Raw genomic sequence first — 72,089 nt, 5'->3', positions numbered from 1 at the left:
ACTGAAACCAACTATATTCATGGTTATGATTATTACAGGGAAAGGACGCAGGAAGTCAGTCAGCCAGAGGAAGAGATGCATAGGGCAGAGTCTGGGAGCCATCCCAACATAAGCTTCAGTTTGTACTCAGACACATTGCCCTCCCAGGATCAATGCACGACAGTGCATGGAGATCGCCAGTGCATGAAGTTCACCAGGGTTTTGCTGTCCAAAGTTTTTACTGGGGCTGCATTCATAAGAATGATGGCCCATGCAGCTAAACTCAGTTACCAGGTCAGCTGATACCATGAGACGCCAAGCTCCCATCCCAAATCATGTGGTTGGTCTTTCTGGTTTGGACAACCCCAACCTGGGACTGTCAGGTGTGACCAGCCCCCACCCTAATCAAAGATACTCCCATCTTTGACATCTTTGACAGAGATGACCTCCCAAAAGGCAAGGGCAAAGTCCAGACCTCTGTTTGGGTAAAGCACTTTTACTATACACTTTCCTTTCCAAATAAAAATAAAAAGAAAAAAAAGAAATTTTTTTTTTTTGTCATCTGAAAACATTGCCAGACTAATGGTTATTGCTCTTGTATAGTTCCTTACGCACTTTGTTTTACCCTTGAGATCAGTGACTGAGTGGAGAAGAATTAAGGTTCTCTTGTCTGTCACAGAGTCCCTCAGCCATATCACAAAGACAAGGGTTTTTATTTGCTTGTTTATTTATTTAGAGAACAGTAAGACCTTTTTTCCCCCTAGGTAGACAGTTTGAAAGACAAAACAAGTCACTTTAAGAAATGTACAGATCTTCCATTATTCTAAATCCATTAGGATTTTGTGCTCAGTAGAAAAAACGAATTAAACTTTTATCCTTTTCATTACTTAGAATGTTTGGCGACTAGCTTCATTGTTTTTGAAATGCTAGAACATGTTTATTGTAAAAACTTCAAACAGCAGAGGAAAGTGAAAAAGAATAAAGAAACAATCATTAGATACTTCACTACCTGAGGGTAATGTGAGTGATTGCCTTTGCTTCTTATCAATATTAACAAACTGTAGTTGTTCTTTTCACTTGTTTTCTTATCTGTCTTCTCCACTAGACAATGAGCTTTATGAAGGCAGGCACTAAGTCTCTTTTGTTTACCATCCAATCACTAGCTTATAACAGCATGACCTCCAGCACAATCCCCTAAGATTTGCTTAGTGAATGGTTGATGGACAGCCCTCTAACTGTATTATTCATAAACAGATAGCTACAGAATGTAAGATCCAAGGAGTCAGGGCTTTTTGCATGTTTTGCTTCACTTATATATTCTGGTTGTCCAAAACTAACAGCTAGGAGCCAAAACAATCCCACAGCCTAGTCTTTGTCAATAAAGTTTTATTGGAACACAGCCATACCCATTTGTTTTACCTATTGCCTGTGGCTGCTTTCATTCACAATGGCAGGCTGGAGCAGAGGCCACAGGGACCACATGATCGGCAAAGCCTGAGATATTACTATGTGGACCTTTACACAAAGAGTTTGCCAACCTCTGCTATAGAATGAGCCTGTTCCTTAGTAGGTGTTCGGCAAATATTTATTGCATGAACAAATTGTGTGTGAATTCTATATACTGTACAAGATATTTCTTATGATACAGTACTTCAAATATCCTATTCTGAACAGTTGTATTTAATTTTATTTGCATGCTATAATATATTTGACTAGTTACGTTTTATTGGGCACCCAGGATGTTTGTTTGTTTGTTTATTTCCTATTTAAACAGCAATACAGAGAACGTACATCCTGTATGTAGGCAACTATATCAGGATAAATTTATCGATGTGGAATTTCTGCATCAAAGGATAGTCACATTTTCACATTTGGGATACATGTTGGCAGATTGCTTCCAGAAAGGTGGTAGCAATTTACTCTTAACAGTAGTATATTTTCCCATAAATGTACCGACACTTGATATTAGGACCAGAATTTTTATTCAGGCAAGACATAAACATGAAAAAAAAAAAAAAAAAAGGTCAAATGGCAATCAGAGTACCTCCAAGCTTCTTTTGGTAATGAAACTGACTTGTCCTGCCACAATGATGGGAAACATAAATGGTTTTTACTTGCCAAATTAAAAGCATGGTGGTGCCCTTGATTACATTTACATTTACCACTAATTCCCTTAGCTCCTGAACACAGGAGGAAAAATCATTATGATAATGAAGGCAGCTATTTTTAAACAAATGTATGCATGTACATTTTAGAAATAGAAATGTTATGTTCTTCTTTAAAGAGGGAAAAATGCTTATATATCATTCATTTGTTCAAGGCAAAACTTAATATCCACAACAAAATAAAAGGATTTTTTTCTTTTTAAAAATAAAGTCTCCTTTTACCTTTAGAAAAGGTTGAGATAACAGTCTGATTTTGGGGCTCTTTGATGACAAGGCTCTGGGTGTTTACGGACAGTGATGTATGTAGAAGTCACTTTGATTCAAGGGTTCACAAAGACAGGAACTGGGATGCCCAGTGCTGGCCTGCCTTTCACCACTGAGAGTTGCTCCTAGATGGGGTTTGGAGGTGTGTTAACTGCCTGGCTCCAGGGGGGTGGTTAAGGGCCGAGGGGAGGGGAGCAGAGCCATTCTGTCCTCATCAGCTTTTTCAAAATGCCAGCTGGAAACTGAAATGGAGCTCCTTTAGCAGAGCACCGTGAGGGCACAGCGGGTTAAGTTCCTAGACCTGAATGCTAAGCTTCTTATGTTCTAAATCTTCTGTCAAGAAGATTACTGACCTTCCCTTTGATGCAATGCAACAGTTAGCAGGTTGAGTAGTAAAATTTCAGACCTCTTAGTCATAGATGAAACTAGTTATTTAGAAGGAAGAAAAGCCTGTTCATGTGCTGAGCTGGGGAAATGGATAACTTCATTGTGCAGCAAAGGTGCTCTTTCCCTCCTGTTTAATGACTAGAGCTGCGGATGCAAATAGTGAAATGGCGTGTAATGGAATTTAGGGAGCTGTGAAGCAGGTGGGTTACTGTGAAGAAGTCAAAGAAAACAGAAGCATAATGCCTTGCCACATGGCCTCAGGACATGCTCTGGGGCGCTGTGCCCTTCCGTCCTCTGCTGGATCAATCCAGCATAAAATGAAATGAAGGCTTGGAATCAGCCGTTGAATAAGGTGATGGGGAGATACAAACAAGGCTCTACAGAGCCAGACGTCCTTTTGGGCCATTGCCACAGTACAAAACTTCCATTGAGGCTGGTGCTCTAGCTTCTGTGAGGTGAAAGCCTGACATGTTTTGTGGGAGGGTTGATGTCTCCCTGGCAAACTACAGATAAGGCACAGGAAGGATCATCTTCCTCGTTTGGACTTTCCAGCTGACTTAGTCCCACGATGCAATTCATTTATTAAGGGAGGATCAAATACTGGTTTAAAACAATAAAACTAACTACACCTCTATGGCTAACCTTCTGAACCCAGGAAACAATTGCCATTACCTCTGCACTGTGTGCTTTGCAGATTGGGCATCACAGAACGTCTTCATTTTGGTTTTACTTGTGGCTGTCTGTGCAATAGGACACAGGGAAGAATGTCAGCAATCATCTAGAAATTTTGTCAATGGAAATAGAAAATATTCTCAAACATGTTTGACACATGTGCGGCCGTATACAAACCCCAAATTAGCTGGATAATTGCCATCTTTGTTTCCAACTTCCTCCCAGTTTCTTTTACAAATTACAATCGACAACGAGAACTTAAACCACAGAAGAAAATCCATACGATTGCTGATTAGATCACTCAGGAATAGGGAATATTTATTTGTTAAGTGACTTCCAAAGGTTATTTGTGGAAAGACGGCTGCTAAACTGCAACTCCTAAATGAGGACTATTGACTGTCACACTAGGGTTCAGTTCATCAAAAACAAGTTAGCAAGGAAACTAGTGGATTATTATTTTAATTGTTGAATAGATTTTGGATAGATGAGAGTATCTCATTTGAATGAGATATAGGTCTGGGAAGTCATTTAGTTACTTGGCTGTTAATTTCTCCAATAGCTGATCATGGCGAGTATACCTGAAACTGACAGAGTCAAGTTAATTATTCTGTAGGTGTTTTATTGTGATTGATTTTTTGGGTAACATCTGCCTTTTTTAGTTTCTGGTTCTTCCAGGTTAAAATTGTGGTGACCCAGTTCTTAGAGTAAATATTTTTACCTCAGTGCATGTATTTATGTAGCAGAGAAGATTTAAAATTACCTTCCAAGGAGAATTTTGTTCCTGCCCCTAAATGCTCCCTTAGCTTACCACCAAGTGGAAGTGAAGTTACCTTTCTGTGCTTGTCAGGCTTTTCAATTTTCACCTAAGAATGTCAACGCTGTCCGTAGCTCGACCGTCTGCTCAAGTGTAAGGATCTGTACTGAGTCGACAGCATAAAATAGAGGCACTTCAGCTGTTTTTTGAGTTTAACATTGAACTCATTGCCGTATGCTTCATCTCTCCAGAGCTCAGCAGTGATTGACAATATTCACCAATGATTGTGTGAAGGCGATGCTCTATAAACATTCTTCCAAATGACTGAAAAATACCCCTGGATTGAGACAGGCCTGCATAAACCTGTGTACCTGGACTGGTTCATGTTGCTCATTGCAGATTTGCTTTTTATTGATTTGATGCTGGAGTTGTATTATCACCAGCGTGACCAACTGTCCCAGTGTGCCCTAGACCTTCCTGGTTTTAAAACGGAAAGTCCCACGTCCCGGGAAAACTTCCTAGTTCTAGACAAAACTGGACAGTTGGGTCACCCTACCAGCCAATCAAACACATCTCCGTGAAATTCACCTATGCGTCAAATGTAAGGCTGTGAGGATCTTTATATGAATGCTCAGGAGGTATTTCTCTTCGATCTTGGTTTTTCCTGAGCAACTGTGTATTTAACTAAACATCTTAAGGCTACTGGAAATTATAGAACTGACGAATTTACTTGCATTGGCAAAAATGAGTCACATTCATGTCTCAGCTGAGCGGTTCAGCCTGGCTCTGTTTCATGTCCATTCTCTTGGGTTCTTTATTTTTACTTACTCTCTTTCTTTTTAAAATAGAAACTCAATCTTTTTTTTTTTGATGTTTAAAAAAATTAAAATCAATTTAATTAACCTATATGTATTATTAGTTTCAGAGGTGGAGGTCAGTAATTCATCAGTGGCATGTCACACCCAGTGCTCATTATGTCAAATGCCCCCTTTGAAACCCATCACCTAGTTACTCCCATCTCCCCACCTTCCTCCCCTCTAGCAAGCCTCAATTTATTTTCTTTAGTTAAGAGTCTCTTATGGTTTGTTTCCTTCCTGATTTCATCTTATTTTATTTTTCCTTACCTTCCTTTATGTTCATCTGTTTTTTTTCTTAAAATTTTTGTTTCTTAAATTGTACATATGAGTGAAGCCAGGATATTCTCTGACCAACTTATTTCACTTAGCATAATAACCCCTAGTTACATCCATGTTATTGTAAATGGCAAGATTTTATTGTATTTGATGGTTGAGTCATATTACACACACACACACACACACACACACACACACACACACCTTCTTTATCCATTCATCTGTAGATGGACATCTGGGTTCTTTCTGTATTTTGGTTATTGTGGACTTTGCTGCTATAAACATTGGGGGCAGGGGGCCCTTTAATCACTATGTTTGTATTTTTGGATAAACACCTAGTGGTGAAGTTGCTGGGTCATAGGGTAGCTCTATTTTCAATTTTTTGAGGAACGTCTATGCTGTTTTCCAGAGTGACTGCACCAGCTTGCATTCCCACCAATAGTGTAGGAGGGTTCCCCTTTCTCCACATTCTCACCAACATCTGCATTTCCTGATTTGTTAATTTCAGTCATTCTGACTGGTGTGATGTGGTATCTCATTGTGGTATTCATTTGTATTTCTCTGATGCCAAGTGATGTGGAGCACTTTTTCATGTGTCTGTTGGCCATCTGGATGTCTTCTTTACAGAAATGTCTGTTCATGTTCTCTGTCCATTTCTGGCTGAGATTATTTGTTCTTTGGGTGTTGAGTTTCATAAGTTCTTTATAGATCTTGGCTTCTAGCCCTTTATCTGATAAGACATTTGCAAATATCTTCTCCCATTCTTTTGGTTGTCTTTTAGTTTTGTTGACTGTTTCCTTTGCTATGCAAAAATATTTTTTATTTCTTTATCCTTTCTCTGCCACCTCTAATATGTTAACTTGTATTTACATATTCATGAAACTGCCTTTGATACTTTTTTGCTAATGGAGAGGCATAAATAAAAATTGCTGTGTTTCATCACAGAACTCTAATGCTCTAGGTCAGGTTTTCCAAGAAGCAGACAGACCCTGATAAGGAAATTTGTACTACAGGTAGTTAAGGGAGTGCACTCAGGATCTCCATATTTCAGGGAAGGGAAGGAAGCAGGACAGACAGAGAAGTTGAGGTGACTTGCAGCTCCCAGGGGAGCTCTGAAACTGGGATGGCTCTTCAAAGTGGTCCCAGATTTGGGCAAGAAGGCTGGTCCTTACACTCCCACCCCCTTGGAGGAGTTGTGGCATGTGGACTGCCCTGGAAAGACATATGACCTTGGGTGAGCGGCTCTCTTCAGCTAAGGAAAAATCTCAGAGAAGTCCCAAGGCGAGGCCTGTCAGGCAATAGCACTCCCAGCAGCTAAGACAGTGAGTCGTCCAGCATCACTGCCTCCTACTAGCAGCAATTCCAGCTCTCCATAGAGCCCCCCTGTTGCCCCTGACTGTGTGTAGTAGCAGAAGGAACAGGGAAGTTCTTAGCTCTTTATCTGTAAAATAAGGATAACAGTACCTTCCTTGCAGAATTTTTGTGAAGCTTGATCAGATCACATGTCATATAAAGAACTTATCTCAAAGTGTGCTATGTAGTAGATACTCAATAAATGGTAATCACTGTCATTTCTCTCTTGCTCTTCCATATGGGCCTAATAAAATCAATTCATGCCGGTGGGTCATTTTACTCGATAATTTGTGCATGAAGGTAGTTATAGCAAAAGTTTAGGTTAAGAAAAACAAAACAAAACAGTTTGGAACATGCCCAGCCTAAAACTAGTACCTGTTATAATGTGACAGACTCTCTCTAACAAGTTAGGAGCAAAAGAAAAATGACTTAGAATATTCTAGGTAGTTTATTTGAAAGTCTGTATTGTGGGATTATTTTTTAGTCTTTTGGGTCTTTAAAATAAAGAATTAGGAGAAGGCAGAGGAGCAGGTACAAAGGTGGCTGGGGAGCTCTGATACTTTCCTGGTTGTAGCTTGATTCCTTTCATTTTGAGAATTCCTATGACCCATTTTTGTGTTAAGCACTGTAAAAGCAAGAGACTAAAAATAGAAAAGCAAAGGGGTGCCTGGGGGGCTCAGTTGGTTAAGTGTTCACCTTCGGCTCGGGTCATGATCCCAGGGTCCTGGGATTGAGCCCCACGTTGGGCTTCCTGCTCAGCAAAGAGCCTATTTCTCCCTCTCCTTCTGCCTGCCTCTCTGTCTACTTGTGTTCTATCTGTCCGTCAAACAGATAAATAAAAAATCTTAAAAAAAATAAAAATAGAAAAGCAGGGGCACTTGGCTGGCTTAGTTATTAGACCCTGTGTTTTGATCTTGGGGTTGTGAGTTGGAGCCCATGTTGGGTGTAGAGTCTCCTTAAAATAAATAAAATTAAAAAAACAAAAATAGAAAAGCAGAAGGTGAGAATAGTGATGGTTAAACAAAATGAAAGAACTTATAGAAGGTGAGATAGTCTTAAAAGTAAAAAATTTAAGGGGCGCCTGGGTGGCTTAATTGGTTAAGTGACAGGATCAGGTCATGATTCTGGAGTTCCACGATCAAGCCCCACATCGGGTTCCCTGCTCATCAGGAATCTGCTTCTCCCTCTGATTCTCCACTTCTGCTCTCTCTCTCAAATTAAAAAACAAAACAAAACAAAACAAAAAGCTTAAAAAAAAAGAAAGTAATTTAAAAACAAAGTAAAAAATTTAAAAATAATGTAACCATCACTAGTGATACATCTTTAAATAAAATACTCTTAAAGAGCCAGTGTAAAAAGCTTAAAGGACTATTAAGTTTTTAATTAAATTAAACAAATAAAATAATGTTTAATTAAATTAACAAATAAAATAACAAATAAAATTAAGTTAACAAATAAAATAATGTTCAGTTAAAAATAATAAGAAATGAAATTTAAAAGAAGAAGGGTTAGAAATAGAGCACAGAAATATTTGAATTCATTTTAATAATAGCTACAGAGGTAACATTGCATAAATATATGTTCAGAAGATTATTTTATAAATCTCAGGCCAAAGTTATATAAAATAAGACCAAAAATAATCTATTTAAATCTATGATCATAAAGAAGTGATTTAAGTATATTCATCTTATTAAGTAATTTCAAACTGAATGTCTGGTCTTTTTTTTTTTTTAAATTTATTTATTTGACAGCGAGGTAGAGATTACAGTAGGCAGAGAGGCAGGCAGAGGGAGAGGGAAAAGGAGGCTCCCTGCTGAGCAAGGAGCCGGATGTGGGGCTCGATCCCAGGATCCTGAGACCATGACCTGAGCTGAAGGCAGAGGCTTAAACCACTGAGCCACCCAGGCACTCCAAATGTGTGGTCTTTTAAGAAATCATCTGGTACCAGGAATATGAATTTTCCTAGAAAATGGGAATAAAGTCACTGAATATTGGCAGAATAACCATATGTTCAATTCCCTTAGAAGACATTTGGGAACTGACAGGACACTTAGAAAATCTAATTCATTTCTACCACTGTCTCCCTCCCCCCAACACCATCCCTGCCCACAGATTCAGCAGAGCAGAAGTTTTTGGTCCTTAAGAAATGTTTAAATATCATGTACAGGTTAATCATTAGTCATTTGGGGTGCTTGTTAAAGGCACTTTTTTTTGGAGCTTCTTCTCCAATCTACTGAATCAGAATTGTGAAAGCTTGAGCCTGGAAATATGCATTTTAATAAAAGTGGCAGATAATGATGATGTCCACCAATGTTTGAGAACCACTGTTCCAGGTGACAGGACTAATAATCCTAGACTGGGGAGGTTAGAACTCCTGGTGACACAGTGTATCACATGGAGCAGCTGAGAGGCAGTGAACACTTACGTTTGAAAAATTAGATGTCTCCAAGCTGAAACTGACATAGAAAAGAAAAAAAATCATATAAGGGATGCTTATCAAAGCTGTAGACAACTCAATAGAAAGAAGGGTTAACATGATAGATGATAGCATTAAAACTCAAAAGAGTCTTGACAGGCTGTGAAATAGGTTTGAAATTAAGATGTTGAAATGTAACAGGGATAAATGTAAAATCCTATATTTGGGTTGACAAAAAAAAAGTCTGCACTTCACAAGGTCGAGATGGAAGAAAGCAACTTGGTAGAATTCATAAATGAGGAGCTGGGAGCTTTTGTTGACTGTCACCATGATGGCAGTGAGCAGAGTAAAGAGGCCACTGGAAAAGCTGGAGAGGTAGAGGCTGGAGAGGTAGAGAGAGGCTGGGTGGGGAAAAACAGCCTTGATCTTCTCCATGCCGGTCAGTGTGTGTGCATTCCCAGGTGAAACATTTCAAGGGGAGTGTTGGTAAACTGGAGTTCAACAGAGGAACCTCTTATCCGGAGTGAGAGCATCTTATAATTATGCTAAAGGAGGGATGGCTGAGATTTAACTTGGGAAAAGCAGGTGTTTCGAATGTTTGAAGGTATCGATCATTTGCAACAGGGAAAAACCAAAGAACAGATGAGACGATGGTGAGATAATCTTCAGGAAGCTAATGGTTGGGGCATGGAAGGACTGGGGAGAAGCAACTAGAGCAGAGAGTTCTAGGAGAATGAAGACCGAAAGAGGGAGATTGGATTGAGTACGGGGAGAGTTCTGTTGAATGGTAGATGCAGAAGATCAAGTGACCGGAGATCAGGGAGAACACGGATGGTGACTGCATGGCGGCCACATTTGTAGACAAGTTCTTAGAAGTTTGGCAGGGAAAGGAGGGGGAGAAATTGAACAGAGTTGTTAGAAAAGACATCAGTCTGAATTGTAGTTTTGTTTTATGGATAGGGAAGTCCTGTGGCTATTTGTTGGGGTGACTGGATGTAAGTTTGCGGATTTATGCCTAGTGTCCAGTGTAGTGTTAATATACAGTCCCCCTTTGCTCTTGGAAGTATCCTGGTGTGGACAAGAAACATCACGGTTTTGCGGTATTTGATGGCTGAGGGAGCTGAGCCAATGGACAGAGCACGAGATTGGAGATTTGGTAGTGAACATGCATAATGAGGGAGCAAAACCTGCCAGGTCCTGGCAGGACAGCAACAGGCCTGGGCTGGCCAGGGAGCTGGGCCGGGAATACAGTTGGATGGGGGAAGCTCTGGCAGTTGCCGTGGATACAATGACTACACGCCAAGTCTGGAACTCGGCTGGAACCAGCAAGGCTCTGGCATTCTTTCTGGCAATGATGAAGACTTCTGCATTTTAATAGAGGATTCTCTAGAAGGGAAGGCTTCAGGACTCCCAAGGATGTGAGCGAAGGAGATATTCTGGGACTTCTCTAACCAGACCATTCAAAGACCAGCTTCAAAGTCCGTTAGTTTTCAAAGGCATGTGGCCAGGAGCTCTCATCTGCTGGAGTTTCTTTTTCCTGAGTAGAATGGGAAAGATCTTGCTTCATCGGCAATAGGCAAAAAGTAGAAACCTATTAAATCAGAGTGCGGTGTTGGAAACCATCTTAAATACACCATCAATGAGGGCCACAAACATTGGCCTCTTTTGTGAATGCACATTTAATGGGACCCACAGATTTGCATGTCCTGCAGAATCCCCACTTACAGCAAACAGATAATGCCCTGGGCTTTTCAAATGCAAGGGAATCCCGAGCTACTAGCCATCCTTTCAACTATTCTTTTACTAGCCTCTTAGGGCTGAATTTTTTTCTCCAACATGAAGGATACATGAAGATACTGTAGTCTTGTCTGTGATTAAGAGCACAGTTAGAGATGCCAGGTTGGAAGCTCATTTCCTTTAGTTCGCATTTGTTGCTTGCTTGCCTTTGGCAAACAACTTTAGTAGCTGAGCCTTAGTCTTCTTATCTGTGGAATGGGGATAGTGACAGTACTTCCTAAATTTGTTGTGGGCATTAAATGAGGTAATGAATGTAAAGTGATTGGCATATTTTGCCTCTTACATAGAGTTCACAAATAGTGCTTGTTGTTATTTTTATTGTTCTCCTTGAGCTGCCTCAGGGTCATATGTTTGAGAAAAGCCCAAGTACAGTTAGTGAGGGCTTCATTTTGGGTCTATTCCTCAAACACTTACTGAGCACTTCCTATGTATGCGGAGGATTTAGCCACTCAAGAAAGTTGCTTATCAATAAAGAGCTTTGTCTTGTGTTAGTCTAGTGGGTACCATCTGTGCATTTTGGTGAACTGCAGTGGTTTCCCTCCTGATGTGGATGTGGAATTTTGAATAGTATGTAATAATATGTAATAATAATAGCATATAATAGCAATGATGACAACAACAGCAACAACGATACATACCGTCTTAAAGCTGTCGGAGCCCTGGGCCAGGCCACTAGCACCCTCTCTGAATGTCACAACTCACACAGACTTATGTTTTTTGATTAACCAGTGTCTTCAAACAAAAATGTGTGTGTGTGTGTGTGTGTGTAAAGGTCATTTTCTCATCATAGTAGCCACACGGCGGTGGGCAGGGCAGATACTGTCCCCCCCCATAATTTCGGTTGAACTCAGCAGGTTTGTGTAACTGCTTTATGAGAATAGGCAAGATTATACCAGGCTTTGTAATCCTGAGTGATTGTTTTGGAGAGTTACGAATTCAAATTTGGTAGCAAATATAATCTATGCTGCATGTCAGGACTGCAGATAAATTAAAAATGAATAAGCCTGTGAACATTGGAATTAGCGAATTCCCACGGTTTCTTTTCATTCTTCTTACAGTTGGAAGAGATGCATTAGAAAAGACGGTCTTTTCCTTCCTTCCTTCCGCCCTCTCTCCTTCCTTTTTTTCCTTCTTTCCTTCCTTCCTTCCCCGTGCACATTTATTTGATGTTTATTGGGTTGAAATTACAGATCAGGATGCTTTTAAAATATACTTTAATTTAAAATGTCTCTGCAAAGAACCATGTACCTTTCCCGTGAGCCTGGTCTCTTTTTCTCCACTGGTTTAGTTTGTGGGTCTGAAGCCAATTTGCATAACTGATTAAAACAAACCTAAATAGTTTGTGACCCATTTTTGTTAGAAGTTTTTCTCTCTCTCAACTGCTACCATGGCAATTAAGATAGTTTACACTAACCTGGCTAATGATTTTCAGATTTGAATCTTCAGGAACTGTTAAGCATGAGGTTTTCAGAAATGCTTACAATCAGTCTGGGTTCTCTCATCTGCAAAATGGAGGTATTAACATTGAAGACCTGAAATATGTGAATTGTAATTCTTGTTTGATGGCTTTTTAAGGCCAAAACTTTAGCCTCTGTAATTTTTTATAGTGAAGTATGAGCAACTTGATTACAGAGAGTTCTAGGCCATCATTGACATTCTCTTATTAATAGCAGCGCTGGTAGTGATGCCAGTAGAAATAGAGGAAAAAAGACTCATAACTGTAACAGCGTAGTAATTAACATGTCACTGGCGATCCTTTGGCATTACAGTTTGAGATAATAATGAAAATGTCATTTTAAGTTATTCTATCATTTATTAAGAAGTAAATGAAGTCCTCAAAATACAGGTTAAGATCAATAGGTGTTCTCGGAGCCATTAGCCGCAGGGTCATCTTAACTTCAGTTTGGTGCAGAAGGCACCGTGTCTCTATCTCTCCTTTTGCTGCCCCACACTGTTGCGTATGCACACTGTGCATTTTGCAGGATAGTGTGGCCTAGAACACTGAGCAGGGTGTAGCCATCAGTCACACCAGGGGTCGAATCCAGAGTGGTTTACTTACAAATTGTGTGACGTATTTAACTGTCACGAGTCTGCTTTCTAAAATGAAGGTCCTGGTACTTTTCTCAGTGTGGTTATGAGGCTCACATGTGATAATGCACAGAAGTGCCTGGCACAAAACTTGGGTAACATTTATCCAGTACTGACTGTATGCTGTTTATATGCATTCTTTTTATTCCTTACTCAATCCTGTGAGATAGACACTCTCTTTCCATTTTACAGAGGAGGAACCAGAGAGGTTCAGTGACTTGTGAATGTTACAGAGTTAGTGAACAGCTGAGGTGGGCTTCAAATCTAGGTCCACAACCTCCACAAGCATGGGCTGCTATCATGGTGACCCCTGTGGGGCAAGTCTTCAGCAGACCATAGCTCCTCTGCTCCTTCTGTGAGCAGAAGGAGGCTCCGAGACTGAGGCTCCGAGAGATGTAATTTTTTTAGATTAAGTTTGTATATATATGACCTTCAGTTAAGATAAAAATATATGACCTTCTACATTGGTACTCTGTGAATCCAGGTTCTGGGTGTTAAGTCTCATAGTCCTCGTAGCAGAGCTTTTTCAAAAAAAGTTTTATATTTTTAAATAATTCAAGGAAATTTATATAGAATAGTACAAAGAAATTTCATACATGCTTTATCTGGATTCACCAGTTCTTTTTTTTTTTTTTTTAAAGATTTTATTTATTTATTTGACAGATAGAGATCACAAGGCAGAGAGGCAGGCAGAGAGAGAGAGGAGGAAGCAGGTTCCCTGCTGAGCAGAGAGCCTGATGTGGGGCTCGATCCCAGAACCCTGGGATTATGACCTGAGCCGAAGGCAGCGGCTTTAACCCACTGAGCCACCCAGGTGCCCCTGGATTCACCAGTTCTTTATGTATTTTGCTTCATTTGCTTTCTGATTTGGTTGTGTTTAGAGGTATGGGTGTGAAATATGGATGTAACTTAGGTTTCTGAACCACTTCAGAGTAAGTTGAAGGCATCAGATACATTGTTCTCCTTTGCCACTATATACTGTAATGTGTGCTCCCAGTGAAAGAGGACTCTTCTTATATAAATGTAGTGTGATGTCCAAATTCAAGAACTGTAATGATACAATGTAGCCACTTAATACATAATCCATATTCATATGCTGTCAATTCTCTAAGACCAGGCCAGAATCGCTCACTGTTTTTGGTTGTTGTCACATCTCTTTACTCTCCTTTAATCTGAAACAGTTCTTCCACCTTTATTTTGTGTTTCTTGACTTGGGAATTTTGAATCGGACAGGCCAGTTATTTTGTAGACTATTCCTCAGTTTGGCTTGTCTGATATTTCTTCATGATTAGATTTGGGTTGTACATTTTTGGCAGGAAAACCACAAAAAAGGTATGTCTTACTAAGTTCCTTGTATCTGGTGCATTATTTTCATTATTTATTTTGATGCTTAAACTGTTCCACATGTGATCACTAGAAACATCTTAACTGGCTCCCCATTGCCCATCGTTCTTTTAACACTTCCTTGCTTTCCAGTGCAAGATGTTCTGGGCTTGACTTATATTTTTCCCTGCTACAAACCTGGAATTGGCCTTCTCCCTAGAGCTTTGGTTCTTTTTAGAGGACAATGCTATATAGAGACCAAGATCTGGCACTCACTGATGCCCAGTGTTATTTACCTTTAGTGTAAACAGCTCTCAGTGTTCAGAGCTAGGAAACAAACACACATGTTCTCATCAACACTTATTTCTCTTGTATCTATTCAACTATATATTACAGATCATGAGTGAGATTCTGAGTGAGAATCAGAGATTCTGATATCTCTGATTCCAACTCAGCATCACAGAGTTTTGATAATAGCCTTCCCCTTTCCCTATTTATAATTCCCTTCTCCCACAAAGAAGATCATGGGCTCACATGATCCCAAAATATTTACTTATTTACTCAGACTACATAGAAAGTATGTTTTAGAGTCTTAAAGTTTTAAAGTTGTTAACCTACACTATTGCCAAAAACAGATATACACATTAGAATTCAATAGTTTTATAGTTTTTTTTTTGAGGATGAAAATTATATACAATGAAAAAAGCAATCCAGTTTGCTCAGCGTCGCAAATGCATACACCTGTGTAACCTATATTCTTATGAAGATACAGATGTTTTCCATTACTTCAGAAAGTTCCCTTGTGCCCCTTTCTAATCAGTCTTCCCCAGAATAAACCAATTTTCAGATTTGTCTGGCTTATAGTTTGTCTTATAAATAGAAGCATCAAACATGTATTTTTTTTGCATTCTCTTTTAAATTTCTCTAGATTTTAAAATTATTTCACATTTTTTATAGCGTAGATCTACATGATTATTCCCAAATTTTAATGCTCACCTTCATAGCTAAATGAAACTTTACCCCTATTGAGCAGGATTGCTAAAGCAATTATAGTGAGACAGAGATTGTGGCTATAAAAGAGTGCAATCCTGCTGAACTTAAACTAAAACTCTTGAATGGCTTGAAATGAGTTTTTATGAGACCCAGAATAAAAGCGATTGTATAAGTGAGTTTATAGTTGTCCCATTGTACTATTAATCACCATTCAGTTTCCTCCAATGCACATCAATTAATCAGCCATACATTCATTTAGTCTGACATCCATTTACTTATTTAGAAATTTTTTTGAGCACATCTCAGACACTTTCCTAACCCTTGGAGATCTAATCATCACCAAACAAGTGATGTTCCTATTCTATCAGAGCTTCATATATTCCATTGACAGTGCTCTTTATATGTGTGTGTGTGTATGTTGTGTGTAGATTCAGTTTGTCTGACATTGTTATAAACTGAATGTTTGTGTCTCCCTACAATTCACATGTTGAGGTTTTAATCCTCATTGTGTTAGGATTTGGAAATGTGGTCTTCATGATCTGATTATCTCTCACAGAATGTGGAAGGGCCCTGGTCTGATGAGATTAGTGCCTTTATAAAAAGGGGTGTGAAAGAGCTTGCTCTCCATCTCTGTGCCATGTGAGGACCCATCAAGCCAGGAAAAGAGCTCTCTCCTGAACCTGACCATAGTGGCACTCTGAATATGGACTTCTATCCTCCAAAACTTAAACAAAACTTGTTTAAACGACCCAGTCTATGATATTTTGTTATGGCAGCCCGAGAAGACGAAGACAGATATCATATTCCTTCTGCTTGAAGAACTTCCTTCAACATTTTCTACAGAGGAATTACACAGGCAATGGCATCTCTCTGTTTTCATTTATCTCAGAGAATCTTTACTATCCTTCATTTTTGAAAGATACTTTTGCTGGGTATAAAATTCTCATTGGCGGTTTTTGTCTTCTAGCCCTTTAGACAAGTCACTCCCTTGTCCTCTGGTCTGCATAGGTTCTGATGAGAAGTCTACTATAATTTCATCTTTTCTCCTTTATATGCAGTATGTTTTTTTCCTCCGGCTACCTTCAAGATTTGTTTCTTTTTCTTTTCTTTTCAGCAGTTTGAATATGATATCCCCATGAGTTGTACAAAAGGGAAATAGAAGCCTTATCTTTATTTATGGCAAGAGTGTTCCACTAAGAAGTTCCCTTGCTGTTTGACACATGTTGGTTCTTTGCCTATGGTGCTTTCCCCAGCCTCCAGTTGTCATCAAATCCTATTCAGAAATTAGGAACTAGTACAAGACTTTCATTGCAGGTAGGTAACATGACCTCCCAGCTCTTTCTCCTTTGGTCTAGACACATTTTAGATGAAACCCATTGTTTCTATATGAAATAATTTCAAAATGATTTACCATACACAACCTTCCTTTAAATACACTTTCTTCTGAAAAGTACCCTATTATTTAAACAGGCTGTTTTTTTAAAAATTATTATTATTTCTATTGTTGTTGTTTTTGTGCATTGTTAAGAAAATCTCTTCAAGCTTTTCCTCTATTAGTATGATTATTTCTTCAACTCACATGACTAATTCAATCAGGTTGCTTTCCTTTTTTAATGGGTGACTCTAGGTGCCTCGTTAGCACGTCAGTCTCATAATGGGTGACTCTAAAAATGATGTAAGAAAGGCAGGTAAGGGCCACACTCAGAAGAAACCCATGGTTGATTTTGTGCTCCACTGTTGACAACCTGGAATTCTTTTTTTTTTTTAGATTTTATTTATTTATTTGGCAGAGGGAGAGAGAGAGAAAACACAAGCAGGGGAATAGAAGAGGAAGAAGGTTCCCTACTGAGCAGGGAGCCCAATGCAGGGCTTGATCCCAGGACCCTGGGATCATAACTTGAGCTGAAGGTAGATGCTTAGCCACCGTAGCCACCCAGGTGCGTCACAGTTTGGAATTCTTAATAATACTTGAACAAAGGGCCCCACACTTTTGTTTTATATTGGGTGGCCCTGAAAATTATGTGGCTGGATCCTGGGTTTGGGATTAGCATCTCAGTTGGGAATTTTAATAGCCAGAAGATGGTATAAAGATGTTAGGTGTTTTGAACAGACAGGAAAGAGAATGCAAGGACATAAGGCCATCTCTGAGGCAGATTCCCAAATGCTGTGATTCAGGACATTTCATGTATATGGGTTACGTGTGAAAAGGCATTAGTAGTCAAATTTGAGAAATGTACTAAGGAAAGTTAAGTAAGTTTCCTTAGGATAGAGCTTCTCAGTCTTTTAACTGTGGCTCCTGGTGGCTCCTGGCCTGGGGGAGCAAGTGGTCTTTGGGTTATGGTTTTGGGACACAGCTTGCAAAATGAGGAAAATAGTTCCAGGCTCCCAGGGCAAGGGGGCCTGCTACTACCAGTAGCTTTGGGAATGTTGTTTGTGGATTTGTTAGTAAGAGGAATGGAGTCATTGCTCTTTACTTGTAGACCAAAGGCATTGGTCTGCCGTTGGTTTTATCCCCATTCCTACCACCAAATACATCCTGAGTCATGTCTTTTTTTCCTTTGCACTTTTTTTTAAAAAGATTTTTTAAATTTATTAATTTGACAGACAGAGATCACAAGTAGGCAGAGAGGCAGGCAGAGAGAGAAAGAGGGGGAAGCAGGCTCCCCGCTGAGTAGAGAGCTCGATGCGGGGCTTGATCCCAGGACCCCAGGATCATGACCTGAGCCGAAGGCAGAGGCTTTAACCCACTGAGCCACCCAGGTGCCCCATCCTTTGCACTTTATGACTGCCCTTCAACTTACATTTTAGTCAGTTTTTACCTAGGTGAAAAATGACTGTTAAATCCTATATATGGATCTGCAGTGTGTATGACTCCATTGGAAGCTATAGAGTGGTACTCTCTAAGGAGCATTAAAAAAAAAAAAAGGAGGAGACTTGGCCTCAGTGATGTAGATGCACAAAAATATTTATTACTAAATGAATAAGAGCTGTGATCAAAGTCTGGGTCCTATCCTCTTAGGGGATCCCTGTGCACACATGTGTTCTGCATATTACATTATACCAACCCTGGCTGAAAGCCATAGAAATAGCACCGTAAGTGATCCCCTATTACCCTCTAATGTAACCATCAGCCTTACTTTATAAATAAGCTGGAATATAAGCCTGCACTTCAGGAGCTTGTGCCTAGTACGCAAGAGACCGCTAAGAAGTGTGTTAGTGAAGAAGGGAGGAGAAATGTGGAACACACACTAGGTGCTGTTTGGAAGTCAGAACGAGTTAGTGGGTAGATTGCCAGTGAGTTTTTATTATGCACCTGTTGCTTGCAGAACATATTTAATATCTAGTAATAGCATAGATTGGAGCCCTGGTGCTCAATTCTGGCTCAATCACATATGAAAATTTAAAAAGTAATTAGAAAAAAATTACCCTACCTTTCTGAGATTCTGATTTGATTGGTAGGGGTTGGGCCCAAGGATCTGGAATTCTCAACAGTATTTTCAGGTGATTTGATACAGGAGGTCAAGAACTACAAACTGTTGGAAAACACTGATATGGGCAATGACCTGAGCAAAAAGCATTAAAAATACACTTCAAAGTCACAGTGTCTGACCTAAGAAATAGCAGATGTTAATATAATCTGTGAAACATCTTTGTAGTCTGATTTTTCTTACACATCTTCTCCTTTTTAAAGAATATTTTTGGTGATAAAATAATCTGTCACACTTTTTCTGGGATTGCAATCTTGTGCTAATATTCTTTTAATTGTATTTTTATTTCATGATCACTATAACTTTTAAACATTATTTTTATGTGTTTTTGGAGGAAAACAGTTATACAATAGACAATACTATAAATGCTCTAAGAAGCTCCAATTATAATTTAAAAGACTATATGTATGTAAGTCTGTGATTTAAAAAAACTGTGCCCTTCATGGAATGTCTTAAGCAATTAATGTGAAGTTTTTGCCATCAGTGAGTTTTAAAATTCACTTTTGCATTATCCCAAATAAGTTTTCCAGTATTTTCTTATGAAAACAACTAATTTTTTTTTAACATTTTTAAAAAAGATTTTATTAGTTATTTGACAGAGAGAGATCACAAATAGGCAGAGAGGCAGGCAGAGAGAGAGAGAGGAGGAAGCAGGCTCCCCGCTGAGAGAGAGCCCGATGCGGGACTCGATCCTAGGACCCTGAGATCATGACCTGAGCCGAAGGCAGCGGCTTAACCCACTGAGCCACCCAGGCGCCCCAAAACAACTAATTTTAATAAACACCCATATATCCACTGCCTTGATTCTACTGTTAACATTTCACTCTACTTGTTTTCACACAGATCTATTTAATTATTTGTTCTCTTCTCATTCTTCAGTCCATTTTAATTTTTGACACATTCCAAAGTAAACTGCAGAACATTGGTACACAGTCTGCAGTGTTTGTTTATGGTTATTTTTCTTTTGCTGGAAAATTTACATACAAAGAAATTCACAAATCTCAGGTATGTATTTATTGAATTTTGAATTTTGACAAATGCAAATTTCTATATAATGCAGACCCATATCAAGATAGAGAACATTATCACTATCTCAGACTCTTCGCTCCAGGCAATCCTCAGTTTTTGCTTATTCCAGGATTTTGCGCAAATAGAATCCTACAGTGTATAGTGCTCTTCTTTCAATCAGAGTAATGTTTGAGACTCATCCACATGGTTGCGTTTATTAGTAATTCGTTCCTATTTATTGCTGAATTGTGTTCCACGGTATGAATATACTTCAATCTGTTTAATCCCTTTTCTTATGGAGGATATCTGGTCCATTTCTAGTTTTTGGCCATTATGAATGAAAGTGCTATGTACATTCTTGTTCAAGTTTCCTGTAAACATATGCTTTGTTCCTCTTGGGTGAAAACTTCAAAGTGGAATTGCTGGGTCATAGAGTATGAAAGTTCTGTTTATTCCATATCCTTGGCAACATTTGATGTCACTTTTTAAATTTTAACAGTTTGGGTGGGTGTATAGATTATTTTACTTTGCATTTTTCGATGACTACTGACTACACTTTTCGATGCATTTATTGACAATTCAATGCATTTATTGACAATGACAATTCACATATCTTCTCTTTTGAAGGGTTTGCCCAAGTTTATTGCCCATTTTTTTATTGGGTCCCCTTTTTTATTATTGAGTTTTAAGAGTTATTTACATATCTGGCATATCAGTACTTTGTCAAACATACATTATGTAAACATTTTCTCCCAGTCTGTGGCTTATCAATTTCATGCAATTCTTAAAACTCATGTCTTAAATAAGAAAGTAAAAAAAGGGAGATAAGGTCAGATTTAGTAAAAAGGTAAAAACATGAAGATTAGTGGCTAGTGAGACACAAGGTTGACATTTGTAGGAAGAGGTAGTTGTTGAAGCAGGTAGTAGGGAAGATGGTAGTTGAAAAATGGAGCTAAAATTTTAGAAGGCTTCCTATGTATCACTTGACATACATATCTGATTTAAATTTCTCAGCATCTCTAGGAAGTAGAGTCCTAAAATCAAAGTTCTGGAGAATTTTAGTAAGTTGTCCAATCTATTCAGGTTTAAGCTAAGTACTCTGACCCTCAAGAGGGTCGGGTCTGTCTGATTTTTTTGTTACTCTACCAAGTTTTCCTCTAGTGAAGAAAACAGATTTTTACATAATTTAATGATTGCTTATGTTCTGTGGTAAGATTTATTTTGATAAAAATTTGCACTATTATTTTGCCATCAGATGAAAAAAGATGAGTATAATTTAAATTAATGTGTCTAAAATAAAGCACAGAGAAAAACGTGTATATAATATATCAAGCATTGTTTTGACTGGAATCTTTCCTCCAGATACTTAATATGAGAAGAATGTTTTATAAATTTTAAATTCATTGTAGGAGTCCTAAACTGTGGACTTTAAAGTAGACGAATGTGTATTTAAATCAATATCAGTCTGAAAAATAATACAGATCCAACAACTTAAAACCTCTCGTATGATGTTAATATAATTAACAATATTGAACTTGAGTTAGATTTCTTTTCCTTTCTCCAAATCTTCCAGTGGACACTCCAGCAAGAAACCCCATGTTCATTTGCACCATGACTGTGCCCCAGAGGTACACAAACTCTTGCAGAAAAAGCACAAGAGGGAAGAGTATTCAGGATTGTGTTCATTATATTGAATTTTTTACTCAACAAATTCACTGTACTTTTACTAGCAAATCACTGCACTGTGCCCTCATGAGATAAATCATGAATGTTTTGTTGTGTCTACTACATTTTGTTTCGTATATGAGACACTTTTTACATGTATCAACTCACTTTATCCTTCTGCAAACCTTATGCTTCATCTAATTTTTACTCCCCCTTTACGGGCCTGAGGAAGTGAAATAGCTTGTTCATGGTCATACAGTTTGCAGGTGGAGAACAGAGGATTCCAACCCAGGTAGTGTGACTCTATGCCTTCACTCTGGATTGTGATTAGGTAGATGACCAATCATCTCATCTCATTATAACAAATATCATGGTGATACTTGCTGATTTAGGAGGAGTGAAAGCCAGAGTGAAAGTAAGCAGCCTGAGTGTAGACAAAGGAAACACCTTGTTTTAAAATTTCCAGTGCAGCCTTTCCCCCACCCCAAACCCCCAATTTTTCCTCCTCATGCTGCATCATAAGACCAGTACAGGGTCAGACCAGCCTGTGTCTTCCTGGCTGTCCTGTGAGTTAGAGGGCTGAACAGCCCAGTGCGTGAGGGGAACTGATTTCCATGGTATCCTGTCTCACAGCTCACCATTGAGAAGAGCAGCCAAGAACACAGATTCTAGGATTTATGACTTGAAGAAGACGGTAAAGACCTTCAAAAAAGACTTGCTTGTTTATTGCAAGGTCTTTCTTCCATTTAGATCCAGCTGAAGATCCTCCTGTAAGAAATATTTTTAACTTGATAGTCAATATTTATTTGTTTAAATCAATTACAGCCATGTTTTAAAAGGCATTGCCAAGTAGAGATGGATATCTACTTTGGTAAACATCAAGATTTATTCTTCTAAGAAGTTTCAGATATATTGATTAGAATGAGGCTATCATACTTGATTCATCTTAATAGTTTAAAAACTTCCGCTTACAAACTTGCAACAATTCCCCGTTGAATAGTGCATTAGACTGACGCATTCCATTTGACTTTCTAGAATTCTTGTGCTTCTCCAGCTCTCCAGCCCTGTGCTTCCCTCACCATTACATACCCAAATCAACTTTTTTGTAATGGAGCCATCTCCTCACTCTCCCATAATACATCCATTCTTTCCTGCCTCTTCCCTCCTGTGGGTTCCCTAATGCATTCTCCCAGATTATTCAGAATCAGCCATTCAAGCTCTAGTCTTACCTACTCTTTGACCAGTTTCTTGGCCCCATACTGGTTAAGAAGGCAAATTCTGGTTTTAGATACGCTTATGTTCAAACCTGGCTTAGCTATTGACTGGCAATTTATTTGAACTTTCCCACTTTGTTTTTCACCTGTGAAGTGAGGATAATAGTAGCAGGTGGTCTTTTAAGGTGGCTCCCATCATTCCTGCTGTTGGGGTGTACACCCATGTATAATGCCCTCCTTCTGAGTGTGGGTGGGGTCTTGTGAATTACTCCTAACCAATAGAATATGATAAAGGCTACAGGATTTACAGGATTGCATGTACATGATGATGTTACCTGTGATTGGAATATTTGTCTCATTAGGAATTGCTCTTCCTTGCTGGCTTTGAAGAAGCAAGCTGCCATGAGTTGTGAGTTGGCATCTGGAGAGAGCCATGTGGCAAGGAATGGAGAGTGGTTGACAGCCAAGGAGAAATTGAAGCCTTCGGTTTGAGAGCCTGAGTGTTGCCAACATTCACGTGATCTTGAAAGGCAACACTTCCCCTGTCAAGCCTCAGATGAGAACCAAGTTGTGACTCACATCTTGATTGTAGAGGACCTAGCTTAGCCATGCCTGGACTCCATAAAACTATGAGATAATACACGTGTGTAGTTTTAGGCTACTAAGTGTGTGGTAATGTTGTTATATGGCAATAGATAATATACAAATTCATATCTACCTGTGACATAATAAGAAACATATTTCATCTCTGTCCCTGTTTTCCACATATAGCTCCTAAAACTCTTAGAATCTCCAAAGTGACAGGTGTCTTTTTGCATGCTATCAAGATGGCTGGTGACTGAGGGCTCCTAGATAACTTTAGGATGGCTGTCAGAGGCTTTGATGAGAAGGGTAGAGGTTGGAGTTGATCAGCAGTGGCCAGTGGTTTTAGTCAGTCATGCACAAGTATAAAACCTCCATAAAAATCCTAAACAATGGGGTTCAGAGAGCTTTCAGGTGGTGAACATATCCATGCTTTGGGAAGGTGGCCCATCCTAATTCCACAAAGCTCCTGCCCTTGGGACCCTTCTGGACATCACCTTATGGATCTCTTCAGCTGGCTGTCCATGCACATCTTTTATTTTATTCTTTATAACAAACTGGTAAACATAAGTAAGTGTTTCCTTCAATTCTGTGACCCATGCTAGCAAATTATAGAACCCAAAGAGGAGGTCATTGGAACCTCAGTCTATAGTTGGCTGGTCAGAAGTTCAAGTGACAACCTGGGACTTGCCATTGGCATCTGAAGTCGAGGCATTTTGTGGAACTGAGCCCTTAACTGGTGGGTTTTGATGCTAAGTCCAAGTAGATAGTGTCAAAACTGAGTTAAATTGGAGGGCACCCAGCTGGGTCTGAGAATTGATCAGTGTGGAAAAATCCCCACATATTTGGTGACCAGAAGTATGAGTGTTGTGTGTAGAGAGGAGGAAAAGTTTAGGTTTTCCCTTATACTATCTTATATGATTACTGTGATAATTAAATGAATTAATGCATGTAAGGCTTACTAGAACCCTTGGCATGCAATAGATACTTATAAAGGTTTGTCCTCTGACTTCCACTGTCTGCCTTCCCATTCTCATTGATTTAGCAGTGGTTGAATCCCTGTGGCCTGTGCCACTGTTGGAAGAGACATTTACGTTTACTCAGTCCACCATCTGGCTGGTATTTACATTCCTCTATAAATTTCTTTTTTGTCTAGTCTTTGCTTAAATATCTCTGGTGACAGGCAACTCACTCTTGAGGTGTCTCCTTTTATGATTCGTGGCTCCAGCAGCTTCTGCTAGTTAATCAGGACACCATAAGAACAGGAGATCTCCATCCTGGCTCTTTGAAACATCTGCCCTTCTCAAGCAGCTCAATAAGCTTGATTACAAAGACAATATTCAGATAGCCAATGAGTATGTAAACAGGTGTTCAACATCACCGATTATTAGGAAATTGCAAATTAAAGCCATAAGACTTGGCCATTGTAGCTATAATTAAAAGACTAATGATAGCCAATGTAGAGAAGTATGTAGGGCATGTGAAACTCCATCTCTAGGAGATACAGGTGTTGGTACAAGCACTTGAAAAACTAGTGGTGTGTGTCAAAGCTAAAGAGATACCCATCTAGAAATTTTACTCCTTGATTTATAGATGCCTAACAGAAATGTGTGCTCATGTCGATCCATGACATGGACAAGAGTATTTATGGCAGCTTTATTCACATCAGTTCAAAGCTGGAAAAAAAATTCCAACTGTTTATCAAAAGAGAATGGGTGAATAACTCTGGTATAGTGACACAGTGGCCTACTACACTGCAATGAAAAAGAACAAGCTACTCCATGCAACACCAGTGAATCTCACAGACATACTGTTGAGTGAAAGAAGCCAGGCGTCAAGGAGTAGAGCACTCTTCATTTATAGGAAGCTCAAAAAGAGGCAAAATGAATCAGTGGTGATAGAGGTCAGAATGATGGTTACCCTGGGGCAGTATTGATTGGGGGAGCATTCTGGAGTGCTGGGAATTTCTCTGTGTTGATCTGTGTGGTAGTTACCTGCGCAGATACTGCCTAAGTGAAGAGCTCACTGAGCTATATACCATTAACGTTTGTGCACTTGACAGTAATCTATACTTCAATGGAAAGCTTTGTAAGAAATGTCTGTTGGGTGCTTAGCATCCAGATATTTCTGTCCGTCCATTCAGGAAATAGTAGATTATTATTAAAGCCAGGCTAGTTAAACTTTGCAAAATGTAACTGAGTTTTCAGTTTGTGGATCTTTCTCTTTTAGATGATAGTTTTTTGTATCTCCTAATTGGTTCATGCATATTATCTTTTCAAAATATTTTTTTGAATTGTAAGCATTTATTTATTTTTTTGAGATCCAAATAGGTTTTTAAAAAAATTTTTAAATTAACATATAATGTATTATTAGCCCCAGAGATACAGGTCTGTGAATCACCAGGTTTACACACTTCATAGCTCTCACCATAGCACATACCCTCCCCCAATATCCATAATCCAACCACCCTCCCCCTACCCCTCTCCTCCCCAGCAACCCTCACTTTGTTTTGTGAGATTAAGAGTCTCTTATGGTTTGTCTCCCTCCTGATCCCATCTTGTTTCATTTTTTCCTTCCCTAGCCCCCAAACCCCCACTTTGCCTCTCAACTTCCTCTATCAGGGAGATCATATGATAATTGTCTTTCTCTGATTGACTTATTTTGCTCAGCATGATACCCTCTAGTTCATCCACATCATTGATTGCAAATAGCAAGATTTCATTTCTTTTGATGGCTGTATAGTATTCCATTGTATATATATACCGCATCTTCATATTATCTTTTTTACACTGCTAATAAGTCAGAGACCATGTGCAAAATATTTGTATAGGCAAAGCACCTTGCAAAGAACAGAACAATAACGATTTCCTGAGAGAGACATTAAGGAGAGGCAAACCGTGTCTTGGCTGGTAGGCACTCTGTTGTTTAAGAATCACCTTGTGGCCTACAGGAGTCTTTACCTCCTTCTGAAAGGTCTTGTCTTGTCTTCTTCTTCTTCTTCTTCTTCATCTTCTTCTTTTCCTTTGGCGGGGGCATGATTTTTTTTTTTTTCCCCTTTAAGATTGATTTAATATGAATTGAGGTGCTATTTATCCCTGCCTGGCCATCATCTTACTTCTCACTGAAATGTCCCCCATGAGATTAGAAATAATAGGTAGACTCAGATGACTTTTAAGGCAGCTTGGCACATTTTATCTTGGAAAAACCTCGGAAACAAATGATGGTGGAACCAAACCCAACCAAAACACAAGAAAAAGCTGAAGTCAGTTCTTATATTAAGACTCCATATCAGTTTGGTTCTATACATGGTGGGATCTTTGTTTTGTTTCTTCAGAGGAGGTCTTAGCCCTGGAGACATGACCCTCCCCTAAAGAGCCTGTGGCTAAGGGTGGCTCTGATAGGAGTTGCTAGAAATCCCACCTGCGCCCTTAGCAAACCACGTGAACCGAGAGTGAAATGTGTATCCTCATTGAGACTCAGTTTTTTAACAGGGAAAAGAGAATGATAATATATACTTGTAAGTATGACCAGTTCCATCAGGGGCTCCTTTAGGGTAAGATGAGCCTCTGAGTGTCTCTTTCCACGCAGTCTTCAAATTCCGGAATGGGAGAATCTACTGGATGAAGGGATTCTTTGTCTTCTCAACCAGCCTGCTAACCAGGAACAAGGGCAGAAACTGCTCGCCCCCTCCCCCAACTCCTTTAAGGAATGGAATTCCTTTTCTGGCCCTTACTGTGGGCTTCCTAATTCTCTGATTTGCAGATGCTTCTGGTGCCTGATGTTACTGTTCCATTAGCATGTTTTGCACATTTTATTGCTAAGCAACAATTAGCAGTGTGAATCCTGCCTTCTGTGGTTTCCATTTGGGCTTCACACATGGAATTTTGCTTTCATCTTTGCAACACAGCAACAGTGTGCAGGGTTCAACTAAAGCTGCTTTTAGGAGAACGTCAGGAAAAAGACCGAGGTGCAAACAGCAGGTATTTGGCTCTGCCGTGGTACAGTTTTGAAATGTTATTTATGAAAAAAACCCAAACAAACAAACCCCAAAAGACACCCACAAACCTTCTCTAATTAGATACCCTGTAATTTGAAAGTAATACTAAAGGTCGGAGATAAACTCAAAGCAATTTGATACAGTTTTATATAAAAACCATGTGGTAGCCTTAAAGGGGGGGGGAACTGATAACTGTAGCATAATTATGGGAATCCTGGAAGAGAGCAAATTAAATGTCCCCAGGAAAAAAAATCTTTTGTCAAAAATATTTCTCCCAATAATAATGAAAGGAAATGATTTCCTTCTAACCTCAATACCTTGTAGGATTCTTTTCAGTGAGTTAATAGAATATTATGAAAATTTAATAGGAATGAGAATCTAGGAGAAGAAGTAAGTAAAAGAGTAGAGCAAATGGGGGGGACGACTGATTCAATTACATACAAACTGGTTCCTCTTTGCCTACAAGAGAAGAAAATTGACCATGTTTCACTTTTATGACAATGCAGTTTCTTGTGAAATACTCGTGTTAGAAAAGTAAAATCACCAACAGTCAAGAATATGAAAGTAGAAAAACACGCTTATTTTTCTACACATATTAGAATAATGGTTAAAAAATTCTGCTAGGTAACTCTTTTCCTTGTCTTCCACGAAAGAAGAGAGGAACTTGTGGTTCAATCGGTTAAGGAAAATAGGGTTTAGATGTTGTATATTTGTACTCTGTTCATAGTGACAGGTCTAACTTCTAGTCTCTTCCCAGAATCTTGAAGGAAGACCCGGGAGGGATCAAAACAGAGGAGGTGCATAACTGAAGGAGAGAACATTTGGTTACTGATTTTCTCTTACAGCTTTCTGAAAATCACAAAAAATGTTTTAAGTGGAACAAGTATTTATAGGGGATTAAAATTTTGGAGTTAAGGGGTATTGGTCATGGAGAGCCAAATTCCCTCACAATGTAGACAACTCTTTGACTAAAAACTGGCTTTGAAGATAATTCACAAGCATTTGGTTCTACTTAAGTTTTTGAATTTGGCTTTGTGGAACAAATCCTCCTCTCTTTAACTTCATTTCCATTCAGTTTGACAATTTATTGAACTTACTATGTAGCCTCCATGCATTTATCCAATACATAAAAGCCTTCTTGTCCTCAAAGAACACACTCTCTCAGACCGATATGTAAATAGAGTTGTGCATCCTGTTTAAGTCAAGGACAGAGAATGGCTCTGGTGCTGTCCTGGTACCAGAGAAACTTCCTTAGCTCATGTTGAGGGCAGAAACTCAAGGAAGGACTCCTAGAGGTTATGACATTTGAACTACTTGGTCTTTGTATAAAACTGCAAATAATCTATGGATAGACGCTTGAAGCTGTTAACAAGGATTACTTTGGGGGAGGGGAGCTGGAGGAAGAGAAGAGGGATGACCAGGGACTACCTTGGTTTATTCTTTGTCCTTGGTTTATCCTCCTGTCTTTTTAGAATATGTTACAGTGAGAATATATTCATGCGTAATAAAAAGTACACAAAGAGATTTTAAAAGGGAGAACTTTCTGTCCCTAGAATGGCCCTTCTAGGAAGGGTACCTTCCTAGAAGATGGTACCTTCTGCTCCAGGCTCAACCCTAGCTCCCAGAATTGAATGGCATACTAGAAGTGAAATGCTCTGCGAAGTGCTAATGAATGAATGAATGAATGAAATGTTTGCATCGACCCTCTTTTGTTGCTTCTGCCAACAGAAGGAGACCATCTTAGTCTTTCCCTTTAGGTCATCTTCTTGTTTTTTAGGGCTCTGCGAAACCCAGAAATGAACCCATTTCTTTAGGATATCAATGGAACAGATTTAATCTGTGATATAATCAGTTGAACATGGTTAAAGGTAAGACTTCTAGTGATGCCTTGTACTGGTTTGGGTAGGCTAAAGTAGAAACAGAAAGATCCCTGAAATCAGTAAGTTCTCTTTCATGGAGCAGTCAGAGGTGATAATTCCAGGTTGGTGGTCATCTTCTTGGTTGAAGCTGGTTAGCAGCCATGTATGGGTTCTAGTTAGAGAGATAAAAAGGATAACAAGGGGAAGGCAGCCCCACTGTGGGATCCGAAGTGGCACGTATCACTTCCAGTTAGGTTCCTTTGACAAGAAAGGCACATGACTACACCCATTACAAGAGTGGCATGGCCACTCTTCTTAGCTATGTCACTTGCTAAGATTCACTTACAATAGAAGAAAGGAAGAATGGATTTTATTAGACCGCTAATGCTTTCCACCTGTTAGCAGAATCTCAAAATTGTGCTAGGCTTCCTTAAAACAAAAACAAAAACAAAAACAAAAAAAAAACCCTTCACGTTTCATTTATTAGCTCACATTGAGTTTATGATAATTAAATTATCATTAAAAATATATTTTTTGGTCTTGCAATTCTTTGGTATACCTTATTCCCTCAGAAGTTATTATGTACTTAATTTGACATAAAAATATTATATCAACTTGTGTCATTTTTCTGTGTCTTTCTTTCTCACTTTCTCATTATGTCATGTACACATTTTCTGCAAATTTTACAGCCCATATATTTGCCCTTAATGTGATACGATAGTACTCCTTTATCTTTGGGCTGCATATTGCCACCTACTAGTTTGTTCTATTTTGTTTTGTTTTCCCAGGTACTTTCTTCTAATTCAAGCAAATAGCCTGCACTTCCCTTTGTTGCCTTGGTATGTCAAGGTGAAAAGCAGAAGCAGACTTCTGAATGTAGAATGTAGACTTGTAGAATGCAGGCTTCTGGACTTTTCAAAAGCCTTATAGTTATAGTGAAACTTGTAAGTTATAGTTATAAGCCTTATAGCTTATAGTGAAACTTAGAATGTTTATTGAGGTGATGGAAGGGCCAAGGGGATTTACTCAGGGGGAAAAAAATAGCATTTCCTAAGACCAAAAAGGCCTGAGGACAGGAGAGAGTGGGAGAAAGAAGTCTGTGGGTTCCTGAGTAGTGGTGACATAGTCCTACTTCTTGGCCACAGAGCCAGGGGAGTGGAGAGCTGGAAGAGCTCAGACACAGGGTTCTCAGTCTTCACAAAGGTCCTAATGGCCCCCGTGTGCCATGCAGCAGCAGGACCCCTGGTTTCTACAGGCTGTGCAGATGGATAATGAGAGAGAGGAGGGACAACCCAACACACCATGCCTTGACATTGGGAAAACTTCGCAGACCTTCCTGGAGTAGTGAAGAATCTTCCAGAAGGACAGATTAAATTTTTTGCCTGTTTGGCAGATTTAGGTCTCTAAATCACAAGTTAAACAGAAGAAAAACAGTAAATAGATATTTCCTGCACATCTGCATTTGGTGACTGACATTCATTTCTGCTGCGTAAGTGTCGTTGGCTTAATTATTCTTTGGCCATGTACAGGCTTTTTTTTTTTTTTTTTCTTTCCATAAGCTATGAAAACATGGGTCCCCATTTTACATTTATATTATTGAGTTTCAAGAACTTAAATTCAGACTTTAGATTAAATCCTGCTAAGTTTTATCTTCCATCTACTGGAATAATTTCAAAGATTAGTCTTGTCATCTGAAATATTATCTGTCTCTCCCGGTTTAGAGCTCTCTTCAGAAATGATGAACTTGTTTTCTCTTTTCATTGAAATGGTTATTAGAAATGTTGAGCAGGCCAGAAGAAGCAGGGGCCGAGGTATGTGGCACACTGCTGCGGTTCTCTCCAGTTTTAACATTTATTAATTATTTCTTTCTGGGTTTTATTACTTATTCAGTTTTGATTCTACATATCTGTACTCGTATCCGACCCAGAGTTCCTTTTCTTGATTTTAGATATTGTGAATGATGTTGTTTATTGCTTAGGTGATAAACATCTGCTTATCCATCTTCTGTTCATATCGCACAAAACACGAGTTCTTGTGGTGGTGGGAGAGGTAGTGGGAGGAAACAGTGGACTGACACAATGATAATGCCCTGAGGGGAGAAGTTCTTATTCTTACTAAGTCTCAAAAATTCCCGGAATCAGCCATATACCTGATGTACTACATGACATCGCCCGATGAAACTTTGATTTCTAAGGGGCAGTTAGAAAACTGCTGAGAGATGTTTTCTCTGGGAGGGGTGGTGGTGGGATTAGGGACAGCTTTTATGCCACAGAGTGTGTATTTCTGAATTTCTTGAATCATATTGATCTATTCATCCGTTCATCATTCATTAAAAAACAGAGTGAAAGACTATATGTGTTAGGCGCTAGGGATACAGTGCTGGGCAAAGTCAGGTACAGCCCATATACCCTCGTGGTTAAGAGTAAGAGTTCTGGAATCAGAATGTGTGGATTCAAATTCTGGTCTGCCACTTATTAGCTGTGGGGTCTTGGTCAAGTTCCTTGAGCACTTTATGCCTCAATTTCTTCATGTATAAAATGGGATAATCATTGTTCTTCCAAACCCTTATGCTTAGCTGAATTATGGTAAGGATTAAATGAAAAAAAAAAGTGTAAAACAATGAACGTAGTGTATGGAGTATAGTCAATTATAGTGTATTAATCAGTGAGGGAGGCAGACATTACTCACATGCTCACGTAACAAAGATTAAACGGTGGTTGTGTTAGGTCCCTCATGCAGAAGTACGTGGTACCATTAGAAGGTATGGTTCCTCTTATGGGAATAAGGTGGGGGATCTTCTCTGATCAAAGAGGTGTTCCCAAAGAAGTGATGAGTTAGCTGAGAAAAAAAATGTTAAGGAAAAGAATATTAAGATTTCTTCTAGAAGAATAGGTAGGGAGAAAGCCTGGAAACCGATTGTCTGGCTATTGCCTCCTTGCTAGTACCTGCTGCTCCCTACTGAGCAGAGAGCCCGATGTGGGGCTCGATCCCAGGACACTGAGATCCCAGGACGCTGAGCCCATGGCAGAGGCTTAACCCACTAAGTCACCAGGCACACCTGCTTGTCTGAGCCTTTGTGCACAGTGGTCTTTGGTGAATGCTATGAGGGACGGGGTAAGAGCACATGGCGCAAGAGAAAAAGTCAGAGGACTCAAGTGAGAGGAGGAAGACCCCCGTCTGCTGGCCACAAGAGAGTGGATTGATTTGCCTGTAGCAGGTGGATACCCACCACCAGGCGACAGTGCGCCTGCTTGCTCTTCTGCTAGTTAGAGCGCCAGGATACTAGATAAAGGCACAGGCACTGCAAATTATTTCTTTTCTTTTTTTTAAATTAATTAATTTATTTTCAGAAAAACAGTATTCATTATTTTTTCACCACACCCAGTGCTCCATGCAATCCGTGCCCTCTATAATACCCACCACCTGGTACCCCAACCTCCCACCCCCCGCCACTTCAAACCCCTCAGATTGTTTTTCAGAGTCCATAGTCTCTCATGATTTACCTCCCCTACCAATTTACCCCAACTCCCTTCTCCTCTCTAACACCCCTTGTCCTCCATGATATTTGTTATTATTTCTGCCCTAAGTGTGACTGGGGAGGAAACTTCTGCTGTAACTCTTGCCAGAGCAGACTCCACGATCACTAATTTATTGGATTTAACAGGATTTTAAAGAAAGTTTTTTTTTTAAATAAAACATGGTAAATTTTAAACAAATTTCTTTATTATAGACATTTAAAAAACTTCTAATATGCGAATAGCCATTCTCAATCCTCTAAAGGGAGGCTCTCAAATTGTAAATGATCAGGTCCTCTTGGTCGTAGGAAGTCATGGCTGTCTTTCAGGGCTGGTTACGTAGAAACATATACATGCGGAAATACCCTGATAGGATGACAGGGCTGGCTCTCCGTCAGCCTGTGGTCCAATGGAGCTTTGAAGGACCTGAGAAAGGTGTGCTTTGGGGCAGACTAGAGCCTGGTGAGGTCGGAAGGGACCAGTAGAGGGAGACTGCAGAATGCTGTGAAGACAGAGGAGTAGGCATCTGGGAAAAAAGGTAGCGCCAGAAAAAAAACGTGAACTTTGGCCTTAACTTCCAGAGGCTGACAGTTGCAAGTCGACTGCACTGGGACTCAAAGACCACAGCGCTGGAGTGTGTGGGGGCTCTGCCTTTTGTCTCTACCAGGTTTAGGTAATGCTCATGAGCCCGCTTAAGCTCAGTCGAGGGGTATGGTAGGCAGACTCAAGCAAGCCTATTCCTTTTCTGTCACCTTTTCCAGGTTTTCAAAGCCATCAAGTCAATAGTTTCTCTGAGGTATTGCGCCCAAGGGTTTAAGAGTCCCATAATTTTGAAAACTAGAGCTTTCTGGCCTCTTAGTTATGGTTATGGGTCCTCAGGTCTTGCGGATAACTGTTTCCTTCACTGCAGCTCCTTGGGCTGGGATCCCCGCCTTATTTAATACTGGCTTGAAGCTGCTTTATCACAGCTTGAAGTGTCTTGGGCTTCTATTTCTGCATTTGTTTTTAATTTTTCTATTTTTATTTTCTGATGATCAATGAAAAAAATGTTCATTGTTTGAAGGTTTATAAAAAATATATAGAGAAAAAAGACCCATAATCTTACCAATCACAGACAACCATCTGGTATTTTTTCTCTGGTTTTATTTTTTCATAAATCAAGATTATTTGTGATTCAATTTTGTCTCTTGCTTTCTCCCCCAACTTAATCTTATGCCATGTTTTTTTCCATGCCATTAAGAACTCTTCATAAATGTAATTTTTAGTGGCTGCCTAATATGCGAAAGATGGAAGTACTGTAATTTATTTAGCTGTTCAATTTCCTGTTAACCATATTTGTTCTTTTCCTAATCTGAATGCCTTTCCTTTCTTTCTTTCTTTCTTTTCTTTTCTTTTTTTTTTTTTTTTTTTGCAGCACATAAAGGCTGTCGGGTCTTGGGTTCTCTTCTTAGTCTTTTATTACTACTGCATGGTCTTTCTCAAGATGTGGGCTTATTCCTTCTTTTATCATTGATTCATCGAACCTGGTTAACCTTTTTGTTGTCTTAGCATTTTCCCCTAAGCTTCAGCTTACTGTGCTATTTAACTTTCCTGTCCTAATCTTACAGATGCTACTGACTTGCCCTTTTTTCTGTCTTTGGTACATGCCCTTTCAAAACATCAATCTCAGAAGTTTCCTGTACAGATGCTTTGGATGGTTGTAGTTGGTGCTGAGAAACATACTACCTTGTACAGTCCTGCCTGAAAAACTTCCAGCCACTTGCCACGTAACATACTCATTCCTCAGTGAAAGGGATGGACTTTTAGGCAAATCATCATGAAGAATGCTTGAAATTGCAGGGATTGGGTTTTATTCCCTCAAGAAAATGTACATAAATCTCAACAAAAGGAGGTGTATTGGTCTGTTTGTTCTGCTATAACAGAGTATCACAGACCTGGTGGCTTTAATAGCACAAATTTATTTTTCACACTTTGGGAGGATAGAGGTCCAAGATCAAGGAGCCAGAAAATTTGGTCTCTGGTGAGACTTCTCTGCCTGGCTTGAGGAGAGCCATTTTCTCTCTGTGTCTTCACCTGGCCTTCCCTCTGTGTGTGCACAGAAAGAGAGTGAGGTCTGGTGTCCTGCCTCTTCTTCCAAGGAACCCATTCCTTTAGAAAGGGAGCCCCACCCCTAAAGCCTTCACTTACCTTTAACTACCTCCCTTAAATGTTCTGTCTCCAAATATAGTCTCATTGAGGGAACCTCAGCATAGGAATTTGGGAAAGGACAGTACAATTCAGTCCACGAGGGATGACGCAATGTTGTGATATTCCGCAGTTTCTGTATTTACTCTATGTCAGGAGAATTTTTGTTTGCTTGCTACTTGGAATACATATATTTTAGCTCTCATTGCCCCCAAATAAAAGGATGATGTCATCACTGGATGTGAGCCCTACCAATCATTTGAAGAGTAAAAGATCCAACCTTAACCATAATCCTGACAGGTCTAGACAGCTTGACCATGGACAGACCTTTTTCTTCACTCTTTCTGAGGGATTTTAAATGCTTGAAAATATGAAATGCTTCAAGAACAAATATCGCTTGTAGAGGATGAAGAAACCGCTGTGGGTTGTCCTGAGTATTTAGTCAACACCTATTTTTGAAGTCCTACAATGCAACAAGCACTGTCCCAAGCCCCCAGAAGACAGAGGAGACCAAACAAGATCCCTGGCTTCAGGGGACCAACTTTCAAGTGAGGAAATGGACAATAAACTGATAACCATAGAAATACATAATATGGGGTGCCTGGGTGGCTCAGTCATTGAGTGTCTGCCTTCGGCTCAGGTCATGATCCCAGGGTCCTGGGATTGAGCCCCACATCGGGCTCCCTGCTCAGTGGGAGGCCTGCTTCTCCCTTTACCACTTTCCCTTGCTTGTGTTTCCTCTCTCACTGTGTCTCTCTGTCAAATAAATAAATAAAATCTTAAAAAAAAAAAAGAAATACATAATATGTTGGTGAATAAGGGCTATAAAAAAATCAAACACGGTAAGTGGTAAGACAGTTACTGGGTTGCCATACTAGACCAATAAAGTCTTTCCCAAGGAGATGTCCTTTGAGAAGGAGCCTGAGTGGAGTGAGGGAGTGACGCAGATCTTTGGCGGAAACGTGTTTTGGGGAGATGAACTTGCTGATAACACGTTTCTGATGTTGGCCCCTTAGAAGTCTTTGCTGTTTGTTCATTGCATAAAAATTAGATCTATTACAAATATAGGACATTCCTAGATCTTTGACCAAGAACTTCCTCCCAATAAGATCCTCTTCCAGTTTTCTGGTAAGGACATGTGCTTTGTATTTCTCTTCTCAGGGCCCTGGCCTGTGATTTGCAAAGCACATGCGTTCTGAGAACTCTCTGAGTCAGATGTTTAGTGTTATGTAACATTTTTCAGACTTATTGACGACGGGACTCTAAATACACAGCCCGCTCATTTAGAGTAGATCCTTTAGGGTTTAGAACTTCTGCACCAAAGGGATATAAACCCTAAAACTGTTCATATGGAATACAAATGAGTATCACTTATAATCTTTTATTTCTAACTGGCAACGAACAGTCATCAGTAGCATTGTCCAAGCTGCTCCTCCAGGCTAACATACCGGTCAGCGACACAGACACAGCTCAATGTGTTGAGGGCCCCGTGCCTCTGGGATGTTGTATACAGTTGAGCCCAACTTTACTAGGCAGTGTCCCTCTCATCCCCGTCCACTCTTCTTTTCCCACATCAGACTCCCCACATGGCTTCTCATTAGGCTTCATTTCATGCTCTTCTGGGCCCTCATCCTTTCTTTTTGCCTTGTCCTCTCCCTGGCGGGAATCCCTTCAGCTGAATCTGTAGAAGGATCCCTGCTTTCATTCTCTAGCCTCCATTCTTGGGAGATGCCCGTACCAATGGTAGCTGTGGGGATGGAGTAGCAAAACTGGGTCTGTTTGATGCCTGGGTTTGCTTCCCAGCCTGCCATCTACCTCATACAGGAAAGCACACCGGGGCCATGAATCCTTATGGAAATGGGGTGTGTGTGTGTGTGTGTGTGTGTGTACAGACTTCAAGATTCTTCTGCTGCCATTTGATAGAGTAAGTGTGAGGATTAAATAAATCATTTAGCCTGTCCCTCAAATGGTACTTTTAAGATTTCCTTCTCTAAATCAGATTACAAGATTTTCTATTGTTGATGCTGAAAATCCTATTAACTGATGAAACCCCTTTCTTTCTGTAGAGTTCCTTTACAACGTATCCTTTTCTCTCCGTATTCAGTACTGTTTTCTGTTTTTTCATGCTTGTCCTTTATTGTACCATGAGATCCTAAGTAATTTGATATTACTTGTCACAAACATTGTGGTAGGATGTAGTGGAAAAGAGAGCCCTGGGCAAAATCGTAAAGATGCTTTAGTGTTTGTCTTTTGTTCTCCCTTCCTTCTGGTATTTCTGTCTCCATTAAAGCTCCCGGGTCCTTTCCCCAGGCACGCAGGCCCCTCATGCAGTAAGCCCCCAGCCTCACCTCAGTGGCTGAGACGCCTCCACCAGTCTGGGGCTTCCCTACCTCATCAGCTTCACTAATCGATGCTCTTTTCCCTCCCCACTCCGCAGATTTCAAGCGCAGTGTGGATAAACCCAGGTGGGACAGCTTCTCGGTAACTGATGGCGGCTGCACACAGCCTCTCATTTGTCCTGGCCAGATACCTTGAGTTGAGACCCGGCTTACATTCAAATTTTATACTGCTTTCTTTAAAGTTAATCTTGCTTTCAAATACTACTTTTTTCCTATTATCTTTTCTTTCCTTTTTCTTTTTTTTCCCCCAGATCTTTGACCTAAATGTTAAGAAATTCAGATTCTTGAGAATATTTATGCTTAAAAAAACCCACTTTTCCAAAATGGATCTTTTTCATTCTGGGAATGAAGCTGGGAATACATTCATCTGTGAACAACAAAGATCTGAAAACTAATGGCTCAAACCCAGATGCCTGTAACAGGATCTCAGAAGTGGGTGGTGCAGGACTGGGACTCCACTGTGTCAGAGACCCCGCCTCTTTCTCTTCCGCTCTGCGTGCATGGTTTTCCATTCTTAGAAAAGTGTGCTTTGGGACGCCTGGGTGACTCAGTGGGTTAAGCATCTGCCGTCTGCTCAGGTCATGATCTCAGGGTCCTGGGAATGAGTCCTGCATTGGGGCTCCCTGCTTCATGGGGAGCTTGCTTCTCTCTCTGCCTGCTGCCCCCTGTTTGTGCTCACTCTCCTTCTGGCAAATAAATAAATGAAACCTTAAACAGAAAGAAAGAAGGAAAGAAAGAAAAAGAAAGAAGGAAGGAAGGAAGGGAGGAAAAGGAAATTGTGCTCCCTCCAAGTATTACACAAGGTGTCCTCTTATGACTTCGTCAGAACTTAGTCACAAGGCTACACACTTCGAAGTGAATGAGAGGCTGCTAGAGGCCTCTGCTGGCTGGCCAGTAATAAGGCCACTTCAGATACTGGGGTTCTTTCATCAAGGAGGAAGAGGTGGCTAGATATAGAAGGTAACTGGCAGTCTCTGCCACAATTTTCATTTTGCTAATTATGAGAGCCACATATACCAAACAAAGAAAAGTAAAAAGAGGTAAATACTCCCAGAATTAAGCACACCTGACATGTGGTCTAGAACTCAGTCTCTCTCTTCTTCCCCCCTTTTTAAAAGTAAGCCCTGTGCCCAACGTGGGGCTTGAACTCAGGACCCTGAGATGAAGAGTTTGCATGCTCTAGCGACTGAGCCAGCCAGGCGCCTCAACTCTCTTTTTACCCCACTCGCAAAACTTCAATTTTTATGGACTTGTGAGAAAAGATGGATAAAAAAAGCATATAACCAAAGTAGTGTACTACCATATTGTTGCTTCCTCATGTTTAATCTTTGGTTCTATTTGCTCTAATATGTATCTTTATATCTGTCCTTCTTTCTGCCCTTTCATCAATGCATCTTATTTTTGAAACACTTTAAAGTTGCAAATATTAGTAACTTAAGCATAAACATTTTAACATGCGTATCACAAACGGGAGTTCAATATCTTTTACCATTGTTGTCCTTACTTATTTAAGGTAAAATTAAATGCAGTGAAATGCACAGGCTCTAAATTCAATTAGTTTACATTAACAGTTTTAAACTTGCTTTTTCCAGTAAAGAAATCCTTATTGTAATTAGTATGTGAGGTCTTTACATGTTAATAATGTAGATTAAAATAATTATTTTGACGATTTGCATATACCCTTAATCAAGTCCTTAGGTTGGACATTTGGTTATCTCTAAAGTTTTACTATTTTAAACAACATTATGTTAAATACTCTATATATACAAACAACACTATATAATATATGTGTTAAATTAATATCTATTTTACATTGTTATATACTATGTATCTATAAAACACCACATGTAAGAATAGTATATATTTATTTCTTTAGTCTAAATTCCTAAATGTAGAATTTCTGGTTCAGAGGTATATGAAAATGTGTAGGGCAGTTGAGCCCTGTTGCCAAATTGCATTCCACAATCATTGTGCTATTTTACTCTCCCAACAGCCAAGGATGTGATTGATTCCCTCTAATTCATTTTATCTAGAGCTTTAAGATTATGTAATTTCATACAAGAGGCAATCTTATTATTATTTTTACCAGTTTTCCTGCTAGTGGTTTCTAAAAATACCCCTGTATTGTATATTTTTGAGGCTGTTATTTATTTATTTATTTAACTAGCTTTATATTCTTTCTTCCCTGTCCATATTCCCTGCCCCTGGCAGATCTGTCTTCACCTACCCTTATCCCAACCGAAAGCCTGACTGTGTACTTAGTTATTTTGTTGAATCAAATTGTCAATGGATGAATCAAAGATTGCCATATTTGCATTTCTTTCTACTAAAAAGAATTTTATCTTTCAGTACCAGTTAGGACAACAAGGCCACATGTTCTAAGAACTTTGTATCAGTTTTATTTCCAAATACAATAATGACTTCCATAGATACCCTTTTTTCTTGCTGCTGCATTAGTGGTAATGAAACTGTGACTTTTCCTTTAATCTTAAAGCATTTGTTCTGGTGGCATTCAAAATCCTAAATTGTTTTCACATTGAAAAAGATGTTTCCTTTCTTTTAAAGTAACCAGTTTCTGGAATTCATCCTATGCTTTCTTTAACATTGGCACACTATTGTGCTCTGACATTCCAATAGGGACCAAGGCCATGTGGTACAACAGCTCATTTTAGAGATGAGAAACCTAAAACCCAGAGAGGTTGGGGTCTTGTTCGCATTTAGTTAGGATAACTTTGTCCAAATCTGCTCAGAAGAGGGGGTACCTGGGTGGCTCAGTGGGTTAAAGCCTCTGCCTTCAGCTCGGGTCATGATCCCAGGACCCTGGGATGGAGCCCCGCATTGGGCTCTCTGCTCAGCTGGGAGCCTGCTTCCTCCTGTCTCTCTCTGCCTGCCTCTCTGTCTGTCAAATAAATAAGTAAAATCTTAAAAAAAATAAAATAAAATCTGCTCAGAAGATGAGTTGGTAATCCTTACCAAAAAAAAAAAAAAAAAAAAAAAAAAAGCACTAAAATAATGATTATTTGGTCTACTTCTCAACCTTTAAGAGAAAGATATGGTTTCCAATATGTGATGTAATTCCAACATAGGGCAAAAATTAATTAATAACCAGGTAATTTTTTTCCTTACAACAATAGAAGAGAGAGAAAAAGAGGCTTTTGTTCACTAATCATTAAAAAAACAAAACATTTGCTCAGCTTTAAGAAACTTATGGATGGAATATAGTGCAGTTACAAAGTAGTGCCTTTGCTTGTCTTCCTCCCAGACATGAAAGCAGTTGCCCTCCTCTCTCCTGCAAAGGGCTTATTCCTCTCTGCTTTGTGACTTTCCACAGCATAACTGAAGGTAGAACTCTTTCCTTACTTCTTTTTTTTTTTTTAAGATTTTATTTATTTATTTGACAGACAGTGATCACAAGTAGGCAGAGAGGTGGAGGGGAGGGGGATAGGCTCCCCGCTGAGCAGAGAGCCCATGGGGGACTCAATCCCAGGAGCCTGACACCGCAGGACCCTGAGACCACGACCCCATCCGAAGGCAGAGGCTTAACCCACTGAGCCACCCAGGTGCCCCTTTCCTTACTTCTTGATCCTTTATCACCACCCTGCCTTTAATGCTCTCGTATCACGGTTTGCTGTCTCCCTTTCCTCTGTTTGCACCTCCCTGCCCCAGTCCAGACCCCGCCTTCAGTGTTCCGTTAGCATCCAGGCCACTTAAGCCAGCACAACTTGTCTGTGTTCCCCAGTGGATTGCAAGCTCCTTAATGGTGTGGACTGTTCCTCCAACACTGACACATACATAGTAGGTGCTTAATAAATATTGGTTAAATGGAGTAAGTTGCATAAATTCTACCTTTTCATCATTCACTGATTCTTTTCTCATTAGTTAATCAAGTCACTCAGTACTCAAGCATTATAGAGCATCTACCGTCCCAGGAACTGGTGAGAGAAATACCAAGAAAAATGGTTCCTATCACAAACACAGGCTCCTGCTTTTAAGGGACTAGGGGTGTGTGTGTGTGTGTGTGTGTGTGTGTGTGTGTGTGTGTGTGTCTTTTCTACTCATAAGGCTCAGCAAAAACTCTTCTAATAGAGGCGTCCTGACTCCAGCCCTTACTTTGTGCAATTCTGGGGTTCTGTTGGTTGTTAGAGAGTGGGTGGATGGCCCCAAGGAGGGGGGTTGGCGGTGGAAGGCAGCAAGGTAGGGAGGTGCTCAGCTGACTCCTGGAGGCCAGGGAAAAGCAGCTTAGGAAGGGAAAGCCCTTTGGATCCTGACAGGTCCCCATCTAAGCTGCGCCTACTTTGATTTTCTTCCCCCAGGGAAAAAAACCAAAAACAAAACATTTTTAGTTTTTAGCAAATGAATTACAGATTATGGCATCTGTAATTACAAATACAATTTAAACAAAATAATTGAACAATAAAAGATGTGAAAAGAGGCATCCCCTTCCAAAACCTCTGCACGTGAATTTAAAAATCCATTCCCAGCTTTTTTCTGTATATTGTATTTTTGCTTTATAGGCATATGGGGGCATCCCTCCGCTTCTCTCCCCATCATACCGTGTTGAAAATATTCAGGAGCCTTGGCAAGAAATAAAGTCAAGCTCCACGAGTAACAATAGAGTTCCGCCTGCAAGCACTTGTCCTTCAAAAGCAGGAAGATCCCGAGCAAGGTAGAGGGACAAACGTAAACAGAGCTCAATGAGTCGCTGGATGTTCAGGAGCATTTTAAATACTAGGAGCCGGGCCAGGGGGGCCTGTTCTGGGCAAAGGTGAGGCGTGGGGGACGTCAGGTCAGCCAGCTGTCAGCAAGGGGTCCGCATTGGTTGTAGTCAAATTGGGGAAGTGATGAAGGCTAATTAAAAAGCACTTAGGCTCCGGAAACCCGCGGCAGAACGCCCCGGCGCGAGCAGAGTGCGCTGCCGGGCGCGGCGCCAGCGCGGAGGAGGCGGCTGGGCGGCGCGGGACTCCGGCAGCGGCGCGCCCCCGCCGCCCTGCTGCTCCCGGCGGGAGTGGGCTGGGGGTCCTGGGGCTGCCGAGCACCCCCGCCCCAGCACCTGCGGCACGCCGCGTTCTTGTTGCTTTCCTCCTCACCGCAGATTTCGATAAAATGCCGCGCTCACTGGGTTGATAAAACTCCACGCCTCTTTGGCGAGGGGTTGGGGCGACGGTGTTGGCACGTTCCGCAGAGCTTTCCCCGTTCACTTAAAAAAAATGCAGCAAAAGGTTCTTGATGAGGAAGGATTGGGAGTGATGAAGTGCTGGTGGCAGCGGCTGTGGGGCGGAGGCCCCCAGGAATTCTGACACCTTAATTCCTAGAGTTGGGATAGTATGCTGACTTCTTTTTCGGAGCCGGAGCGGGTAGCGGCGAATCCCCAGCGGCTGCAGTCCTGTTTCCAGGTGCCCTATTAGGAGCGTGCAGAGCCGAGTTATGCGTTAGGAGACTAGTGCGAGGCTTTCGTCCCTGGTCATCTTGGAAAATCCTCTTCGCATGATTACGACGCCAGGAGGGGACTTGATCACTCCTTTCTTACTCTGACCACATCTTTTTTGTTATGAATGCGTTAGTGAGGTTTTAAAAGGTAATATATAAAGTTCATATATATATATATAAAGTTCCAGTTGAACTGACCACATCCTTATTGTTATGAATGCATTAGTGAGGTTTTAAAAGGTAATATCGTCAAACCAAAAAGTTTTTGAGTACCAACTATATCTCGTTACTAAAAACTCTGAAGTTAAATATAAGCAAGTCTTCGTTTTCCGCTGAGAAAGTACTTTGGATATTTAATATGTGCGTGCATATAGCATTGTGCTGGCCAACGCGATTTAAATCCTGATCTGCCATCCGAGGACCTATGATACCACAAAAACTGTAAAGACGATACAGAGATGTTCGTTATTGTCATCAAATACACAGATTCAGAAAGTAAAAGTGTAACGTTAAATTATGCGGTGAATTGTTAATAAGCATATATTCAGATAAGCTACATGAGGGCAGGGTGTGTGTGTGTGTGTGTGTGTGTGTGTGTGTGTGTGTGTGTTTGACAATTGTGTTCCCAGCTGTATCCCCAAAGGGTCTGGAACAATGCCTGATACACAGCACTTCAATAAACATTTGTTGACTAGTGAATGGAAGATGTACTTGTCCCCAAAGTGGTTACTTCAGATGCAAAACTCTTATTTCCATAAGGCTGTCATTACTGAAACTATTTTTTTGAAAGGAACTTTTCTTTGGGAATTTCCTTTAAAACGAGTGCCGTTCCTTTACAACCATACTTCAAGTTTTGTATCAAATCAATACACTCTGAATGAGTGAGTTTACTTATGTTGTTTATCAGGCATAGATCCAAATAACTTTCTCAGTTCATTCTCAAAGGGTGAATTTACCATCCTTGAGGTTATTAAAAGAATGCCTTGGGCCCTGCAAACAATTCTCCAAGAAGCATGCCAAAATGTTTGCATTAATAAAAACTTCATTGGAAAAAGTGTCTAACTTCCTGAGATGAATATCATGAAGGGAATAGAACTCTTCTGATTTATTCTTGTATGTTTGATAAAAAATCAATTCCATTACTCATATTTACATTACACTCCTGGAACGAGCTTAAGTGCTTTTGATTGAGTAAAGAAAGAGGCCTATAAGAATTGTTTGTTCTTTACTACCGTTCTTCCAAAGGTTTTAAGCTGGCTGAGAATAGGAGCTATTTTTCCTTATTGATTAAACTTCCATTCTCTATCATTTTACCCACTTCCAGAAATTGCAGAATCTTTCATTTCCCTATGTTTTATACATATTGTTTTAAATCACAGACTAATACAGGATTATTTTTTAAAAAGCTCACATGGTGTGGAATTATATGGAGTAAAATGTTATAGACTATGGAATAGACAGAGCAGATTCAACCCATAACCACAACCCAAATTCGACTACAATGAAAACAAAGGGATTCCCCCCGCCAAGCATTTCTGTTTAGAAATATGCCTCACCTATGAAAATATGCTTAAAACAAAATGTAGAAATGTAATGAATTGTTATAAAATAATGCCATGAAACTATCACCTAAATCAAGAAATTGAGCATTGCCGGGACCTTAGAAGTTCCCTTGGGTGCCCATTCCTTCCCATTCATTTCCCATTAAAGATAAACAATTTCCCTTTTTTTGCGTGCGTGTGGTAATCATTTTCCTGCTTTCTTTATGCTTTTCCATCTACATAGGCATCTATAATCCCCATGGACTAGTTTTGCCTGTATTTAAATATTAGGCATAATGTACGTATGATCTCTTTCAGTTAACATTATATTCAAGATTTATTCGTGTCAATTATCTTTGTTGCTTAGAAATCCATTGTATGAATCTACCATGGCTCATCTATTCTCCTGCTGATGAACATTTGAGTTGTTTCCAGTTTTGTGTTATTATGACTAGTGCTGCTTTGAACATACTTGAGCATGCCTCCTGGTGCACACGTGCGTGTGTTCCTGTGTGTGGATAACTGGGAAGCATGGGGTGGGAGGGTGTGTGATGTACACTCCCAACACCACCAGAGTTTCTGTTTTTCTAGATCTTTGTCAATGGTGGGTATTGTCAATATTTAAAATCTTTGTGTTCTGGTGAGTGTATATAGTCCTCTAATGTTTCTCTGCCTTTTCAAAGTTTTGTTTTGGCTCTTCTAGGTCCTTTGCATTTCCTATGTATTTTAGAATCTGCTTGTCAGTTTCTATAAAAATATCCTGCTGGGATTTTGTGCCAGAATGCATTGAATCTATAGATCAATTTAGGGGAGAATTAACATCTATTATTGTCATGTATTTTTCTTTTACATATGTACCTAATCTTACTATATATTGTTATTATTTTCATTTAATCAATTGTTACAAATATTGATTTGTTTATATCGAGATATAATTCACATACCGTATAATCCATATTCACATACCATATAATTCACATACTTTTTTTTTTTAAAGATTTTATTTATGTATTTAACAAACAGAGATCACAAGTAGGCAGAGAGGCAGGCAGAGAGAGAAGGAGGAAGCAGGCTTCCTGCTGATCAGAGAGCCCTATGTGGGGCTCCATCCCAGGACCCTGGGATCATGACCTGAGCCGAAGGCAGAGGCTTAACCCACTGAGCCACCCAGGCGCCCCACATACCTTTTAAGGTATATAATACAGTGGTTTTTAGTATATTAATATGGATGTTAAATGCTCACCACTGTCTCATCTCAGAACATTATACTCACAGCAAAAAGAAACCCCATACCTAGCTGGAGTCACCAATTATCTTTTAAAGATACATAAATTGTAAAGTGCCATATAATACTCATAGGGACATCTTTTTAGTGCTCTTCTTTGCATAGAAAACATTTGACCGTTAGTTGTCCTGTCTGGCATCATCTGCTCTGCCTCAAGCATATCCTTTAGCATTCCTTGTAATGGGATGCTGCTCATGATACATTATTCAGCGATTTTATGTCTGTAAAAGCCTATTTTGCCTTAATTTTTATAAGCTGTTTTCACTGGGTATAGAATTCTAGGCAAATTCTTTTCTTTTAGGACTTTCAAGACATTGCTCTGCTTTTTTCTTCTTTGCACTGTTTGAAATGTGGAATCCACAGTCATCCTTTTCCTTGTCCTCTGTTTGGAACAGGTCTTTTGAAATCTGGCTGCTTTTAAGATGTTCTCCATCACGGGTTTTAAGCAATTTGATTATAATGTGCTTTGGCACAGTTTTCTTCACGTTTCATGTGCTTGTGTTTCCTTGAACTTCCTGGATCTGCAAGTGTATAATTTTTGTCCAATTTAGAAAACATTGGACCACTATTTCTTCAACTATTCTCTTTCCCAGAACTTCCTCTCTTTTATTTAATCCTGGGACCCCAGTTACCTATTTATTAGGCTGCTTAGCCAGCACATGGATACTCTTCTCTTTCTTTCTTTTTGGAATTCTTTTTCCTGTCTGTGTTTCATTTGGGAATGTTTCTGTTAGGGTCTATTTAAGTTAATTAGGGTTTTATCCTCCCTCATCTAAGTTGCTACTGGTCTCCTTTAGTGCATGTTCCTTTGAGATGTTGTGGTTTTCATCTCTAAAATTCAGTTTTGTTTTTTTAAAGATTTATTTATGTGTTTTAGAGATAGAGAGGGAGAGAGAATGAGAGAGTGGGGGGTTGAGGGGACAGCGGGAGAGGAAGGATTTTAAGCAGACTCCCCATTGTGTGTGGAGCCCAATCCTGAGACCACGACCTGAGCCGAGATCACGACCTGAGCCGAAATCACGAGTCAGACACTCAGCTGACTGAGCCATTTGGGTGTCCCTCAGGTTCGGTCTTTGAATAAGTTGCCCGTCTGTACCTAATTTTTTGAGCATGAGAAAAAATTATGAGAACAGTTTTAATGTCCTTGCCTGCTACTGTTGTCATGTGGTAAAGCTTCATATATCTTGAACTCTAGAAGGCAGTACTATTATTCTTTTACAATAATTATTTTTGCAATTATCTGTGTTCACTTAGATTTACACATATGTTTACTGTTTACCCCAGGTTGCTATTTATCTTTAACCCTTTTTGTAGTATTTTTTAAATTCTAGAAATATTTAATTTTGGTACTTGGTTGAATCTATCAGATGTTTATTTTAGGTCCCTGGGTCTTGCTTGGAAAGACCTTCCCAAACTAGATTATAAAATTATTGTCAGATAATTTTACCTGTGTTTTTATAAATTTGATTTAAACTCTTAATTCATTGCATTTTTTGTTCTCTATTGTGTGAAGGTAAGGGTCTGGCTTAATTCTTTCCGGGTAATTAGGAAATTACTCTTTATTGAATATCTATCCACTTCCTCTGATTTGAAATATAACCTTATTATATAATCTTTCCTTATAAATGTGGGTCTTCTATTTTCTTGCACCAGTGCCCCAATTTTTAAATTACTGTGATATGCAATAATTAATATGGAACTACAGGGTGACAAAAATACTTCCTTCTATTTTATCATAATAAGCCATTGCACTCAACTTGATAGGAATCTAATGCTTTTGGGTCTATTAATGACAAACATATAGGCTGATACCAGTAAGCATCCAGGCTCTCTGGACAAAACTGTGGTGTTGGTAGAAGAGGCGATCTTTCCTCCTTTCTTCTGAACCTTTCTAGATCTCTGGGGTTGCGGGGTCTTCATGCAGTCCCAGGCTACCCAGGTCCCTCTCGGGACTGCTTTCTTATGGACAATATCTGTTTCTCTAAACCTACTTTTGAAACCTCTCCTCCGGATTTTATTGTCAACTAACCTGTTGGAAAGACTCTGAGAAAATACGCTAAAGGATTGATGACTGACTGGGAAAGATCCAATGTCGTCATGGCGCATGCGTGGCTTCCTCTCAATATGTGTCTTCACTGCCCAACGTAGGTCGTTGCGGTGTACTTTGTGTGTCAATCCTGGGCCTTCCCTGAGAACCCTGTGCAGCACAGCACTCCAGGAGTCCCTAACAGGTCATCAGCATAGGCATGTGGGTTGAAATTACTTTTCCACCCCTGGAATATGTTTTCTTTTCTGTAACAAAATATACACTGAGGGAGTGGAAGCATGATGGTGACTGTATTTGTTTCCTAGGTCTGTCTGAACCAGAGACTCCATGGCTTTAAACAGGAGAACTTCAGGGGCACCTGGTGGCATAGTTGGTTAAATGTCTGACTCTTGATTTCAGCTGAGGTCATGATCTCAGGGTCATGGGATTGAGCCCAGCATTGGGTTCTGTGCTCAGTGTGGAGTTTGCTTGAGATTCTGTCTTTTCCTCTCCTTCTGCCCTACCTGCTCATGCTCTCCCTCTGGGAAACTAAATAATAATAATAATAATAATAATAATAATAAAAACCAACAAAACTTAAAAACAAAACAAAACAACAAAACAGGGGTGCCTAGGTGGCTCAGTCAGTTAAGCATCTGCCTTCAGCTCAAGTCATGATCCCAGGGTCCTAGGATGGAGTCCCACATCGGGTTCCCCGCTCAACAGGGGAGTCTGCTTCTCCCTCTCCCTCTGCCCCTGTGCTTGCGCGTTCTCTCTCTCTCATTCTGTCAAATAAATAAGTAAAATCTAAAAACAAAACAAAACAGAAGAACTTCATATCTCACAGTTTTGGAGGCCACAAGTTCAAAATTCAGGTGTCAGCAGGGCTGTGTCCTCTCCAGCAGTTCTAGGGGAGAATCCTCCCTTGACTCTTCCAGCTTCTGGGGTTTGCCAGCAATCCTTTGCATTTCTTGACTTGCAGATGCATCTCTCCAGTTACCTGGCCATTCTTCTCCCCGTGGGTCTTCACACTGTCTTCCTTCTGTTGGTGTCTGTATCTACGTATAGCCAAATATATGGATATACCTATGTTTGTTCAAATATCCCTTTCTTATAAGGACACCAGCCAAATTGGAGTTCTCCTTCTTAGTGAACTGATTTTTAACTCGATGACCTCTGTAAAGACCCTATTTCCAAATAAATTCACGTTCAGAGGTGTTAGAGATTAGGACTTCAACATACAAATTTGGGGGTGGGCAGGGGCACATATCAATTTTTCACGGTGGCACGCTCTAAAGTTGTGTGTGGAAAACTCTTTAACTCTTTGTGTAAAAGCAGCCCTGTCAGGGTCAACCACTTCTGCCCTAAAAACAGCATTGCCTGATAGTGGAAGAGCATTGAAAGTTGTTATTATTTATGTGGTTAAAGAGATTCTGGGCTGAGAGTCACAATCCAGAATCAAACCCTTCACAATTTCCAGAGGATTTAAGAGGATTATTTTATCTTTGTTTTTATTTAGCTCTGTTTTAAAGGGATTTTGAGGCAGTGTATATTGTTCCGTAAATTTTTCTCATGCCTCTTCACTGTGGATGCAACAAAGCAAACAAGGTATGACTGAACGTGCTGGCACGTTTCTAGAACAGGGTTTGTTCATTTGTTTGTTTTTAATGAACCTGCAAAGTTTTTGATCTTATGAAGGAAGAATCTAGTTCTTTCGTATTGACTTCTTGGCATCACAAATTACAGGTCAACTGAAATTTACGAGCACAGGCTCAACATGCTTCATGTGTGATTTGAGTTCATCTGTGGGAAATGAACAGAGACAGGAAGTAAATTATGAGGTAAGGAGAGGTACTCACTGGGCGTTTGTGAGATTTCTTGGTCAGCAGATTATTTGATTCATGGCCCAAAAAAGAACTTATTAGACCGCTTTATGAGGGATTAGCTTTTTATTGCTCATACGAAATAGGTATAATCTAATCTTATTATTAGTGCAGAACAAATGTCCTTAGTCTTGAAAGGTATGCTCATCCAGGAATGGGTGAAAACTGTTCTAGAAGCTGCATCCACTTGCTTCTCTTTGGGAAAATGTTTCTGGGATGAGTGACTTGCAGTTTCTTTCTTGGTTAAAAGTAAACTCAGTAGTAGTTCTTTCTTAAGGAAATCATGATGGGAAAGCACAGGCCCTTAACCACAAGAATACACTGATACTGCTAATTTTGCAGGTGATTTGGGGTGCCTGGGTGGCTCAGTGGGTTAAGCCTCTGTCTTCGGCTCAGGTCATGGTTGCAAGGTCCTAGGATCAAGCCCTGCATCGGGCTCTCTGCTCAACAGGGAGCCTGCTCCCCCCACCCCCCACCTCCCTATCTGTCTACTTGTGACCTCTGTCTATCAAATAAATAAATAAAATCTTAAAAAAATGTTTGCAGGTGATTTGCTGTGGACAGTGAATTTAAAAATTGTTTGGTGTGCAGAGGGAAGGGCAATTGTTTGGCTTCATGGGGTGGGAGCACGGGCATTTTGGAGTTACACGGTCCTCAGTTCACAGCTCAGTGTCCTCTCTGTGTTCTCTCAAGCACAATTCTTAATCTGAGAACCTCAGACTTCTCCCTTTTGAAATGTGGGCATTGATACCTTTCTCATAGTATGTGAAGATCAAATCAGATTATCACTGTAAAATGCCTGGCCCAAAATTAATTTTGTAACAAAATTAGTTTCCTATTCTCTCTGTCAAATCCCCCCCCCCCTTTTTTTGTTTTGTTTTGTTTTGTTTTTGTTTTTTGTTACATGATTATGTGATTTTGAACTAGAACATAAGCTCCATCATCTTAAACTAAAACCTAGCTTCAGCTGGAGGAAAAGTTGGTTAGGTAATTCTCTTTTCCGTCCTATGGCTCCAAGATGAAGGTGCTGTCCACATTGTTTGGGTTCAGCGTTTTAAATAAAGGCACTTCTCTGTAGGAGAGACACTAGTATAAAGTATGTTAGGAGAAAGGACATAAATATCCTCTGGGGCCCCTGGGTGGCTCAGTGGGTTGAGCCTCTGCCTTCGACTCTGGTCATGATCTCAGGGTCCTGGGATCTAGCCTGGAGTTGGTCTCTCTGCTCAGCAGGGAGCCTGTTTTCCCCTCTCTCTGCCTGCTGCTCTGCTTACTTGTGATCTCTCTGTGTGTCAAATAAATAAAGAAAATCTTTAAAAAAAAAAATAGAGCTCTTGCTCCGGGGAGCTACTTTAGGATTTTTGAGTAATTTGGAATGGGAGGAGCTCCAATACTATTATTTCCCTTCTTTTTTCACTTTAACCCCGTGCATAGTTCCAAAGGGTCATTTATTGGCTTTTTTGGCAACTCTTGCACTATTAGAGAGAGATTAAGTTTGGCAGTGTTTGCCAAAGTTGGGACAGCCGGGACGACAGGAAAATGGAGCCCACTGTTTCTTGCTTTAATTTTGTAAAACTTCATAGTTTTGTTTGGGTAATTACATTGAAAATAGGAAAACTGACTTTTTCTAAGTCTTAAATTTCCTAGTGTTCAAAATCTTTATTGATGCCATCTATTTTGAAAAAATATATATTTTTCTTATAATTAAGAGTGCCAAACTTGGGCACAGTTTTTAAAAACAAACTGCATGGATCACAATTTTTATTTTAATGGCATCAAATTTAACAGATTGCCTCATCTATGGCTATCATGTCGTATTCTGTGATTTTTTTCTCCCCTGAAGAGATGTTATGTATACATGCCCACTAATGTCATTGTTTGACTCATAAATATCTATCTTTGGTTTCAAAATAATGTGTTGTGAGCTGCATGGTGCTGGCCATCTGTAATGTTCTTCCTTTCTCAGTAAAGACATGGTGTGGGAGGGTCAATAATTAATTGCTTAGCAGCATAGGACTTTTAAACAATCTGCTGCTTTTCAGGATCAGGGGAGAGAAAACCTGTCCATGTGCTTGGTCAGTGATTGGGACAGAATTTGCTACACATAGCTCTTTTTAACAGCAAATGATGCCAGCAGGGTTATGACTCTATCTCTAGAGTTATTACCCCAAGAACTAATATTTCAATTGCAGCTATTTCTATGAGATATCTCTATAAAGATTCTCTTTTACTTTGTGCTCTGAAACATATACTGTCAATGGACCAGCCCTTCTTCTGACCAACACTGGTGATGATGTAGATAACAGAGGTGTCTGTATCAGTAAAGATATTTTTAAAAAATTGAAATATTGAATGAAAACAGTGAAGTCTGCTGGAAACCACAACAATATTTAACGCTAGAACATCTCCAGAATCTTTATGTTGCCAGAAAATAAGAACTATTTGAGAGAATCTGGAGATCTTTTGGCTTAGTAGAGTGATTTTCCACTCCCGAACGGTAATACAATGACAAGCCTTCTTGAAGTTGGCCCGATGATCTGTGAAAGTCTTAATTTGGACATATTGTACAAACAAGCACTATCTTCTCAAATGTATATTGCCTGGGAAGTGTGTTTTAGGAAGAAGTGTGGTGCAAGCTGGCACATTGGTATAAAATGTGTGAAAATGATAAATGTAGCAGACAGCTCAAGCTTTACTCTGCTCAACACTTGAAATATAATTTCCACTGAAGTTATCTTTAGTAATTACTCTCTGATGTTTCTTAAAAAGGTCTGCTAATCTGAATCTTTTTTTGGGTGCCATGGAGTTTCGGATGATTGTTGTAGACACTTGGAATTACTGCTGTTCTTTTGAGGCTTGTCTGGAGAGGGGCTGGTTTTCCTAATTCTTAATGCAGCAGCAATAAGAACAATATTTAGCACTTATGAGGCTTCACTTCTCAATTTCAAAGCACTTTACAAATATCAATTAATTGCTTTGAATGGGGAGTTCTGCAGCTGCTGGAGGAAAAAAGGAGCATACAGTGATTGGCTCATTATCATTTACAGCTGTTGAAAAATGTTTTTCAAAGAAATAATTACAGATTTTCACATATATTTAAGGAAAAAAAGGAGCAAGGGGAAGGCTACTAAGGATTTTGTTTTTTTTTTTTTTTTGAACAAACGACTCTTATCTTTTCATTCTGGTTTGAGAGCAGCAGCTTTATTGCAAACAATTACCCTTCCCAGACAAAAAGAAAAGGAGCCATCCCCTCGCTAAGAAAATGCAAGACTGTAAATCCTCTTTTGGAAAATAATCTCAGTCTCACCGCTTTTCAGTTTGGGGCTGTTGAGAATTTTTGTTTATCAGTCGTAGGACCGCTGCCGGACTTTCCTCGATGCAGCCTGATTTAATGTCTGATCCCGGGCTGGCTTTGTCCAGCTTTAATTATGCATGAAAGCCGAACAAGTAGACAATAATTGATAGTGCTTCTTGCATTGTTTTCAGCAGAGCTTTATCACCACAGGGGGCCAAAGGAAACTATCCAAACTGTCTCTCTGTCACCAGGCAGCCTGAGCCATGGAAACAGATTTCTTCCTTTCTCTTTTCTTTTTCATTCTTTTTTCTCTCCTTTTCTTCTTTTTCATAATGTGACTCTCCTGGCAGGGCAGATAAGCTGCTAATTCTATTAATTTTCTTATCAAAATCAGCAAGGTAACTGAAGCTTCCAATTTAGTGATTTATTATCCTGAGCAAGCTGTGCGGAGTGCACCTTTCATATTCTGTAATTGGCACTAGAGGGGAAGAGACTTTCAAGGGAGATGCACTCAGCTAACCGTTTCCATTTCAATTGACTATTGAGCAAACAAATGGAGTGTCCTTTCATTGGCTTAAATCATTTAAAATGATAAAGCTAGCAATTCTGCATTTGAATATATGCCAGTGGATATCTGTGTGCAAGATGCTGACCCCTAAGACATTAAAATATGAGCATAATAACATCCCACTATAGGATTTTTGCCATCAATAAAACATCCAAGTGCGATATGTTAATTGACGTGCAAAAGGCCAAAATTGATCACACATGTAATCCTACCCTTATTATTACACCATCCTCCAAGCCCCTGGAAATACACATCTTTCCTTTGCACACTGACTGCTGGATTCTTTTGTATGGGGGGGGCATACAGCGGATGCTAGTTCAGCACTGAAATGGAAACTGGTGTCAAAAGCAGGAGTCTCATCAATTGGGAACGGTTAGGAGTTGGATGCCAAGGGTGAGCGGGACTGATTCAGATGTGGATATAGAAAGGAGACTTGATTTCAGATGGAAAAGTAGCTGCTACTTGGTTGGTATCATTTGAAAAGCTCAGGAAGTCTCCTCTGCCCCCAATGTTACTCTTATTGAAATAGAAACTCCAGTTGTGGCTTACGACCACTACGTGCCTTTGCAGAGTAAATTTTATATAGTAGTTGTCATCAACTAGATTAATGACAGCAAATTGTACTATACACATTGCGCTATGTGTTAATTCCCGCATTTCACAGATGATGTTTAGAGGTTGGAGAGGTTAAGGAGCTTGTCTGATTTCACTTGGTTAGAAAGTGCTCCATCTGGAATTCGAATTCAGAACCGTGATTTTCAAAGCTCTGTTTTCTAATCACTGTACTGGTCTTCCTCTAGACTCCTATTTCTGGAAGAAAGAACACCCCAGGTCCTCTCACTTCAGTATAAATTATACCTTGAATCACACCACACCCAAATCTTTGGTTTAGTTTTGGGTACTTAAAACTTGAAAATATTAAAAATGAATCACTATTTCTCATGAAATACAGCTTTGACAATTTGGAACTCCCCCCCCCCCCCCAATTCTTCGGGATCTTTCCCCCTTGTATTTCCAGGGATTGTTCTCCCTCGCAGGGGGCTGTCCATGGTGCTGGGGCTGGGAGATGTACTGTGGTGGTGTGCACAATGATTTAGACATTTGTTTGGGCTTTTAATCTTTCCTCATCTACACGCACCACCAAAATAAAAACCAGTGAAGTATGTACCCTATAAATCTGCTTGTTCTCTCACTCCTCAGAAATATTTCAAAAAGAACCTGACACTTGTAATCAGAACTGGGCTTAGATGCTGCCTCCTTTTGATTCAGCGATCCCGCACCCCTTCCTTTTCTGTTTTCAACAGCGCTGAAGTAGTGGAGGCCAGAAGGGCACGGGCAGGGGAAGCGCTGTGCATAGGAAGGATGGAAAATCTACTCCTGTGAGATGAATCTCCGCCTGACTGCAAGTGTATAGATTATTTAGTTAAGAGAGGAACAAGTGATAGTGCAGTTAGTAAATGCTGTAGCTCATACAGGTGTGGGCGAGCCCCCAGAGATTTCCAGGGAGCGCAGTGAAAAGGCAGGTGTGTGGCGACAGTGACCAGTGATGTAGGGCAAATGTTCTTCAAGAGTAGAATTGCAAAAGATCTTCAGAGGTTATTTAGGAACAGAAGAGGCTTGACAATAATTAGTAAGATTTGGGTTTAAAGAATGGCTATGTGGGACCTTGTTAAAAAGAAAAGGAGAAAGTAAGCAATACTTATCATGGGGTAATAATTCTCTGGGTTGCTGGGAGATATGTAAAACCAAATATTCTCAAATTGGTGAGAGGAAATATGGAAAAGTGGACCAAAGGAAGAGGGGAAAGAGCTAAAACTATGTTTGCAGTAATTATTACTATTTAGGAAACACTGTATCATGCAATGGGCAGGGTACTTTCCCTGTGTTACTGCATAAGATTGTTTTCCCCAGTTTACAGATGAAGAAATTGTCACATCCTCATTCTGTGCTCTAAATTATTTTGCAAGAACATTACCAATGTGATACATTTTAGAATTTTTGTATGTCTACCATTAGTCAAATACTAGCTATAAAGACATGAATATTATGAATTAAAAAGAAAAAAGTACATAGAAAACCAAAGAGTTTGAGAATAGTTGATACAGGGGTTGGAATAATGTACAAAGATTACATAAACTGTGATTACTAATAGTATAAATGGTCAAGTCTCAGAAATTCTTCGATTTTCAATGTGAGATGGCATGAAGTTTCTGCTGTTATCTACGAGAAATATTTTGAAAGTAATCAAAGCAGATATACTAAGGCAAAGACTAATTTTAAATAAAGGCAGTAATAAGACAAATTATTTATGATTTTAAAATGACCATTGATGTGCTTTTCAAGAGTGCGTCGACAATGACCTGCCAGGTTAGCTGGGATAAAACTAGAACTCTCTTCTCCATCTGCTTCCAAGTTTTTATCTGTACCTTCTGTGTACAAAGGTGACTTTGACTTCAAAGGGCAATGGGAATTGGATCTGGTATGAAAATGGGACTAGGAAATATATGGTCTTTCAGGAAAAGGTCATTACATACTGTACAGAAGCTCAACTTTTATTTTGATTAAATACTTTTTTTCAGTAGGATTTACTAGCTAATTACTTCCCCGGCTTTGTGGCTTGCCAAGACTTACCTGATCTATAATGTCTGCTGAAGGACTTTAAGCCTCAAGGTTTGTGTGATTTTATATAAAATTATTAATATTAATAATAATTAACCACGAGTAGTAACTAGGGTGGGCCAGATGGCCTTTCCTCCTTTCAAAACTTCTTTATGTTCTTAGTTTCAAAAGGTAGAGGTGATAATGCAAAGATACAAGTGACATTTTAAATTAAATTATTGATCTTGGAGTGACGTTTAAATAATTTACTCAACAAGAGGACTGCCTTTCACTTGTATCAAATTAGAAGCTCTAAATACCATCTGCTTATATCACAGGAAAGCTGTTTGTCTATTTGTAGTCATGCTGAGTATGGGGCTCCTCTTGGCCCATTTTTAAGCCCTCATCCATTAATCTTACTAGGTATTAGTTGAGATCACTGGTAATTAGTCTTTTAAGTTGCATCCAGATGGGATGTATAAATTATTAGTTTACTGCCAGGCACAAGTGGGGATGATTCATGGACCCACGGCACTTTCCTCTGCTCCCTGATAAGAAGTTCTGAAGAGTAGGCACTTGGGGAGACGAACCGTCACGTTTTGTCTTGGTTCCAACAATTGCTGACTGTTACTTCTGGTATGTCTGAAAATACAAAAGGTTGAGATCTGTTTAAATTATTTAGAGTTATTTTATATTCTCTATCCCCTTTTGTTCTTCCTTCCTTACTATCAGTAGCATGTCTTTCCAGAAGCAACCTTGATTGGGTTGGATGTAGTATCGCCAGGAATCTCCTTGCCTTGGCCATTGAGCGTGGCATTGCGGGTCGGGGGAGGTGAGTGGGAGGGGTGCCCAGATTAGATTTTTTATCAATGGGGACTTAACCTACAATATATGGGTCAACCGATTATAATCCTGACCTAAGGCATATAGATTAAAAGAAAGAAGTTGGTCATGTAGTTTATGCTGATCCTCTTGTACCTTTTTCTAACTGTACTTTCTTGGCGAAATCTTTCTCCTTCATGAGCTCTGGTAACCACTTATGTTTTCCCATGCCTGTACTCAAACAGTGAAGTGTACCGGAGACAGTGAGGTGAGAATTTGGTAGGACTATACATTTTGTAATTACTGTGTAGTTAATGTACAATTAGAAGTTCAACTTAAGCTAGCTTAAGGAAAAGTGGAGATTTGTTGACTTATGTAGTGAAAAGCTATAGAGATGGTCAAGCTTTAGGCATGGCTGGCTCTAGACATTTAAACAGTATCATCAGAGAACTGCTTTCTTTCTAGCTTGGTGAAAAGATCACATCTAGCAGCCTTAACTAAGTTTGCATTATTTGTGTACTTTTAATAGCAGTGGGAGGGAAAGAATATCTTTCCTGACAATTGCAGTGAAAAAAATTTTTTAATGTTTTTTTCTTACAGATTTTATTTATTTATTTGAGAGAGCGTGAGCTGGGAGAGGGACAAAGGGAGAGGGAGAAGCAGACTTCCCACTGAGCAGGGAGCCCAATACAGGGGTCATCACAGGATCTGGGATCAGGACCTAAGCCAAAGGCTGAGGGGCTTAACTGACTCAGCCACCCAGGCACTGGTAGTGAAAATTTTAGACTATATTCTGAGTGGCCTAGCTTGTGTCACATGCTCACCCCTGGACCAATAACTCAAGTCTCAGTCCTACGTCTACTGGGAGGGTAGGATCATGGTCTATGCTAGATCCACTGAAATTTCTTGGGCTGAGCCGGCTTACAGTAGAGCAGGGAAGGGGAACATGATTGTCAATAATCAAACCCAAAAGTGTTCCCCAAACTACTTGGCACTCCTGCTATACTCTTCTAGTTCAAGTTGCATGTCCACATTTTTTTTTTTAAAGAGAGAGAGCTCACATGCACTAGAAGGGAAGGGACAGGTGGAGAGGGAGAGGCAGACTCCCCTCTGAGCAGGGATCCCCATGTGGGGCTGGACCCCAGGACCCTGGGATTATGCCCTGAGCTGAGGGCAGATGATTAACCAACTAAGCCACCCAGGTGCCCCTACGTGTCCACTCTTAACACAAATATTTTAAATCATCTCTACTTTTATCAAAACTCTCATCTCCTTCCTCCTCATCCTAACCTTTTCTCTAACTTTCAGTGATAAATGTCCTTCCCTCTGTCTTACAAAGAAAGTTCACGACAGATGGAGAACCCCACCATCAATTTCCTGCTACCTAACACTTATTTTTTTTTTTAAAGATTTTATTTATTTATTTGACAGAGAGAAATCACAAGTAGGCAGAGAGGCAGGCAGAGAGAGAGAGAGAGAGGAGGAAGCAGGCTCCCTGCTGAGCAGAGAGCCCTATGCGGGACTCGATCCCAGGACCCTGAGATCATGACCTGAGCCGAAGGCAGTGGCTTAACCCACTGAGCCACCCAGGCACCCTTCCTAACACTTATAAATGCAAGGACTTATATTTTCATTCATCCTCTTCCCTTCCCTTACAACTGGGACAGCGGGTCCTCTTTCTACTTATGGCCAGTGCCGTTATTGTGCCTTTTCCTGTCCTCTAACATCTGTATGCTAACCATCCCCCATCTCTTTCATGCACATTCCTCTGTATTCCCCTACCGGCACGTTCCCATTCTCACTTTCTCTTTTACCCTTTAATAAACTCTTTATTAATCCCACATCCCTTCTTTAGCTATGGCTCTAATGCTTTCCTTCCTTCAAAGCCAAACTTCTTATGAGTAATGACAATCCTTGTTATCGCCATTTCCTTACTTCCCACTTCGTTCTCAACCCACTCTTGTCTAACTCTGACCAAAACAGCAAGCCCTACTTTGTCCCTTCTGCTCAAAACCCTTCAGTATTTGTCCACTGCTCTTAGGATAAAAATCCAAATTCTCAAAGTGACTCAGAAGGCCCTGGATAGTCTTGCTCCTCTGGAGATCTCCACCCGTATCTGGCACCAGTCTCCTTATTTCTCACTACCACCATTGCCTTTCTTTTTCCTACACATATTCTATCACATTTGCAGCAGGAACCAGCTGGGACATTCAAGTTGTGTGGTTGAGGAGAGATTATGAGGAACTATGAGGTATAGTCAGGGTTAGGGGAAAGCAATAGGAGATGATGGTGCATCTGAGAGCTCAGAGCTGTTACCAAGAATGTAGGTCCCTGTAGATGTCTTAGGAAGGAATGATTTTGAGTTCCTGAAACTGCCCTACAGGAGCTGTGCTCCGAGAGAGACTGCCACAACAATTGCTAACCCAAGGACCTGCAGGAAGAGAACTAAGAGATTAAATGCCTCAAATAATGGGCTGAACATTAGTAGAATCCAGAGGGCAAAGGACCAAGTGGTATATAGACGTTAATATTTTGGGTCCAGAACAGGGTAGAGTTGGAGGGTGGAGAGAAGGGTGGAGAGAGCATTAGGAAGAGCAATGGATAATTTCCAGCTTTTTCTAAAACATGGCATTGTCATATACTCTCCTCCTCTGTTTAGATACCCCTGTTTTCCTTCCTGATCCTCTTCAACTAGTTAATTCTTTTTTATCCTTTATTTATTTTTAAATAAGGTATATTTATCTACTATATAGTATATAAGTATAAAATGTATTTAAGAATATAAATAATATTTAAGTATTTTAAAATATTTATTTATTTATTTATTATTTTAGAGAAAGAGAAAGAGGAAGAAGGAGTGCTAATGTGGGGGTGGAGGGGCAGAGGGAGAGGGAGAGAAAGGATCCCAAGCAGACTCCTTGCTCAGTGCGGGGCCCTATATGGGGCTTGATCTATGATCCTGATATCATGACCTGAGCCAAAATCAAGAGTTGAATACAGAACCGATGGAGCCACCCAGGCACCCTTCCTTTTTATCCTTTAAATCTCAGCTTGAGTGTCTGTATCTTAGAGAAGCTATCTTTAATCAACTCCTAGGTCAAAGCCCTTCAATTATGTTCTCATGGGGTCTGGTTCCTTTTCTTCTCAGGACTCAACTCAGTTTGTAATTATCTTGCAAAAATTACAATTTAACTAATGTCTGTCTCCTCCATAATGCTGTATGCTCCATATGACTAGGAACGATGTCTGATCTGACTCCTGTTGCAGGTCCTAACAGACAATGCCTAGAATATAGAAGTAACTCACTAAATACCTGCAAAATGAACAGACCAGAGATGTAATCAAAACACATGAAAACATTTACCAAATCTCATTTACAACTCCTTTGTAAATCCTTTTGTCACTCTGTTGTCTTTCGTGTAGGCACATGCTGTTTTGCTAGGCTGACAGTTCTTCAGTACTTTGGCCAGATGCACATAATACTGCCTATTGGTAAGGTAGCTTGAGATTCATGCTTCTCTCATGATGTTTTAGGTAAATGCATTGTTTTTCCCTTGATAGGCTTGTGCTTGGTCAGTCACCTTTCACTAAATGCAAACTGTCTGATAGACACCAACCTGCTTTTCTTTGTAGGGCAGGAAATGATCTAATGCCCTAAAAATGACCTAGATGGCCACTATGTTCTGGCTGCTTGCCATCTCAGTTCAGTGCAGGTAACACACATTTATTGAGTGCCTACTATGTGCCAGACAGTGTTAAGTACTAGAGATGGAAAGATGAATAGGATATAATCCCACCTTTAAGAAGATGAGAAGCTGGAGACGCCTGGGTGGCTCATTTGGTTAAACATCTGCCTTTGGCTCAGGTCACGATCCTGGGGTCCCAGGATCAAGTCCCACGTAGGGCTCCTTGCTCAGTGGGGAGCCTGCTTCTCCCTCTGCCTACTGTTCCCCCTACTTGTTCTCTCTCTCTCTGGCAAATAAGTAAATAAAATCTTAAAAAGAAAATTTAGAATCCTAAGAGGGAAACAGACACATAATTAATTAATTAATAGACAATCTGGTAAACACAGTGATTAGAAATGGATTTTCTTGAAGTTAATGAAGCTTAAGCTTCAGAACTCCCCCTTGCTGGGTCTGTTCTAAAGCCCCACCAGTGCGTTCACATGGTCATATATTTTGGTAAGTTTGCAAATGTTAGCTATTTTAACTGCATTCAGATAGAAGTACACTGTCTCCTCTTCCACTGCATCTCACCTTCCCCTGTGGCAAGTAGCATAAAACTAGCAGCAGACATTTTTGGGATTTGGATTAGAGGAAGTCAGGTTGAGTACATTTTGTCTTGGTATAGAAATGGCTCCTGGGAATGCTTGTATGGCCTATTGTGTCAACTCTGCTGACATTGTGACATTGAGGTGGGGCCAGAGTTTGTAAGATGATAATGAATGTATTCCACAGTCCTGGCACAAGAGGAATGTGGGGAGAGGAAAAACAAGATCTGAAATAATCAGAAGCAAGGAGCTCTTTTGTGGAAAATTCTTTCAGTCATCCAGTGTGTTAAACTACAAACAAAGATTTCTTTTTTTTAATATAATTGTTTATTTTTTTATTAACATATAATGTATTATTAGCCTCAGGGGTACAGGTCTGTGAATCGCCAGGTTTACGCACTTCACAGCACTCACCATAGCACATACCCTCCCCAATGTCCATAACCCCACTACCCTTTCCCTACCCCCGACCCTGGCAACCATAAGCAAATATTTCAATTCTCACTGATGTCTGGTTGAAATGGGGGCTCTTTCTTATAGTTATAAACATACCATATGTTGTTTTGTGAACAGGAATCATGCAAAATAATATTTATCAGAAGTTCTGCATTTGTAGCAATACAGAGAGTTTGTGTACCATGTAGCATGTTTTAGAGGCCCAACCACCAGTAATAAAAAACAAATATTGATCAACTGTGGCAAAGGAAAGATGGAATTCTATTTCTCTTCTCCCTACGAAAACTTTTACAAAATCATTGTCGTGTGAAGAGGTGATCAAGAGTGTGCAGCTGTCAAGTAGGAAACACATAGCAAAGGTATTTGAAAGGAGTCAGTCAGTTAATAAACTAAATATGATTTTTTCCTGTTTTTTTGATAGCAGGTTTTTTGACTTTTTAATATTTGTAGTTTGATGTGATTTTTTTCTCACTACACATAATATTCAGTTTTGCATCTAGTTTTGCATTTGTAATTTTGTGTTCTTTTGCCTGCAGAGGGTTACAGGTATTCTCTTAGTTTCAGGCCCCACAAGGTTGCTCCCATTTTTATACACAATGCCTTAATCTTATAACTGTTGTCAAGAAATAAAGTTTGGGATGGAATCTATAGGGTCCTGTGGATTGATTTTAAATCCTCTGTAGAAAAAGGAGGGTCAGGATCTGATGGGAACTCGAGGGTGTTTGGGACTTCATGTACAGCTCTGCCTTAGAGCTTAGGTGACCATCTTCCCGTGTCTTCATGGAGCCCAGTTTCATGCTGGGATTACCCCTTTGGCATGAACAGTGGTGTAACCTTAATGGTGTGTGATAGGGAGTTTCTGCTAGTGGCTGTGGGGGCCACAGAGGTGGAAGGTGGGAATCAGAGGCAGAGAGAAACAAAGGGCAGCCATTTAGGCCTGTGGTGGCTACAGTTGGCAAACTGGTTAATGAACACATTTACTTATTCAGTAAATATTTATTGCGTTCCTAGTACATGCCAGATCCTATTCTAAGCTTTGGGACTACTGTAGCGACTAAAACATATAAAACTCCTGGTTTCTATGGACTACACGGGAGATATCCCTTGAAAATGATAAGAAAGAAAAAATGGAACTTTGTGTAGGAAGGAAGTTAAATCCCTACACAGGCAGGGGCCATAGAGATAATGGACTTTTGGTTTCCAAATGTTATAATCAGGCTTAATGAAAATTCTGTGTTGTACTCCCTTATACGACAGTGGTTGTTTTCATATAAAAATCAAGTTTTCCCTGACAACCCTTTGAGAAAAACTAATAGGTCAGGAAGCTGTGCTATGTGAAGCCTGGTTCAATACCCATACCCCCATGAGATTTACAGTAAAAAAATCAAGGGAAAAAAATCAAGGGAACAACAGGGCCAGGGTTATGTTGATATAGATCACTCTTACTTCTCTTTGGTCTTCAAGTCAGGAAGCAGGAAGATTAGTTAGGGAGCTAATGCAGCACTCCACACGGGAGATGGTGAAGGCCTGAGGCAGTGCTGGGGGAGTTGGGAAGGAAGACAAGGCTCAGATTCTAACTGATACTTAGGAAGAAGAATTAGCAGACTTGAAAACTGATTGAGTGGGAGTGGAGGCAGGGTTTCGAGAAGTTGAAGAATATTCCCAAGATCTTTTTTTTTAAATCAAGAAACAGACTCTCTCTCTCTCTCTTTTTTTTTTAGATTTTATTTACTCATTTGAGAGAGAGAGAAACAGAGAAAGCACACAAGCAGGGGAAGAGGCAGAGGTAGAGGGAGAGGGAGAAGCAGTCTCCCTGCCGAACCTGCTGGGGAACCCGATGCGGAGCTCGATGCCAGGACCTGGAGATCCTGACCTGAGCTGAAGGTCAGGTTAAGCAGACGCTTAATCATTTGAGCCACCCAGGTGCACCTCCCAGGATTTTTGAAGTGGGTGAGAGGCCACCAACTAAGAGGGACTTTAAAGTAGAAGAACACTTTAGGGATAAAATAATGAATTCAGTATTAGGTGTGTGGAGTTTGAGGTGTCTGTGAATGTCTGATGGAAATAACCGTTAGGAAGTTGGATTTTCACATCTGTTAGGGAACTACTGTGGACTAGAAATAAACATTGGCAATTACTGGAGTACAGGTGATGTGTTGAGCAGAAGCAATGGATGAGATTGCCAAAGAGAAACGAAAGAAGAGAAGAGCAGTAGCCCAAGAATGGAGCCCCAGGGGAGAGCTGACACCTAGACCGTGGGAAGAGGTCTGAGGCCCAGAGGAGTACGGGAAGCGCCTGTATTACTTTCTCGAGGAGGGAACAAATACGGAGATGCCTTGTTTATTCATTCGAGAAATGTTTATTAAATATCCCTGGATGTGTTGCAACATTTCCCAGTAATTACTTGGTGGCTGGCATCAGATGCCCAGATGGTTGCATTGTTGAAAACACATGTGATGAACTCCTTGGTGGAAAGAAGTCACTCTAAAGAAGGTCCCATGGCCCGTGGCAGGAGAGCCCAAGACATTGAGCATGATGTTAGCAAAGCTGTTGTGAAGACTGGCCAGATGGGGACCGGGGACGAGGGCCATGTGTGGAGAACAGGCTGGCCTGAGGGATGCCACGTGTTGGACACTGGTGGCATGCCGTGTAGCTTCTGTCTCTGAACTGTGAGTGTGTCTGGGGGCATTGCTGGCGAGTGCCACCTCCAGCACTGGTGCCTGAGTCCCCCCTTAAGCCATGAGGCTGCCACTTGCCTGTTTCCTCCCCCAAAGCAGGCTTTACAATCTGTTCAGTGCTGTGCCTGCGCTTGGGAGGAAGTGGGGAACTGTGATTCACTGCCTGTGATGCCATGGCAAGGAAAAGAGGACTAATGTCCTACTTTTGGAGAAAGATGAAGAATGAAAAGAAAAACTTCTCATTATTTTAGAAGTAGAGTTTGATTTCAGTACTAGGTAAGAGGACATCTTACTGGTGGCAGTAATCATTCATGTAACCCAGCAGATACGTCCACAGAGATCTGAAAGTTGAAAAAAATTCCCACCCGCAGAAAATGTTCAAGGACCTGAGAAGAATCGTAATGGCCTTGGAAAAAAGGACCTAATTAGTCTCAAAGGAATACAGAACATCAGAGACAGGTTTTGGACATTTTTGTCTTTTAAAGAAGAAACTTTCAGACAAAGATGGCTTTTTTTTTTTTTTAAATAAGTGAACAGTTGTTCATTCCAATTGTGAGCTCCCTTCCATTTTTGTTTCTTGCACTGTATCTTTTTAAAAAAACTGTAGAGCAGGTGGCCATGTGTTAGCGGCTTTAAGATATATTCATCTGATCCTCAAATCCTTGCAATATGGGCACCGTGATCCCCGCAAAGGAGAAAACAGAAGCTCAGAGAGGTCATGTGCTGTGCTCTTTTCTCAAAAATGCTAAGTGTCAGAACTGGGATCTGGGCCCAGAGTGTGTCAGAACTGTGGATCTGGGCCTGGGTCTCTACCTTCTTGACCACAGCTGCACTTCGTGGTGCTTCCCACTTTCCATGCCAGATACTGCTGTGTCTATTTCTGGATGTAGGGGCATGACTCCTAATGAGTTTCACATCTGAATCAAGAACTGGGTTATGGGAAAGTCTCAAGACAGGGTGGGCTGAAGGCTCTGGTGGTCTCCCGTGCTGTCTCTACCAGGCACAGCGAGAGGGAAGGAGAGGTTACAGTTTGTGGCTCATCCCACGTGTTTCTCCCCACCCTTAAAGCTCCATCTTGGGAGACTGTGAGCGAGGGGAGGAGGTGCAGGGAGCACGCCTCCACCCTTGGACTCAGACACGGAGTCACCACCGTGGGGTGGCTGTGGCAGGATCAGTGTAAGGATGTGTTGTCATGTCAGGTTCCTTAGGGTAAAAGAGATCAGGGCCTCTTTTTAGCCTTCAAGTTGAATCGGGAAAGGCAAAATCAGAATACATAAGAAGGCATGTAAATTCATTCAGCATTCAATGTACGTGGAGCTTGCACCCATTGGAAAATAGTTTCACTGACAGCTTACACTGTGTTGCCAGATTCCATCACCTGTTTCTCCTAATAGCCTCAGCATGTGGGTAGTGGGGCAGTGGCCCTGGAAGATTTCTCTGAGTTGACTGGCTCTTTGATTTTTATGTTGTCTGTCCCTTTTGTTAGCCGCCTTGTTACGGACAAGTTTTGGGTGGAGTGGAGGACTGTCCTCAGTTTCTGATGAAGGCATAGCATAAAACCTCAAATAAAACTGTGATCTAAGGATGGTGTGGCTGCTTACTTTGTTACAACAACCTAAGTGTAAATTCTGCTGACTGCCCCGTGTCCAGTTTAGAAAGTCACTGTGCTGTGAGTCTCTGCAGGACACACAGTCACTGCCTTCAGTGTTAAGCTTGTCGAGAATCTCTGTGACCAGATGGAAGTCACCTCACTGGAAGTCGCTTGAGCTAGTCGAGTCATGATGCCTTGTCTGAGTGAGTGAATCAGTCTTTATTTCACTCTTTTGCTGTCCTTGTAATGCTTCAGGGTCTTAACAAATGGGGTCTGATAAAATTCCTTCTCTTGTTTCTAGTTGCAAGATTGAATACATAGTGTGGTTTTGCAGATCAGACGGCAAGAGATTGGCTAGCTTCCATTCTCATTTAAAAGTCACCATTGGTGCCTCTGCTGGAGGGGTTTTCAATTCACCATCTCTAATCTGCCCTTCTGAAAGATTTAGTGACCAGATGTCCAGGATCAGTGAGGAAGATCTTGCCTGCCAGAGTCAATATTTTTTCCCTACCATCCTGCTGGCCCAGGGATTTGAAAATCCCTTTCAAGAGTAGCTAGCTGTGGATGTCTCTAGTAGAAGTATCACTAACCAGATTCTGGGTCACTAGACGAACCCAGTTCTAATATATTTAAAACTCTTTTGACATTTTTATCTTTATAAAGTCTTCTTTTTATCAGCTTTCTTTTTTAAACTTCCATTTCGATGCTTTCATTTCATTCCTCTTCTTATCTTTGCTTTTATCACTTCCCACCCACAGAGATATTTCTGATTCCATTTTGCTTTTGCTTTCTCTATTTGCCTGATGGAACTTTGCCAAACAAGTAGCCTTGCTATTCGAAGTGTGGTCCTCAGACCACCAGCACTAGTGTCCTCTGCAAGCCTTTAGAAATGCAGGGACATAAAGGGAGGTATTGGTCAAAGATTACAAAATTTCAGTTCTGCAAGATGAATAATTTCAGAGATCAGGTGTACAGCAATGTGACTATAGACAACAGTACTGTATTGTATACTTGCAATTTGTGAGAGGGTAGAACTTCAGTGTTCTCAACACACACACATACACACACACACACACACGTGTGCACACACACACGTATGGCAACTGTGTGAGATGATGGATATGTTAATTACTTGATTGTGATTTTTTTTTTCCACTAACGTATATAGTATGTCAAAACCTCAAGTCATATACCTTACAAATATCCAATTTTTGCTTGTCAATTACACCTCAGTAATGCTGTAAGAAAAGAAAATAAGGGATGGAGGATCTCAGTCCTTATTTTAAATCTGTTGATTCAGAATGTGCTTTCAGAAGCTCTTCAGGTGTTATGTGTACATGTTAAAGTTTGAGAAGCTCTGTTTCCGTGTGGACTTGCAAACTCAGTTCCTCCCAGCAACAGGAACAAAAGGGACAGTTACCAACACTTTTCACTTTGTTGATGTCCTGGGGCAACCACCCAGGACACTTGCCATTGGGGAATGGTGTGCCAGGAAAATAACCCGCAGCTGGGTTAGAACCATGTTCCCAAGGCACATGGTCCTGCCAGCGCTCTGGATAAGTGGATTATCTGCTGATTTTTGTTATCTGCACCACTCTGGTACTTCCCTCTCTCATACTTTCACAGCAAGGCAATGAGGCCACTGCAGGATGAAGCTACATTTCAAACGAGAAAAAAAAAAAAAGTGTCACTTCAGAGCAAGAGTCCACAAAATGGTGGGGAAACAAACAGATGTCTCAATTTCAGCTACACGTGCTAAGTGACACATTTCACAAGGCAACCAGATGCTCCATTTCATCCGTGTAACAGCTATTCCCCAGGAGACGGGGGAGTGGGTGAGGGAGCCCCACCACTCTGGGACTGGCGAGAGCCTGATGTGACAGCCTCGTCACGGGAAGCACATGGCTCATGATTTTTTTTTTTTTCAAATTACCGTAACAGTTGCAAAAATTATATATCTACATTTTCACAAACTATAGACAGTCAGCAGACATTAACTGTGGCAGTGCCTCTCAGGCTTTAATATGAAGTTCCAAGGCATATGAATCTCCTGGGGATCTTGGTAAAAGTGCTGATTCTGAGGCTGTGGGTTTGGGATGGGGCCCGAGGTTCTGCATTTCTGACGGTGTCCCAGGGGATTCTGATGCTGCACTCTGAGTAATAGGGACTGGGGGCTAAGCTCTTGCCTTTTCTTTCCCAAATAGGAATGTCAAACTGGAGAGCAATTAGCATTTTCAAATGCAGTGCTACTGTGGCTACTTTTCTGTTTCAGAATGAGTTTAGGAAGTTTATTAAGATTTAGGAGAGTAAGTCTAGTGGTGCATTTTCTTTGTTAAAAAGTAAACTTCATATCTCTTGCTACCATAGATTCATCCAGAACAGAAAGACAAAGTACATCAGCCTTCAGTCTTTCTTGGCTCCAATCCATCCAGCGTCCTGTCACCAACATAATCTTCCTGAAACACTGCTTTTACCATGTCACTGCTCTGCTCCAGAATTTACAGTCATTTCTTATTTCCTATTGGATCAAGTCGAAATTCATCTGCCAGCCTTTCAAGGACTCTCATAACTTGACATCACTCTATTTATTCAATCTCATTTTCCTTCCGCATCTCAGCCAGAACTCTCCCCGTCCGTCGGGCCTGCCTCTGTGTCCCTCCCCTTCCTTCGTCAGAGCCCGGTCGTGCTGTTTCCATATCCAGTACTCCAGAGCCCACTGCCCAGGGACACTGCCTCTCAGTTTTTCAGATCACAGGGACCGTATTTTCCTATGAAGTCCAATGGTCCAAACAATTCAGCACTTATTTATAATTTTCAAATAATCCGTGTTGGCAGATGTCTTCAGTTAAGATGATGTCTGGATTGGGGCGCCTGGGTGGCTCAGTGGGTTAAGCCGCTGCCTTTGGCTCAGGTCATGATCTCAGGGTCCTGGGATCGAGTCCCGCATCGGGCTCTCTGCTCAGCAGGGAGCCTGCTTCCTTCTCTCTCTCTCTCTCTGCCTGCCTCTCAGTGTACTTGTAATTTCTCTCTGTCAAATAAATAAATAAAATCTTTAAAAAAAAAAAAAAAAGATGATGTCTGGATTAGGGTGGCCCTACATCTAGTGACTGGTGTCCTGAAAAGAAGAAAAAGCTCACAGAGACACAGACAAGGAAGGAGGCCACCTGAAGGCAGTGGCAGGGATGGGAGTGCTGTTGCCACAAGCCAAGGAATTCTGGGAGCTGCTCTAGAAGAGGCAGGGAGGGTCCCACCCCTAGAAACTGGAGGGAGTGTGGCCCTACAAACACCTTGATTTTGACATTCTGGCCCTTAGGATTGTGAAAGAATAAGTTTCTGTTGTTTAACGCCATCAGATTTATAGTAATCTGTTATCGCAATCATAAGAAACTAATACATCTTGTATTAATTTTTATTTAATGTAGTTGTGTTAGCCTTGGCTGTTTAACTATATCCCAAGTCTTTAGAGATAGGGACCCTTGTATTCTTCCTAATATTCCGTATAACGCTTTACGTGGGGCTAAAATCGGAAAGTGAAAATAGCAGTTGCCTTTTTTCTCATTTTGCTTTTTTAAAAAAAAGATGATTTATTTATTTGAGAGAGACTGAGAGAGAGGGAGAGAGCACAAGGAATAGGGAGGGACAGCTGGAGAAGCAGAGTCTCTGCTGAGCAGGGAGCCTGATGCAGGGCTCGAACCCAGGACCCTGAGATCATGACCTGAGCCGAAGGCAATTGTTTAACTGACTGAGCCACCCAGGCACCCCTCTTATTTAACTTTTGTTGTTGTTGTTGAATATATCGCACATACTATAAGGTGCAAAAATCTTAAGGGTACAGCTTGACGATTTATAAGAAAAAAAACACACTCGTGGAATCGCTACCCAGATCAAGACAGAGGACGTCATAGCACTCAGAAGCCTCCCCTGGGCTGCCTCCCAGCTGGATCCAACTTCCATCACCACATATTAGTTTTGCCTGTTTCTGAATTTTATATAAATAGAATCATACAGAGGCTCCTTTCCCTCAACACCATGCTATGGGACTCATTCCTGTTGCTGTGTGTGACAGATGCTTTTTCACTAAATGAATTGATCACCGTTTTATTCCTTCTGTTCTTAAAGTTCATTTGAGTTGATTGCAGTGTGTGGCTTTGTTGGTATAAACATTCCTGTCCTGCATTTTGCCGCACATATAAACATATAAACAGGTGTATGTTTGTAGGTCTGGCCCTACAAGTGGGTTGCTGAGTCAGGGGTCCGTCTGTGCTGCCAGTTTGATCCTTTTCACTTAAGCGTTCCGTCGTTACGGCTCTGCTGATTTATTTGCTCACCTGCTGATGGACACCTGAGTTGTTTCCAGTATGAAACTCCTGCAGACAAAAATGTATGAATATTCATTTTTTGGTGAACACGTACTTTCATTTCTCTTGGAGGTGGAGTGTCTGGAAGTGGAACTCCTAGATCACACAGTAAGCATGTATTTAAGTTTATAAGAAACTACCCAAGTGTTTTCCAAAGGAGTTACACGATTTTACACTGCCACCAGCAAAGTGTGAGGATTTTAGTAGCTGCACATTTTCACCAACACATGGATTGTCAGTTTTCCTAATTTGAAGCATTTGAGTCTGTGCAAAATACTATGTCCCAGTGGTTTCAATTTATTTCCCTAAATGACCACTTATGTTGAGCCTCTACTTATGTGTTTATCAGGCATTCCTATAGATTCTTTTGTAAAATGTCTAAGTCTTTTGCCCATTTTATTGGGCATTAAAATAAAAAAATAAACTTAAAGTTTATTGGGTTGTTTGTCCTTTTGTTGTTGATTTATAGAGCACTTGTATGTTTTAAATTTTATATTAAAAATTTTAATTTTAATTCCAGTATAGTTAACATACAATGTTATATTAGTTTCAGGTGTGCAATATAGTGATTCAACAATTCTATACATCACCCATGCTCATGATAAGTCCACTCTTTAATCACCATCACCTGTTTCACCCATCCCCTATCCAGCCCCCTCTGTTTGCAAGTTGGATATTCGTCCTTTCTGATGGAGGCATAATACTCCATAGTATATATGGACCACATCTTCTTTATCCATTCGTCTGTTGAAGGGCATCTTGGTTCTTTCCACAGTTTGGTGACCATGGCCATTGCTGCTATAAACATTGGGGTACAGATGGCCCTTCTTTTCACTACATCTGTGTCTTTGGGGTAAATACCCAGTAGTGCAATTGCAAGGTTATAGGCAAACTCTATTTTTAATTTCTTAAGGAATCTCCACACTGTTCTCCAAAGTGGCTTATGTTCTTGCACTATGTTGGTTTCCTTGTATGGATTTTGTGAGGTTTAGCATCAGCATCCTGAGCTCCTAAGATAAATTGTGAGTCTTCACTCCCCTTATATTTTCTGAAAGAGTGGGCTTAAATTTAGTATTATTTCTTTCTTAAATGGTCAATAGAATTAACCACCGAAGCCATATGGGCCTTGAATTTTCTTTGTGGGAAAGCTTAAATGACAACTTCAATTTTTTTTTTTATTATGTTCAGTTAGCCAACATATAGTACATCATTAGTTTTTGATATAGTATTCAACAATTCATTAGGCAACTTCAATTTTAAAAATAAATATCAGCCTATTTAGATTTTGTATTTGTGCTTGGTTGATTTTGGAAAGTTGTGTTTCTCAAAGAATTCATACATTTCATTTAAGTTGTTAAATTTATTAGCATAGTATTACTTATAATACTGTGCTACTGTCTACAGGATAGTGTAGCAAAATCCTTGCTGTTATTCCTCATATAGGTAATTTGTTCTTTTTCTTCTCCCCCATTCACTCCATCTGTGTGTGTGTGTGTGTGTGTGTGTGCGTGCATGTGTGTTTGTCTATGAATCTTGCTAGAGATTTGGCATTTTTCTTGAATCTACCGTGGGTAAAGTGATGGGAAATTTCAGGAGAGATCTGGAAACTGAAAAAAAGTCAAACGAAAATTCTAGGACTGACAAATATAAACTCTGAAATTAAAAAAAAAAATGCTGCATGGGAGTAACAACTGGTTAAACCCAACAGAAAACAATTCAGTAGAAATTATTCAAACCAAAGCACACCGGAAAAAATACTGAAAACAGAACTTCAATGACCTGGGGGAAATTATCAAGCATTCTATGCACAATGGGACTTAAAAAGAAAGGAAAAAGAAAATGGGTTAGAAATAACTTCCCAACTTTCCCAACTTTGCTAAAAACAAAACAAAACAAAACAAAACAAAACAAAACAAAACACCCACTTAGCCCACATACCAGGAAAGTTAGCAATGAAATTTGCAGAAGAAAAAAATCTGAAAACAATGAAATAGAAAAAGATATTCTGCATACAGGAGAACATAACCAACAGTAACAGTAATGGCTGTCTTCTCTTCAG

This window comes from Mustela erminea, chromosome 6 (assembly GCF_009829155.1).
Source record: "Mustela erminea isolate mMusErm1 chromosome 6, mMusErm1.Pri, whole genome shotgun sequence".
Taxonomy (NCBI): Eukaryota; Metazoa; Chordata; class Mammalia; order Carnivora; family Mustelidae; genus Mustela; species Mustela erminea.
This window is presented reverse-complemented; position numbering follows the sequence as displayed.